This window comes from Taudactylus pleione, unplaced genomic scaffold (genome assembly GCF_031769625.1).
Source record: "Taudactylus pleione unplaced genomic scaffold, aTauple2 ptg000041l, whole genome shotgun sequence".
Lineage (NCBI taxonomy): Eukaryota > Metazoa > Chordata > Amphibia > Anura > Myobatrachidae > Taudactylus > Taudactylus pleione.
This window is the reverse complement of record NW_028284443.1, coordinates 19,536,538-19,608,626: the sequence shown is the minus strand read 5'-3', so window position 1 is coordinate 19,608,626 and position 72,089 is coordinate 19,536,538. Positions and strand designations below refer to the sequence as shown.

At 41.6% G+C, this 72,089-nt stretch overlaps 2 protein-coding genes across 2 annotated transcripts; both read left to right on the top strand.

Moving 5' to 3' along the window:
* Window positions 1-9,282: 9,282 nt before the first annotated feature.
* Window positions 9,283-14,775, top strand: CAV2 (caveolin 2). The gene is made up of 3 exons (XM_088456265.1): window positions 9,283-9,530; window positions 9,900-10,087; window positions 12,545-14,775. Exons 1-3 carry the CDS (start codon window positions 9,387-9,389, stop codon window positions 12,693-12,695), a joined length of 483 nt encoding a protein of 160 aa, XP_088312391.1. The 5' UTR covers window positions 9,283-9,386; the 3' UTR covers window positions 12,696-14,775.
* A 14,475-nt stretch (window positions 14,776-29,250) lies between these two features.
* On the top strand, window positions 29,251-66,455 carry CAV1 (caveolin 1). Its single transcript, XM_088457682.1, has 3 exons — window positions 29,251-29,337; window positions 38,840-39,004; window positions 62,608-66,455. Exons 1-3 carry the CDS (start codon window positions 29,308-29,310, stop codon window positions 62,947-62,949), a joined length of 537 nt encoding a protein of 178 aa, XP_088313808.1. The 5' UTR covers window positions 29,251-29,307; the 3' UTR covers window positions 62,950-66,455.
* Window positions 66,456-72,089: the final 5,634 nt, after the last annotated feature.

Sequence of the window (72,089 nt, the reverse complement as noted above, 5' to 3'; positions counted from 1 at the left end):
TGCCTGTGCATTTCCAATTTGTTAAGTATTTCTAATGTTTTGGATATATATCTTGGCAAAACAATGTGTAGGATGTTTTCCTTTTACACATATCACACATGTCCAAACACTCATACTTGTGTCTATCTATTTTACGGTACCAACAAATGTATTGTTTTTGCCTACTTCGGCTTTTTAATTTTTGGGGTTTTTTTGTCTAATTTTTAAAGTTAGTATTTATATAATCTTTGTGTTTGCCATTACTTTTTTTTTTATGAAAAATTTAGATCTTTGTTTAAACTATAGTCTGATTTGTAAGTTGTTTGGTAACATATAAATTAAGGTGTCAGTTTAGTAATCCCTTTTTTTAAAAAAAACCCACAGAGGAACAGAGGCGTTTGCAAGCAATGCAGGACGGATTGCAAACCTTGAGGGCCCATCTCGTCGGGATGCTTGTGGTCGTTGATCACATGGTGGCGGTCCAGCGGCACTAATTTTTTTTTTTTGGACACCCTTAAAATGTTGTGACCAATAAAATATATTTGGATTTATTAAAGTCTCATTCCTTGTCTGTAAATATTAGATTCTTTAACCTTACATAAGTCAACTATTGGAGCATGTTTTTTAAGTAATGTAAATGTGTTTGTAGAAAGCTCAAGTAAGTATGTAAGCTGGCACATTAAACACCTAACAATACCAATAGGTTTGTCGACTTACCAGAGTTTTTTTTTATTTTGGGGTGGGTAATGTAAATATTCTCTAAAAGCTGCTTAGGCCTAGATTAGAAAACATACTGATTCACTATAATACCTTTGGTGTTTGTTTTTAGCCACAAAGCATGGTAAAATACTTTACAATTTAACACATTACAGGATTAGCCATTAAGCAAGTTTGCCTTTTTTGGACCAGGTTACACTTGCTTGTAATTTACCAAGGAAAAGTCTTTAAAAGGTTATCCAAAAATTTAATCCACACAAAAAAATAAACAAAGTGAATTTTGTCAAGCAATTAACACAGTGAAAACACACTCCAAAAAACAACCAACACCAAAAATAACAAAACAACAACAACAATCAAGAACTGTTTGAAGAAGTAACAGGCCAACATGAATCCCCAAATGAGGCGAAGAAATAATTGTTCCAGAAGTTACAGCCAATGTGGACACATGAAGACATTTTTTGGGATCAGGTAGTAGGCATCGTTTGTTCGGGTAATTTAATGGAATAAAAGACACCCAAAAAAAAAAGAAAAAAAAATTACAATTGGTCATTGAAATCTTACATGTCTACATTGTGTAAATTAACTACATTATTAACAAAAATTACCTAAAATATCATGGCCACCACATCATCGCGTATGGCCCCCCACATACTGACCTCCGACCAACCTCGGGGGGGCCATCCTCAGGCAAGGCATCCTCTGGCTGCATTGGGACACCACTCCTTATGGCGATGTTGTGAAATATCCCATACAGGACCACAATTTTCAAAACCATATCCGACAAATACATGAGCTCGCCACCAGAGCGGTGGAGGCATCTGAATCGGCCTTTTAAAAGGCCGATACAGCGCTCCACCACCTGCTTGGTGGCTGTAAGTGCGGAATTATACTCACTTTGTGGCCCTGGTGTGGGTGCCAAATAAGGAGTGAGCAGCCAGGGCGTGCAAGAGTAACCACTGTCTCCTGTGAAAAAAAAAAAAACATCAGGACCATTGTGTAACAAGCTTTGCATTGGTTGCCACAGAAGGTGTCAACTTACCCAGAAGCCACGCATCACCAGCTTGTAGGTTGTCTAATTTGTGCCAAATCCCTGATTGCCGGATGACGAAGGAATCATGTGCACTCCCGAGGAATTTGGCATTTAGGGACAGGATCTGGAGGGAGGCATCACATACCACCATTACATTCAGTGAATGAAAGTGTTTTCGGTTCCTAAAAATAGCCTCCAGCCTTGCTGGAGGCTGAAGTGGTATGTGAGTGCCATCCACAACCCCTATGATGTGTGGGAAGCCAGCTATTTGGTAAAAATTGGCCTTCGCCATACTAAAGGAACCCATATCCAATGGCATTGTAATAAAATGATGGAGGTGTTTAAAACTGGCCTCCATCACTGCCCTCAGGATCCTTGAAAAGGAGGATTGGGAGATTCCGGCAACTATTCCCACAGTGGTTTGAAAGGATCCTGAGGCACAGAAATGTAACACCAACATTAATTGCGTAAGTGGTGGTATTGCTGTAGGACTGACAATTTGCCGTTCAAGATCACTCTCTATTAATGAGAGAGTGTCTAGGATGATTTGTGGAGGAAGACGGTATCGTCTTAATACCTCATCATCTGGCATTCCAAAAAGGGTGACACGTGTTCTATATATCTGGGGCCTTGCACGCTTACGAGGCCTACGCCTGGGACGAAGTTGAGGTTGGTCGGGTTCTGGAACCAGGGCCAATATAATTCGACCAACATCAGCCTGAAATGGTAAGCCAGGTAGTTATTTTTTTAGACAAATGTGTACAGAAAATTATACTTATCTTTTCTAAGAATTCCAAAGATGCTTACAGGCCTGGGACGGGTCATGTGCTGATCCACCTACATTTAAAAAGTAGAAATTATATTTTAGATTAATTTAATAAACTATGATTGTAAACACATTTCTGGGGTAAAAAATAGAGAAGGGAGGACACATTATTTGTGAAAATATTACGCCACATTTCCAGGGGTAATCTATATGGGAGCGTTCACATTTTTTTTGCATTATTTTTGGAGGTAAGACGTCATTATGCCCGCTTTGACTTTTACACCCTATTCAATATCAAAGACTTATCGCAGTTTGGAAAAGTGTTTGTTAAAAAACGGGGATAACTTTTCACCATTGATTAGGTGTCGTAAAAAAGTGTAGAATTGGTGTTTAGGGGTGCAGGCTTAAAAAAATTAGCCTGCACCCCTGGGACTGACATTTAACCCCAAAATGTGTGCCAAAAAGTTTAACAAACAAAAGAGTGACACCCATCAAAATTTAGGAATATTTTGGCTTGAAAACAATAAAAAAGGGAAGAAATTCTTACTCAATATGGAAGTAGGTTCAGGGCTATTCTGCAAGTATGCGGCAGGTGTTTTGAAACTTCGAATTGTAGCGGCAGGTGCCCAAATGTTGATGTTTACACAAATTAATTGAGGGACATCAAAATATGCTAATCCCCATTTTTAGTTTCTCCATATTTGATGGGCCCACTTAAAAAATGAGCAAAAATAACCTAAGTGCTCTTCTGCATCACTTCTTCAATGTTTGTAACAAAACACCTGCTGCGGCTCTTTTAAACCCCCACTTTCAAATAAAGGCTAAAACGGGGGTACCTATAGTGTTCAACCATGTTTTTCCAACTTTAGGGGTGCTCTTACCTTTTTAAATTGGACAAACGAGAAACTTTACGCCAATCCCAAATCCAAGTTTCTAGTTTGGGTTATTTTTCAATTGAATACGGGGATAAGCGGGAGGGCGCACCAGACTTAACGCTGATAAATACTCCGATATTAAACGTTAACTTCGACAGTGAAGTTAACGTGTCCTATTGGTTTATTTTTCAGCGTTAAGTATGGTGCGCCCTCCCGCTTTTCCCCGTATTCAATTGAAAAATAACAAAAAATGGAAACTTGGATTTGGGATTGGCGTAAAGTTTCTCGTTTTTCCAATTTAAAAAGGTAAGAGCACCCCTAAAGTTTGAAAAACATGGTTGAACACTATGGGTACCCCCGTTTTAGCCTTTATTTGAAAGTGGGGGTTTAAAAGAGCCGCAGCATGTGTTTTGTTACCCACATTGAAGAAGTGATGCAGAAGAGCACTTAGGTTATTTTTGCACATTTTTAAAGTGGGCCCATCAAATTTGGAGAAACTAAAAATGGGGATTACCATATTTTGATGTCCCTCAATTAATTTGTGTTAACATCAACATTTGGGCACCTGCTGCTATAATTATATTCTAAAAAACACCTGCCGCATACTTGCAGAATAGCCCTGAACCTATTTCCCTATTGTTAAGAAATTGTATTTAAAAATTAAATTTTGATCACCATTTTTTTTTTTTTTTTGGCCTGTCCATTTTTGCTTAACCAAAAAATAGAGGGACACAGTTCTTTTCTCACTGACATTCTCAGGGGCGAAGGCTATTTTATAAAAGCCTGCACCCCTAAACCCCAATTCTGCTCTTTTTTTGTGCACCTATTCAATGGAAACAACTTATCACCATATTGGATGAAAGACTTGTTAAAAATGCGATGTCTTTGAGATTGAAGAGGGAGTAAAAGTAAAACCTGCGAAAATGACGTCTGAATGTCTAAATTAACGCCAAAACTAAGTTAAGGCACCCATATTGAATAGCCCTGTTAGTGTTAAGACAAGATTTTAAACTAAAACAAAAAAACACATTAGTTCACAAAATAGTATGCTACTTTTACAGTTCAAACAAGACACATTAGTTCGCAAAATAGTACGCTCCTTTTACAGTTCAAACAAGACACATTAATTCGCAAAATAGTACGCTACTTATACAGTTCAAACAAGACACATTAGTTCGAAAAATAGTACGCTCCTTTTACAGTTCAAACAAGACACATTAGTTCGCAAAATAGTACGCTCCTTTTACAGTTCAAACAAGACACATTAGTTTGCAAAATAGTACGCTCCTTTTACAGTTCAAACAAGACACATTAGTTCGCAAAATAGTACGCTACTTTTACAGTTCAAACAAGACACATTAGTTCGCAAAGTAGTGCGCTCCTTTTACAGTTCAAACAAGACACATTAGTTCGCAAAATAGTCCGCTACTTTTATTGGTTACACATGATTGGGCAAAGAAAATAAACAACATTACTTTGGGAAACAGATGCAAAGACCAACACATCGATTTTGAAAAATAATTAAACAAACACTTACCAAAAAAAGACAAATAAACCAAAGTACGAAAACGTCACTGGGGCAAGGCCAAAAAAACTGTAAAAAAATAAATAAATAATTAAAACACATTTTAAAAAATTTCCTCCGAATTTTTAAGGGGGTATTTTAAAATACTTACTGAAAAATGCAAAAGCAAAAAATTTGAAAACAAAACCGACCAGAAAATAAATAAGTAAGCAAAATTCCAAAAAAGATCACAACCAAAAAATACGCCTTCTACTACCAAAACAGCCAACAAACCACGACAACGCCAAACCTCCAACAATCATAACATGCCATCTCGACTGGAGTCACACCAAGCCATAAATAGTCTTTATTTTCCCGCACAAATGAAGGACGGACAATAGGAGCGCACAATCAATGATGCGTCCGAATAATGAGAATAGGAGCGCACAATCAATGATGCGGCCGAATAATGCTGACGCATGTATAACAACGTCACTGACATCCCAAATCGGTCTGCTGTAGTTGAGTCCAAAATGACTACCGAGCAGCAAGGAACTGGCCAAGAGGCGCCAGGTAAGTATTATTGTTTTTATAATGAAAATGAAGGTTTATCAATAATTAAAAAAAATATATAAATCATACAAAAAAAAATCTGTTTTCCAAAAGGTGTGGAGGATGATATGGAAGAGGCTGCTGGGCCTAGTAGGCCTACAAAACCTGGCAAATAAAAAAGGCAGCCACAGTTCACAAGGAAGAAGATGGAGGTTTTGGTACAAATGTGCACTGACACCCTGCCCCAGGCCCCAAGGAATATGGGTGCAAGCCAGAAGTGGAAAATGTGGGAGGACATAGCCAGTGCTGTCAATGGGGTGAGTGAGTTGGAACGTGCAACCCGGGATGTTAAACGCCGGTAAGTACAAACTACATTTGATTAAAAAGTGTTTACAGGACAAAATACTGCAGTAATAATGCCAACTTTTTATACAACAGATGGACCGACTTCAAATATCGCCTGAAACAAAAACTTGCAGATAGGGCGAGGCATGCAAGGGGGACAGGTGGGGGTCCCACCCCTATGTCACTTGAGCTCACTGATTTGGAGGAGCTGGCACAGGGGTGTGTGCAGGATGAGGAGGTGTTTGGCGTGTCGTACATGGATACCGACATGCCAGACTTTGCGGCTCCTCATGTTGACCCAGGTAAATGTTGGAATGTTAACAACTCTGAAATGTTTTTGGGAACATATCTAGATTCTAATTTGACTCTTTTCTCTTTTTTCTCACAGAGACACAGGCGGATGAGTCTGCTCCAGAGGTGAGCGTTGGCCGCAGAATTTCTTCTGGCTCTGCAGGGGAGGAAGCAGTAGATCCGGCTGGGGACCCTGTGGAAGACAGTCCAAGGCCTTCCCCCTCGCAGGCAGTAGTCCTCCTCACTGATCTCAATTTCAAAACGGATCAACAGACCGAGATTATGCTGAGGCTGGACGCCAATCTGTTACGGGAGACGGACGCCCTGGAGGCAAATTCTGTGGCCAACGTGTGAATTGCTAATGCCCTGAAGCAGCTCGTTCGCCACCACTTGTTGGAGCCAGCCTCCCTTCCTGCCGGAACATCAAGACCCTCCACCTCTGGCACAACAGCCATCCCTCCAAATGTGCCTAGCCCTACGCCTAGTCCAGAGGCCACAACATCTGCCTCTGGACAGGCCAGGCGAAGGACATCCCGGACCCGTACCAGCTCACTCCCCACCCCGCCCAAACGCCCTAAAAGGCGATGACAGCACTGGCTAATTTCCCCACAATCCATTTCTGTGTTTGCCCCATATTCCTTAATGGCCAAAACCTCCCTCTCCTTTCTTGTGAATTGTTTTTAATAATTTTATTGGTTTGTGTATGAAATGCCACTTTGTTTATTTTTGTAGGCAAAAAAACTATTTATGTTTTTTTTCGTTTTTTACATTATTTGTGTGAGTAAAAATAAAAAAATAAAAACTGATCAATTCTCTTGTTTATTTCTTTCAAAACTGGTTAAAAGGTAATCCATACAACAAAATGACAAACAAGACAACGGAAAGAAAACAATTTTTTAAATTCTAAACAATCAAGGGTTTAAAAAAAAAAAGTTTTAAAAAACCCAAAAAAAATACGAAACCAAAAAATGGTTTCTTTGGCCATAAAATATTCGCTTATCAAAAAAAATGTGTACAATATTGTTTAACTACAAACCCCCCCAAAAATAAATAAATAAATAAATAAAGTCTGCTAATTGATTGTATTAGGCCGCAATTAGCAGCTGAGTAGTTCACCTGCGTTCGGATTTTAGCAACTAAAAAAAGGCTATTAACAAACACCTTACAAGCAGATTAACAATTACAAGATGATTGTTTATGTGGCCGCAAATGATACATTGCCACACCATCGATGAGCCCGGAGAAGGCCGAAGAGACCATCGTCATTGCGGTAGACTATACCAGACCACAAGCTGAGCGAGCAGTCTTACTGAAAATTGGATCAGCCAGTGACGTATGACTTGTTCCGTTCACATTGGCCGCTCGCATCAGATAATTTATGTACGCCCAATAAACGCCTCGACACGCCTGCGTTTTCCCATCTCCACCCCCGTCACCGCCCCCAAAACGGACAGTTCTGTCAATCACATTTGACATGTCACTTCCTGTTTGCTGTTCGACGAACGACTAAAAAATGATCGCAATCAGCCGTACGCACATGCGCACTGTTACACCGGTGCATGCCTGGTTGTACAACATCAGATCGCTACGAGCGAACGTCCGCTTACGAGCGGCTCTGAATGAGGGCCAAAGTTGCTTCATTAAGCCCAAGCTTTGGGCTCTTCTCTAGAAACCTAGATCATAGTATGAGTCCTAATTCACATTTTTATGAAATTCCACTTACAGGTCGACATGATGTTGTCGACATGGCTAAAATGGCAGCATCATTCATGTCGACACACGCATAATATTGATTTTGACAGAATGTCGACATCGGAATTGTTCACATTGTCATAATCTCAACATTTCAATGTAGACAGGAGGCTTAAAGTTAGGGTTAGGGTTAACAACAGAATTAGATGAAAACTACAATTTCGTCATGTTGACATGGTCAATGCGAACATCATGAACACATCAATATGGTCTATGGGCCTGATTCACTAAGGATTGCAGAATAGCGTACGCACGCAGTTCAACTGCAATAGTATGCTAATCCATAGAGATCGCAATGCAAACTGAGCACTACATAAGGACGCCGACTTCACCCACAAGCACATCCATAATTATTAGCAAGACTACGATCGGTACAATCGAGTACCATCGGACCCATACGCAAAGTTAAGGCAGGTCAGACCTCACTCAAGAATTGTTAACTTCAGCGCACGCTATGAGGCTTCCTACGGTATCGCAGTGGATAATTTATGCACACCCATTCAACAGCGTTGAAACTCACTGGCACACCTGCGTTCACCCAACTCCCCATGACCGCCCACAAATGGCACTTCCTGTCAATCACTCTGCGATGGGTCTGCATAGTCACTATGATCGCAGCCCCGATCACAGTGGCCGGTACGCGCACGCTCACTGCTACGCGTGCGCAACATACAACAATCGGCCGATTGCGTGCGTATTAGCAACTGCGTTACTTGCTGAATCAGGCCCTATGTCAACATTACCGTCATGTCGACATTCTCATGTCAACATGGTGAATGTCAACATTGTGACCGTCAAAGATCTTTATCACACTAGATAAAGCAGAGCTTATATAAGGTTGCCAAACAATTTTATTTAGTCCATATTTCCAGTTCATTTCCAACTACTTTAGTGTGTGCTGGGCTGGGGAAAGAGGCGGCTGACAGGTAAGGGGGTGCAGGTGGCGGACCCAGCGTTTTCAGCAGCGCTGAGAGACCCGACACGGGACCTCAGAGAGGTAAATTTCAGATAATGTGTGCAGGGTGTGGGGTGCGGGCCCCCACTGGATCCGGGGGCACGTGTGCACCGCACACCCTGCACCCTTTATAGATACACCCCTGGAACCCGGGTGGGGTGGTGGATGGGGGCCCAAAGCATATTTTTGCACCTAGGCGGCTGGGGCCACCACTCATGTTCTGCCACTGACCCATCTTATATATAAACTGGTAGCACTGGGCTTAGCCACATAATTTGTATGCTGAAGCAAAGTACAGTGATAACTGCATGCATGATAAGAATGCAATTATTTAATTGCATCAAAATTGTAATTCTTAAGTTCCCCTGAAGAACTCTGCTTTACAGATGATAGAGCAGTCCAATCCCCTCTTGAACTCTCTCTCCCGAGTCCCGGCTGCTGAGGGTGTGGAGAGCTGGGCGTGTCCCGGGAGCCAGTGCCCGAGTTTGCAGCACCGACACACAGTGGGCTGGGAGGAGGGGGACAGCGCAGCAGCAGCAGCAGCTCAGGCATCCGGGAAGTGGGGGCACACAGACTGCCGCTTAGACCAGGTGCAGGCTTTCCCTATCGCTGACATTATGGGTCTGGAAAAGGAGAAAGCCGACGCTCGCATCTTCATGGATGAGGACGACTTCAATCGCTCTTCTGTGCCAATGCTGACCGAGAAAGCCTATGACAGTCAGCCGGACCGGGACCCCCACAATATAAACAGCCACCTGAAGGTACGGAGCACTGACTGCGTGACGTGTACTGTGTGTCTAACTTGCACTATTAGGCATGAAAATCAACTGGGTTTTTAGGTTTTACTAACTTCTGTGCAGTGTGCCCTTGTATGGTGAATTGTCTGTGTACCACTCATAGTATATATCCAATGCAGACTCCAGCTCTTGTGGAACTACAAGTATCAGCATGTCTTGCCAGCTTTCTTTCTTTCTTTCTTTCTTTCTTTCTTTCTTTCTTTCTTTCTTTTCTTTTCTTTTCTTTTCTTTTCTTTTCTTTTCTTTTCTTTTCTTTTCTTTTCTTTCTTTCCCTGCAGTGGTGCACTACTAATAGCTGCTCTCCCTCCTGTGCCTGTCACCTGTATGTTACAGCTCACCTTTGAGGATGTGATTGCAGAGCCCGATACTACTCACAGCTTCGATAAAGTGTGGATCTGCAGCACTGCCCTGTATGAGATCAGCAAATACCTCATCTACAAGGTGCTGACGGTCATCCTCGCCATCCCTCTGGCCTTTGTTTTAGGACTACTCTTTGCCATCCTCAGTTGCCTGCACATTTGGTAAATGAATCATTTGGTTTTATATGTATTCATACAAATTCAACATACATTATGTATTGAAATGGTTACAGAAAGTCAATGCTTAAGGAAGGCTGAACAATGGTATTGTAATCCCACCTACCATAGGAGAAATCGTAGTGTGGATTTAGTAATTTTATTGTCATAAGGTCACACAAATCCAGGCAGTCAGGATATTATGGGGGAGATGTACAGGCCTTGGAGAGAGAGAAAGTGGAGAGAGACAAAGTACCAGCCAATCAGCTCCTCACTGTCATTTTTTAAACACGTCCTGTAAAGTGACAATTAGGAGCTGATTATTTGGTACTTTATCTCTCTCCACTTTGTCTTGAGCCTTATGTAGTAAAAAGTCACATTCTGTCTTATATGACACTTAACTCAAGGGAATATATACTTTTAAGATTTAGACTGTATATGTTTTCAGTACCACAACTAGGGGGGCTATGAGCTCCGGGCACTGGATTTGAGGGGGCGCCAGGGGCACGTGATCTTTGCGCCACCATTATAGTATGCACAGTTACTGTGCGGCAACGACTTTTAGGAGTCCCAGTTTCCCAGAATGTGGGTGCTGGGCGTGACGATGTCATGCCGCATGACATCATTCCACATGGCATTCTGGGAGCAGCCGCAGGGTAGAGTGGACGGAGGAGCAGCGGCACCCCTCACACCCATGCGCTGCAGCCTGAGCCTGCCTGCCTGACTGACTGAGCCCTGCTCCTAGAGGGACACAGGGGCAGGTGAGTCGCGGTGTGGCGGGGGGCATAATGTGTTACTGTGTGGTACAATGTGCAAGGGCATAATGTGTTATATATTGACATACAGTAGGCTCATATGACAGTGTCATCAAACATGAAATACACCTACTGTATCACCTGTGCATATTTAGTCTTATATTTTTTCTGAGCATATGTGAATACATACATCCTATAAATTTACTAGTAACAAGTTATGTGGTTATGACCAATATTTTAGAATCATCAAAGTTGCATGAAACTACCGTGGATTAACGGGCTGCATTCTCATGTATACTGACTCAGGTTATGCCTATATTAATGTTTGTCACCATATAGAATGGGTGCAAAATAAAGTCAACCACATTATGGTACTGTCTTAATTGTGACCTATAGGTGAACCTGGATTTATACTGTCTGCTTCTGGTATACAGTAAGGTTGTGTACACACCTATAGATATCTGACCAATCTGTCTGGTGGGAAGGAAAATCTGGTAATGTATGTGAGCAAATTTTGCTCCCAAACACTGGAAAACGGACCAGATTTTCCTTCCCACCATACAGATTGGGCAGATATATCTATAGATGTGTATGCAGCCTAAAGCTGGCCACACACTAGACCAACTTTCATCCAACCATCCAACTAGTTGATTGGTTGGAATGAAAATCTGGTAAGGAATGGGAGTAAATGATGATCAGCAATTTGCTCCTAAATGCCAGAAGCAGATGATAATGGTTTTCAGACAAGTTTGTTAAATGTTTGATCTAAACAATTTGTTCACACAACAGTTTTTGTCCATTTTCTGGCATTTGGGAGCAAATTGCTGATTGTCATTTGCTTTCAAACCTTACCAGATTTTCATTCCAACCAATCAGCTAGTTGGCTGGTTGGATTTGAAAAGGCCCCCATACATCAGAGATTGATTGCAGCAATCGTGCAATATGCAATCGATTGTGTTTAAAAATCTTTCCCTTTTTCAATCGATTGTGGCAATTCTGCAATCTGCAATCGATTGTGTATTAAAATCTTTCCCTTTTCAATCGATTGCAAATTGCACGATTGCTGCAATCAATCTCTGATGTATGGGGGCCTTAAGTTGGTCTAGTGTGTGGCCAGCTTTAGAGTGGGAAACAGGTGCCTATTACATATAATCAGGAGTGGATAACTAAACAGACTGTTTGTGAACAGCGATGGTGAGTCATATTTTTATCTAGTGGGAAAAAGCTTGAAGTCAGTACAATGACTATGAGACAATAATTATGCTACCATATTTGGAATATTTGCTTTTTCCATAACCTTGGTGAAAGTTGTCTCTATTTACTCAGATTATTTTAAGGATAATGGTTAATGAAGGCCTGTAAAATCTCTGCTTTTGTCCACAGACCTTGTATTGTGGTTGGCCAATAGCCGACAAAGGAGCATTGGAGTAGTCCAGAATTAGCAAGCATAGGGGTGTTGAAGCTCTTGCATCTTATCAACACAAAAGTTCTTGGGACTAATCTGCCATTCTCTGCCATCATATTGGTCATCATATATTGCCAAAGGTCCGATATCAGGTCATACAAGCTATGATAAAAAATTATAAAATTGTAATTTCCTAATCCAAATTGCATAATATCACTGCTTAGTACTTGACATTTGGCCAGATGTCTGATTACATGTTTTCCATGTATAACTAAAAATATTTTGAAATTGTTTTATTTTCAGGATTGTGATGCCATTCGTGAGGACCTGCCTAATGGTGTTACCATCTGTGCAAGCAGTATGGAAGGGCATTACAGACAGTCTCATAGCCCCTTTATTTGCAAGTATGGGGCGGTGCTTTTCATCTGTCAGTGTGCAAGTAGACCAGAACTAGGCACTTTTACACAATTCTTATGATATTAAGCATCTGTCAGGACCCCTGGTGATAAATACTGTTTCGTCCTGCACTCTCTGCTGAATGTCTGCTGATAATGGAATATGTCCTTCACACTCCCATGTGTACATTCCAGATCTTCTCTAGCTCCTATTACAACTACAATTATTAGTCTAGTTCACTCTCTGCTCAATTTTGGGTATAAGCAGCATACTATTGGGAACAAATACTGGTTACTGTATTACGGACAAAACATTTTTTAGTCAACATATTTATTATACTGCTTTTGCACCTAAATCCTGGGTCTGACCTGAGATTTGGAACACAGTTCCAACACAGGTGAGACCCAGGACAGACCTTTTCTACTGTGGCGCCGATCTGGATTATTCCCTGATCGGCGCCGTTCACACACTACACACGGGGACAGTGGATCACTTCTCCCAGCGCTTGAAGATGATATTTCCAAGTGCCGAGAAAACCGGAAGTCCCCATGCTGTAAACGGGAGCCGGGTCGAATGACCCAGGGTTCACGTTTACAATGCAGGGTTTCAGGGGTTGTTCCCGTGTAAAACCCTGCAAGTTACCTGGGTTAGATTGCTGGGTCACTCGACCCGGGAATCCAACCCTGGCCCCTTTTACACCTAGGAGCAACCCGGGTTAATCCTGCAATAACCCGGGTTTTATCTCTGGTGTAAAAGGGATATTACTGAAGACAGGGCTTAGCCCCATTTACATAATGAACACAGGGTGCAATATGAAATTATTTATTGATTACACCGGACTCTCATTCAGTCACTGGGGGGTTTCAGTCATTGGACCATAGCACCCTGCTGTCACCTATGTGATCTCAGCGGTCACAGTAGTTACATCATTGCTAATTTCTCCATTTCAGAGTGGTCATGTTTTATGGATTTCCTTGATCAGATTAAGCAATGTAATTGGCTCACTTTGTCTCACATGTTGTCATTTAGGGAAATCCACAAAACATGACCTGTTTGAGATGGTTGAGAGCAGTAAAATAAGAAATGAGTGCAAAATATTGCTATTGCTTTCTGCCTTTAGCATTTAGAAAGAAGCAATATATATATATATATATATATATATATATATATTTATATATATATATATATATATATATGTACACACACACACAAGTGGAACAGTCCGGCACTCTGGACAATCAATCAAAAAACGGGTGCCCTCCTTGAATAGAGATACACATGGGATCCAGAAAGAATGAGAATATACTCTGGCAATCTAGAAAACAGGCGGCACTCCAATTGAAAAAAATGCAATATGTATTGATCAAATGAGTATCAACATAATCGACATATATATATTCACACACATATATACATATGTCACACACATTACAAAAAACTTACCTTGCAGCAGAACTGATAGGGACAGGATCTAGCAGGCTGCCACCTTGTTCTTAAGCCCCGCCCCCGCACGGCAAATTGCCACCATTCGCGGGTCAAATTGGAAGGGGAGCAGGGCCAAATGACTCGAATCTAATTAAATCGTGTCATATTGGCTCCGCCTCGTTCATATTGACCCGAGGGGGTGGGGCTTAAGAATTTGTTGCCTGCACTCCAGAGTGTCAGGGGGGGTTTCTGGGTACTCAGAAACCCCCCCTGCGTGCGCTACTGGGTCATGTAAAAGTGATGTCCAGTATTTCATAGACCAATGCGGAGAAGTGATCACAAGTGGAAACTCTAGCAGTACACTAATGTAGTTTTTACTGGATGTGCATAAATCTGGAAATCCTACAAGATATTATATAGTACCTCAGGATATGCACACATTCAAACCCTTTACCATTTATTTTGCGTTGCTGTATAAAGCTTTTCAAGAACACAGAGGCAGCAAAACCTGTATAGGGTATCACTCTGCCATTTTCTATTAGCCCAGCTTTATATGACAGAATTACTTGTTACTATATGCATTGCATATTATTTTACCTAGAAAACTATTTCTTTGTACATTAATTGAAAAGCACTGAAATACTATGCTTGTACATTTTAAATAAATATAAAGAGAGATATTGTTTATAACAAAGTTAAATCAATATGTACCTTAAACTCCAATGTGTGTACTCTAGTCTTTTCTGTGTGTGTTTATCTAACGGTCATAAAAATGCATTATTACAGTCATACTAAACCAGCTACTGAGAGACTGTTAGGTTGGCACACTCCAAATGTAAGTGGTTATTATCATCCAGTGGCATGCAGCTGTGTCCGGCAATGCTTACCATATGGTGAATGCAGCGTAACAGGATCTATTTATCAGGATCATTTTTCTCTATAACATACTGTCAGTACAAAATGTAACTTGATTTATGTGCTGGCCATCAAACATATCAGAAGCGCATTTTAGTCTGGGCAGTGCATTTTAGTCTGGGGGTATATGTCGTTCAGTGTAGGCACCCTCCCTCATCCCTGAACATGGTCAATCTGTCGTTATTGGCAGATTGACCGGCATGTTCGGGCGATGATTGATGCCAGAAACGACCAGTGGGATCGCGCATCGCTGGTCGTTACCGACATTTTAGTGCACGATTAATGAGCAATTGAACGATTACGATGTCGTAATCGTTCAATTGCTCATTAAAATCGCCTAATGGATACGTGGCATTACAGTGTCTATGTGGTAAAGAACACAGGCTGTAAGCTGCACTGAAACTGGAACTGATGTGAATGGTTAAACATAAAGAAATAAAGGTTAATAATAATGATCTGCCTGCAGGATCTCTTGCCGAGGAAAAGTCTAAAACTTATTAGATCCAAATAGTTCTCCCCACAAACTACACCTGCTATTTACAAAAAAAGGCAAAGGGGGATAACACTGTGGATGATGCAGAGTTACACTCAACTGCATTTTGCAGATGGATCTTGTGATTTTTTTTGTGGCCAAATGTATGCGATTATGAGTAAATGCAGGTGATTATGAGCCTTGCACAACACGGCTAGATAGGAGAGAAGCAGCTGGGTAACAACAGGACGTTCACATGTAGATGTGTCGTTGATGTGTAGGCGGAATAGCAGGTTATGCAGTTTTGCGCGTACAGAGATTTCAAGGGGATTTCTTGCACCAGGTATAGGGCTGGTGAAAATGATAGTGAAGATGGAGACTTCCACAAACAGATGAATACACTGCAGTGCGGCCACATAGATACTGTAAGTGCAACTCTACAGATACACATTTATTTTTTGTGTGCAACTTTACATCAGTGTCTTCTGCATTGAGGAGAAGAAAAACATATAAAAGAAAGCCGCACATTTATGCAAAAACCTTTACTTTGTTCAACAAAAGTAAATGGCAATAGGGTGATTTACCAAAGCATGTACATATATCCCTATAAAGTTGTAGAACAGATTTAGGGATTTATTTGGGTGAACTAATTGCACAAACAGCAACTAGAATCAATTTAATTTTCTTGTTGACCATAATGGCCATAAAGTAAAAATACATTAACTTCACTTTTATACACATAGGTCCAAGAACAATAATGTAATATTTGCTTGATAGAATAAAACAAATGTTATTCTCATTATAACAATTTAGACTCATGGGTATATTTACTAAGGTGCAGGTTTATAGAAATGGAGGTGTTACCCATAGCAACCAATCAGATTCTAGCTATTATCTTCTAGAAGGTACTAGATAAATGATAAGTAGAATCTGATTTGTTGCTATGGGCAACATCTCCACTGTTAGAAATCTGCACTTTAGTAAATATAGCCCTCAGTCTGTTTATAAAGGGGCAGAAACAGATTGATTAAAGCAGTAATACAGTATTGCTAATGTAAAATGTGTTGGCTACTGCTATGCTGATGCTGGGTTGAATATAAGCCATTTATGCACATGCCTTAAAAACATCCATACACTTACACCCATATACAGACCTTGTCACATCTTGCACTACAATTGCAAAGATAGTTTTGGAAATGAAAAGGCATTGTAACAATCGTGGGGTGCTTGAGGACTGGTGCAACCACACCCTGGTCACGATCCGAGTTAGTTCCATCTGATTGGCTGATTGTGGATTCAAAATTGAAGCTGATAGGTGCTTTTTTTCATTGTTTCTGCATATCTTATATCAGGGATGGCCAGACTTATGGACCTGGTGATCTACTCTAAAGGCTGAAAATATTTAGCAATCTACCAAGTAGGCACATTTGCATGCACCATGGGTGCGCACCTGAAATGGGGGTGTGGCCTCACAGCAACGAGTTGGGAGGATTGTCCTACCAAAATCGGGACAGTTGGGAGGAATGATTTTTAGGGCTCTGAGCCAATGAAACATAAACTAACAACATATCAAGTTAGTACAGGTTGAGTCTCCCATATCCAAATATTCCGAAATACAGAATAATTTTGGCATGACTGAGATAATGAAACTTTTGATGGTTCAATGTACTTTGTCTAATGCACAAATGATTAAAAATAATGTATAAAATTACCTACAAGCTGTGTATATAAGGTGTATATGAAACATAAATGAATTTCATGTATGTAGACAAACTGCTTGAGCCACAAAATTATTGAAAATATTGTATAAAATGAGCTGCAGGCTGTGTGTATAAGGTGTATATAACACATAAATACATTCTATGTGTATATTTGGGTCCCATTCCCAAGATATTTCATTATGATATACAAATATTCCAAAATACGGAATATTCCGTTATACAAAATACCCCTGGTCACAAGCATTTTGGATATGGGAGATTCAACCTGTACTGCCAGCCATAAACCAATGACCACAGTATGAGAAATAAAGATGCTGCAGATAGAACTGGTTGTTAGTAATTGCTGCATACAGCAAGGTATTAGTCATACAGGGGGTATAGAAATGAACAGTGAGCTGATAGCTCTCCCACTCTTAGACCACACAGTATGCCGCCTTTTAATTATCCAGATTTTGCTCCTGGGAGCCTCGCATTGTGTGGCTCAGGGGCATTATAGATGTAGAGATGCTGTCTAGCAGCGTGCGCGCTGTGGGCAGACTGTGTCCCAAATACAGTGTAGAGCCATTGGTGGTGGTGGAGAAGATCACAGCTGTTAAAACTGCAATGGCGAGGTGCAGGTCATCCTCAGTCAATAAAGTCAGCCTGAATCTTATTGGCTCAAGTGACAGCCATAAGGGGCATCCGTGACTTCAGCCTGCATCCTTACTGGCTGCAGCTAGCTGCTGCTCGATGTCACCACAGTATATCGGTCGAGTGTTCTTGGTCAACTGGTCATTCGTGTTCAATGCTTTGGCCACCCCTGTCTTATATGTTCTTTTTAACAGTGAGAACCCAAATATGTAGGGTGTAAGACTGGAGGTAGAAAATAATCTAATCAGTTATTTGTGTTTTACTCAGAACAACCTATTTTTCCTGCTTTATTATATCTGTACATACTATTTACAAGTGATTATGAATTGGGGGCCTGATTCAGACCCGTTCGCTATCTGCGTACGCTCTCTGGATGCGTATGCAAATTTGTCAAAGTGACGCCACGGGAAGCGATCGCTCGCCAAGGCATAAGCACACCCACCATGTCTTAGCGAGCACCCACTTTGTCTGAGCGTACGTCCAATCGCACAGGCAGAGCCGCACACCAGCAACACGTCATCTTCAGGAAGTGTATTAAAACATTGGTACATCGAGCACCATTGGATGTGAACGCAGTGCTTGAGGAAATCAGTGTAAAAAAAGGCAAGTGATGTGTACTATGACGCTGCCTGTTAATTATGCACGCATCTAAAACGGCGTTGAAACACTCAGGCACGTCTGCGTTCGCATCTCGAAACCGCCCCCCCCCTGTTATTAGTGTCCTGCCCCTGTTACCACCCACAAACGGCCTCTCCTGTCACTCATTACACTGGGCTGTCTTTGCAGGGCGAGCGAGCTGTGTGTCATCGCAGTGAGTAGTTCGTGCACGCGCAGAACGAAGCATGCGCGTACACAGAACACCGGGCCGCTTGCGAGTGCACGCATATAGCGAACGGGTCTGAATCAGGCGCTGAGGATTGTATCCTTTTTCCTCCTCATTTAAGGACAAAAAGAAACAGGCATTACAATTTTGTACTGAAATTATAGCCTTGTTTTAAGCGTAAACTGCAGACACATTAATAAAAAAAATGCAATGGATTTCTAAATCCAATAGTTTCCTAGTAAATGAGTTCACTTAAACCATCAAGGAGCATATTCAATTAGCCGCGATAAGCCGTCTTCGGCGAAAAGTTTTTGCCGGTGACATCATTTCGCCAGACGAAAATTTATCCCCGTATTTAATCCCAAAGACTTTTCGCTGGTGCGGAAAAGTCAATGCATTGGAATATGCAAAAAAGATTTGCCTATGAAACTAGGCAGAAAAAGTGCAGATTTGGGGTTTTGGGGTGCAAACTTGCGGGAACCACCCCAAAAAAGTACTTTTCATTTTGGGGATGAAAAAAAAAACAAAGTTGGGAGACAAACTAAAAAAGTAACGAAATAGACTCCAGGGGGGTCCCCAAGTATGCCCCATGTGTTTTTAGGTTTGCAGGTGGTTGTGGCAGGTGGATTTTTAAAGTTTTTTAAAACTTCACTTTAGCAACTTTCAAATATGCTAGCACCCATTTTCATCTGCCCCAAATTTGCTGGGACTAGTTATTTTCTGCAAAAATACCTGCTAAATGCTATTCTTCACCACTTCTGCAAAGATGGTAATTAGCAGCTATTGAAAGCATTTAAATACCCCAAATACCTTCAGCAGGCCTATTCGGGGGTATCTATAGTGATCCCCAATGTCAGTGCATCTTTTGGGTGTGTCAGGCTGATTTCTCCAAATCTGACAGGACTTTTCACTGGTTTCGAATTCGCCGGGTTCCGTATTCGCTGATTTGGAATTGAGAACGGGGATAAGCAGGGACGAGCGCGGAACTTTTTCACATGGAAAACCAGCGATGTCTGCGAAAAGTGAGAGATGAGAGTAGAAATAGCAACGTGGCTGTGGAGAAGGCACGGATGCAGGGTGGTGCGGCTGGGGAAAAACATTGGTGCGGATGAGGGAACACAGACTATGACAGTTGGGAGACAACAAAGCAGTAGGGATTGGGGAATATATAGCAGCATGAAGGCATATAGGGGACGATAGTGTACATGCATAGACAGAGTATGATATTTTAAAAAATAAGGGAGCTGAACGTGTATTCTAAATGAGATAAATGTATGCAGTGAGAAGGATGTTGTAAGCCAGTGAGATTGTTTTGGTGATCAAATGGGAAAATTGTGGGCAATGAGTGGGATGTGGGAGCCACATAACTGCTCAAATCTCAGTTGCATAGACTGCATGTGTGTATTCCAATGAGCACACAATTCTGTGAATTAGCAGCTCCACCATTTTGTGAGTGACAGCAATCTCATTCTGTCAGAGTGCTGAATCTGCAGTTAACCATAGGGTGTGATGGCTTACCATATCTGTATTGCGGAAAGAACACATCCATTAAGGCGTCAGCCTTAATGATCGTAATTTCATTGCTTTTTGAAGTTTGAGTGGCAGAAAATAAATAGGTTTTTTGAATTTTCAGATCATGTCTAAGCAGCTATAATGGGACACGTGAAACCGTAAGGTTTTTTGTCTATGGAATTTCATAGCTTTTTTAAAATGTATTAACTATCAGGGTTTGGATGAGCAAACCGGGCCACCTGCAGGGAAGAAGGGCAACACAATGGTACACTAACACAGGTGGAAGAGGGGACAGCACATAGGACATAGCGGCAGCAGCGGTGGTACAGAGCAGTGGCAGCACTGCAGTGCAAAGGGGGCATCAGTGGGCAGCAGAGGGCTCACTGGTAGTGCACCTGAGAATTAAATCAATCAGTCACAGATGGACGAATGCAGCAGTGAGATCTACGCACCTATGTTAAAAATTGTGTAAAAAAAAAGCGTAGCCCCCTCCCTTCCCAGAAAACAACCAGCACCGGGCTTTGGAGCCCCAGTACTGCTTGTGCTAAATACAGGGGACAAACAATGTAGGGGTACCCCGTATTAAGCACAACCAGCACCAGGGTTTTCAGAACCTATCCTGGTTGCCAAAATACGGGGGACAAATGATGTAGGGGTCCCCCGTATTTAGTACAACCAGCACAGGGCTCTGAGCCGGTCCTGGTTCTGGAAATACAGGGGGGGGAAAAATCCATAGGGCCCCCCTGTATTTCCCAGAACCAGCACAGGACTCTGTCTAGCTGGGGGTTGATGCCACAGCCAGGGGAGTCCTTTCACCGGGCCCCCCTGCCACAGCATCACCCCTGACTAGTCAGGCTAGGGATCCCTGGGGAGTTGGGGAACCACCCCAATAAAGGGGTCCCCCTCCTCAGGGCAGCCCAGGGCCAGGCTGATAGCCCGGGGCTATCCCCAGCACCCCTGGGTGGTGGGTGCTGGGTTGATTGTGTTGTGTGGTGCATAAGAAAATATAAATATTGTATTTTGCAGTAGTACTAGAGGTCCACAGGCATCCCCACATACTGGTACTTGGAGAACCTCAAGTACCAGTAGGCGGGGCATTAAGGGCCTGCTGGCACCTATATTACTCCTGTAAAAGAAATATTAAAATAAAACAAACAGACACTGTTTTTAAAATTATTAATTAATTATTTTATTATGCCGCACCTTCACCTTTTACATGGCTACCGCTCCCCCAGGACTTCTACAGCGTCTTCAACGGGAGCGCGGTGGCCAATAAGCTCTTTTGCGTGGCCGCCGCCCATCCAGGGCTTCTCGGCGTCTTCATGTTTCAGCTGGTCTCTCCAGCTCTCCGGCCGTCTACTGAATGGACGGGGCTCGCGCTGGCTGTATTTAAGCCAGCCGGGGGGGCGGGGCGATGACGACGCAAGCCAATATTGGCTCGCAGCGGCCATCTTTGAATTTCAAATGTGCTGAGATGCCATTTTTGAAAAGGACATGCTCGGTTCTCACCTTTGAAGTTAGTGGTGAGAACAGCTCATTGGCTGAGAGGCGGAAGGCTCGCCTCTCTCAGCCAATGAATGCTCCGCACCGGGATTTCTGTACTGAAATCCCGGGTGGAGCTGTCATTCGGGTAGTAGTGTCCTTAGAGGACACTACCAAAGTTCTTGGGTCCAGGTATCTCGTGTTTTTATTTTGCCAAGACCCTGGATTGTGTAAAGAGGACCTGATCCACGCATAGGAGGAGGTGAGTATGGAATTTTTATTACAGGTACTCCCCATTGGATTACCTACTGGAGAAGAGGACAGAATGGCTACAGGGATACTAGGTGAGCTTTTGAGATAGTGTGTATGCATGTGTGAGTACATGTGTGTGTGCATGTATGTTTTAATAAAATTGTATTTGTCTACAGTGTGTTGGTTTTTTTTTTTATTATTGCTTTTGCTGTGGAACTAAAAGTACCAGCAAGCCTGTAATGCCCCGCATGCTGATACTTGTGGTTCTCCAAGTGCCAGCATGCGGGGGAGGCTTGCTGGGAACTGTAGTTCCACAGCAAAAGCCAATATTTATATTTTCAAATGCACCACACTTTACATAATCAACCCAGCACCCACTGCCCAGGGGTGCTGGGGATAGCCCCGGGCTATCAGCCTGGGGTGCACTGAGGAGGGGGACCCCTTTATTGGGGGGTCCCCAACTCCCCAGGGATCCCCGGCCTGGGCTGACTAGTGGTCAGGGGTGATGCTGTGGCTGGGGGGCCCGGTGAAAGGACTCCCCTTGCTGTGGCATCACCCCCCCGCTAGGAGTCCGGTGCTGGTTCTGGGAAATACAGGGGGAGCCCTATGCATTTTTTCCCCCTGTATTTCCAGAACCAGGACCGGCTCAGTGCCCTGTGCTGGTTGCGCTAAATACGGGGGACCCCTACATCATTTGCCCCCGTATTTTGGCAACCAGGACAGGTTCTGAAAAGCCTGGTGCTGGTTGAGCTTAATATGGGGGACCCCAATGTCATTTGTCCCCTGTATTTAGCACAACCAGTACTGGGACTCCAAAGCCCGGTGCTAGTTGTTTTCTGGGGGGGGGCGGAACCACGCCATTTTTTTAAATTAAAACAGAAGCAGGTATCATGGATCTTCCAGATCCGAGCCTGCATTCTGTGTGCTGCTACCTCCCCCGGGTCCTAGCGCCTGCCCGACCACCGCCCACACCGCCGCCGCTAAAGCCCGCTACTGTCCATGGGTTCTGGCCGCAGTTAACGTCCGCTACCCCCCCCGCGCGCCTTTCCGCCGGCTCCCGCTGCAGCTAACGCCAGCTTCTTTCCCTCCAAACCCTCTGCCGCTAAAGCCCGCAAATGACGGCCATCTTTGTGCACACAAGTGAACCCACAGTTATTACACCTGCTGGAGGCTCCTACTGCAGCTGCACAACAAGTTGAAAAGTCCTGTATAATGGCGCATTCTTGAGGTAATAGTTTAAAAACTGGAACTTTCTAATTTACCTGAACCCCAAAAGCACGTACCCTGGCACAATAGCTACCTAATAAAACAAACCCCAAGTATAAATTCGCCCCCTAACTTGAGTTTTGCCTTCCCCAAAGTCCCCATTATACTACAGCAGATAAGTTGTCCTGAGAATGTCAGAAAAAAAGTGACAGTTGGAGCTTTAGATTACTCCCAAATCCTCACTTTCTAAGTTTTTGTCTTGAAATTTGGCATGCAGCACCCAGTGACAGTTTTACCCGGCCATGCCAAATTTCAGATCCATACCTCTAATAGCTTTTGAGATGTAGCCCCTTAAACACCCTGCCCCCCCCCCCCCCCCCCCCTTCGGCATTCTATGGAGAAATCCATTTTTTAAATGCAGCCTTAATATTATTTATATATATATTAGTGGAAACCGACCTTAAGAAGATACAAAAGTAATTTTGGCATTTAAAAAAAAGTAATGACATTGGATTGATCATTAGAGAAGGCTAGTAAGTAGTGTAAGTAGACTACTCATCTGAAAATTCACTTACATGAGTGAAACTAATTTAACTGTTTATATTTCCTGTCATTTTCATGTTATGTTTAATGTTAAAACAATGTACACAATGGCACTTCTATAAATAAAAAGCTAGATAGAAGCTATCTTAATTCAAATAGTACTTTGTAACAGTTTTGCAGTTATCATTGTTTATTTTTTTAAGAACATGACATTTATTTTAGAATATCTAGTGTTACTTATGTACAATACTACCGTTTCATAGCTTGGCAAAAAAAAACAAAGGAGAACAAGTTTAGCATTGTGTAACTTTTGCAAAATGTTCTAGTAAATACAGTAATGTTCTAAAATTCTGAAATGTATATTCCCCTTCTCTCAGGATCTTTACATTTTACTATGAATCATAGTGTTTGTGTGGGTGAATACACATGGATGACAGATAGTGTCATTTGTTACAGCCAATAAACAATTCTCATATTCTAGTGATTAGTACTGCAGAGTGCAGAATAGTTCTAACAAGCTCAGACTGATTCCTCCATGCAAATAGAAAAGAAAACAGATTTGTACCAAACATGTTACATCTTGGTAGCTGGTATACAAAAGGAAACCTAACTGACGAACCCATAAGGAAAAGCAACTAAATTGAAACATAAAGATAAGACATCCACGTTCCAAAACAACCACTTTGATGAAAGAAAAATTACAGCCTCTCAAAGGCTGGTATAAGCAGGTAATTTAACTTGCAGTTATTTTGACAGTTTGGTCTCATTCTGAGTTACATGTACCACAGTTGCAATTCCAGACACCTCTAGTGATCAGAAGTCCTATGTAAGTCCTATGTAAATATCTGGCCATATTCTGAGATGTACGCATCTATGCAACACCACATCTCCCAACCCTCCATCTAAGAGAGAGCAGACCTCACTACTAGTAATGACACACCTTCCCCATGCTTGGTACAGAAGATACGACTGCAAATGGTGTGCACTCTGCATATGCACAACCAGAGCTGTAACTGGGCTTAACAGTGCATAGGGAGATGCCAGCACCCGCAGCAGTGCCTGGACAGTCTTCAAAATGCTCTGTGTCTGCCTGTGGCATCCTAAGGATGCTTTGGGCGGCACTGCCACAGTGAAACTGCCATTCCAGACATCCTGCTAGCCAGAAGCAAGGACCATGGGGCAGCGATGGTGCCTCCCACACAGCCCTGCACTCTGTACTGCAGCACCAGTCGCACACCCCTAGTAAAGGCCCTGTGCACAACTCTAACTACACACCCATGGGACACTCCTTTTATGTGCAAGCGCCCAGTTGTTACCCAGTTGCCACCAAGTAATGCCCATTCAGCTGTCAATGAGAAGTGACTGAGAATTATATAAGTCAGAAACATTCATAGCTGCTTTAAGTTGCATATGATGATTACAACGCATGCGCAATTTGCTAAAAATAGCAGGATGCAGCCGCATCTGGACTTGTGTACAACTCAGAATCGGTTGCTTTGGGGTATATTTACTAAAGTGCGTGTTTTTTAAAATTGGATATGTTGCCTATAGGAACCAATCAGATTCTACTTAACATTTATCTAGCTCCTTCTAGAAGATAATAGCTAGAATCTGATTGGTTGCTATGGGCAACATCTCCACTTCTAAAAACCCGCACTTTAGTAAATATACCCCTATATCTCATTTAAATTGCTGCACATATATTCTGAATCTGTAACAGTCACTGAATAATTATGTAGTACAGACATACCCTAAGGTGCGTCAATATACTGAATGGAGAATGACTCACATTTACAGATATGCCCACCTGCATCCTTGTCCGTAGCGCAGTGTCTCGCACCATGCGTAGCGCAAGATGGACACAAGCGATCGAAGACGTGCATTTGCGTCTCCATAGCAATGAATGGTGACCACTCAAACTTTCAGGGAAGCGCCATAGCGTACAGTGGCGCGTAGCACGATGCATGCACACGTTTGTGGCGCAATCAGCCACAATGAACTTGGGTGCATCTGTAGTACAACGAAGAAAAGGTTGTTTGGTATAATACATGGGTAGTTTTATTATAGTATTGTCAGGTATTACAAAGAACATTAGGATGATAAATCTTTTGCCTCTTTTACAGTTTTTGTCCTTCTGCCTTATTTGGTAAAAAACAATCCAAATCTCTTTATTTAGTGAAATGCTATTTTTAGGATCCATTATCAACTGTTGTAGAAAAGAAAAAAAAGACGAATTGCTGCACAGCTGCCAAGATTTGTCTGGATCAGTTCTCTGCTTTGTAATATAGACAATCTGTTATTATTTCACATGCTCTGTTAAACCACAGTAATATACTCGATATCCACTTCATTCACTTCTTCATGTAAATGGTATTGAAGCTCTTGAAGTGTAATACATTCATATCCTAAGATACATAAATAACTTTGCTGGAATATCGCAGCGTGAGACCACTTTGAACAGATCTTCTAAGTTTATCAACTTCTAAAGTGTACATCCTTTTCAATGTAAAGGCTTCCACGCCATAAGCTATATATTATATAACTTCAACTCTGGCACAATCATAGAAAAAGAATGGAATACTGGAAAACGTTCTGATGGAAATATTTCCCTTTCTGTTTACGGGAATGCTTACCAGGAGTTGCCATGATTTCGAGAATTTTCCATGCCTTTCATTTGTGTGGATTCAAAATGATATAAGTATTTCTGTGAATGCCTGCTCAAAAATATATTAACTCCTTCTTAGCCAGTTATCTCTGAAACATATGAAGTATTGGTAGTTTAACACAATCCACTGCATGTGATGTAGAACAAATAACATTTCTTTAAGGAATGTGCAGTATTGCTTAGAATGATATCACCTAATTCTGCATATGTCTTTTATCAAGCTCTGAAAATAGTTTAGTCTAGTAAAGGACCACATTTGCTACAAATTAATTTAAATATTCCTCCTCTACAGACATAACTAGTGGTGTGTGAGTGTTACTGCCCAGGGCCATAAGGGCGGCACCATCACTGCCCCGCGGCATCTGCTTTTGGCTTGCAGGGTGCCACAGCCTGTAGAACCGCCCAGATTGCCCTCAGGGTGATCCAGGCAATAATCATCTTCCTGGTGCAGATGGCTCCACCCCCCAGTGTGATGTCACATGTTTGACCCTGTGGAACATCTCCCTGTTACGGTGCTGTCTACAGACATAGGGACATGTAAGCCAAATATACATGCAACATTATACAGATGCATTTACTGAGCATAAATGTATGTGCAAAAACCAGATGTGTGTCCATTTCTAAATGCATGAAGAAATTGCAGTGTGAAAAGCACTGCTCTCACCTGTGGTTCTTTAATTAACTTTAGTTAAAAACTTCCTAATATTTGATTTTAGTTATGAACACTATAGGCATGTTGCACAGTTGGAAGTAAATTAGACATATGTTGCTCCCAAACTGTGCTCACGGGAATAATGCACATATTCGCCTGTATGCAGCGTTACACATATCTTGTGATGTGACCACCCTTATATGGACACCTGCTTTGCTACTAATCATCATTAGTGCACACTTACACCTACTCTACACTACTTGTTAAAGATACATCTAGAAACAGGTATATTCCACTTATGTCCAGCTCTGCATATCCTGCCATTCTGGTGACACGCCCTCACCGTACTTTGCCGTTACAGCCCAGTTACTCCTCTTCAGTCATAAGTGTAGATGCAACTGAAATATGTACACTCTACACCACCAATTCTTGTGTGTGCTCAGTACCAGAGCATGCGCTTAAAGTGGTCCTGGAAAGGTGATGGAACTCATCTCTTCCACCACTACCCCACTCCCCAAACGCTAGGCAGAGCTACTCTGAGAGGTCAGAACAACTGGGAAAACTGTTCTTTACACAAACACTGTTGTATATAAGAAACTATAATGTGAAATACATTTTAGATGCTTTTTTAGCACTCATGCCATCAGCTGAGACTACAATGTTAGGTCACTTAAAAAAAATGTTCTATATCATCTACTTAACTCTTAATTATTTTTCTGCTACTCATCAGCGCCAAACCCCCCTGCATCTCCCCTACGCCACCCCCGCAGTCTCTTCAGCACCAACTTCCGGTTTAACAAGCATCAGCCCCCCCTTTGTAGCTCTGCACCAGACCCGTGTCTTCACTCCACCACCAACTCCCTGTGACTCTCCAGCTTACCCCATTGTGTCCTTCCAGCAGCTCCCTGCCCTGCGTCCCCCACCATCAGCTCCCTGCCCATGTCACTCTAGCAGCAGCTCCCTGCCTTGCGTCCCCACCATCAATTCCCTGCCCGTGTCCCGCTAGCAGCAGCTCCCTGCCCCTATGTCTCCTCTCCTGCCAGCAGCTTACCCCCCCTCCCCATGTCCTTCTAGCAGCAGCTCACTTTTGAGTCTGCCCTGGCCCCTGCTCCTCTTTGTGGCTCCTCAGTGCACTATGCAGCACCGGTGATGGCATGACGTCACATACGCCATGCCACAAAAGTTGCTGGGGCCATTCACCTGGACGCAGGCTATGCAGAGAAGGAGAAGGAACATGGAGCCAGAAACCAAGGAGGGGGAGGCGGCCGCCGCTATACAGAGTGATACCCTGTTTGTGGGACCTTTGTGCAGGGATATGGCAAAGGCAGAACTAGTTCCGTCTACCACTAGAGGTGACGGAACCCAGTTCCACCCCGTTCCAGTCCACTTTAACCCCTGGGCATACAGACCTTTCAACTCAGCTCAAACTCTATAATCATTCTGTTATGGGTTATATTTTGCAATATGTAAAATGCATTTAATTACTTGTTCCAACTGTCAGTAAATTAAACACATCTTCAAAGTCTCAGGAACCCTTATAAATAGCAGAACTGGGTGTGGATTAAAAGATAGACAATGAAAAGGATGAAAATGTCTAGATAGACACCAGATGTTAGACAATCAATAGGGCAACAGGGACAACTGGTTGACCGGGACAAAAGGTCGACACACTAAAGGTCAAACGGGTCAAAAGGTCAACTCAAAATTGGTCGACATGTTTTTTTTTCTAACCCTAAGCTTCACCCTAACCCTCCACATGGTGTTTAACCGTCCCTCCTGGTGCCTAACTGTCTGGGTAAGTGCCTAACCCTAACCCTCCGGTAAGTGCCTAGCCCTAACGGAAAAAAAAATAATGTGTCGAGTTGACCATTTTTGTGACCTTTTGACTTTGTCGACCATTTGTACATGTCAACATTTTGTCCCTGTCCAACTGTCTAACATCTGGTGTCTATCTAGACATTGTCGACCTTTTACTGTCTATCTATAGACCGGATCCCACCAGAACTACTAACAATATACAATAGCGTCTGCTCTATTTAGAAGACAGAACATGTACTGTCCCACTTAGAGGAGGAGTAATGTTTATGTATCAAAGCTTTATGAGGATAAAGTTTTGTTGCTCGGAGCACCTTATTTTCCTCTGGTGTTTCATGAACCCTAGGGATGTGTCTGAGTTCAACATGCTGTCATCTATGCCAAAACTGAGCAGAACAAACATTGGAACCCTGCCAGCAATAATCATGCTCACAGCCACCTCCTTCCCCTCCTTCCCCAGCTGTGCCTTTACACAATGCAGTATCTTCCTCCCTCAGATCCCTTAAATCATACCTCACTGAGATCTCAATCAGAGCTCCTGGTAACTGAAGGACAGCATGTCTGGTGGCAAATACATAGATGCAGAGGTAGGACTGCTCAGTGGGTGTGGAAGTAAAATATTTTCTCTTTTTTGGGGAGTTACTGGAAGTTTCTCAACCTGTCATCTCATACAGCAGGTTCTTTGGAAAACTGTTTGTTTTTGTGAATCTGTTCATTAGAAATTAAAATGATCTACTACATGGTGACATGAAAACACGTTCAGCTTATCAAGGCTGTTGCAGAGACAACTGGAGGTTTGCAAGGTGGTGCTGCCCTGTGCAGGCTCATTCTCTGCTGATATGCCTGACACGGTTTGTTACCTCCTTAAAAATAAGTTTGTGTATTACTGTGTTCGCTTGAGGGAGTAGAGAATGGAATGTAACTTGGCTCACTTATTTATTCTACATGAGCCCTGCCTGGCATTCTTTTACCTATTGATATATTGTCTACAAGGAGTCTGGGAAATGTTTTGCACAGGTGTGCTGATACCCACATGGCGAGCCTAATGCACATCCAGACTATCCTTAGGGTTGTGTGAATGAAAGAATTGTTAGTGGAGTTTCTGGAAAAGACAAATCCCAGGGCTGCGATGGGAATACACTTTTTCATTGCCACCCCTCAAAAAGAATCAAAATTAAAATATTAAAAATAAATAAGTTCTGTCTTGTCCCCTCCTTTTCTACAGAGAACACGGGCTTATGAGTTAATGTTTTGGGGGTTTTTTTTCAAACAAGTTTGGAATGAATGATGCCGAATTTAATTAAAGTTGCATTAATAATTATTTGATCTAGATGGAGTACAGTTTATTGCAGCGAACCGTGGCAAGAATTAAGCAGAGAACCAGTACCTGTATGCTGAAACCCATGTAATACTAGATAATAAATCCACAGGTGACCTAGGAAGCCTCGCATAGGGACACTTTCATCCCCCCACTGGTATGAGTCTCCACACCCATGAATCATGAAGTCTGTGCTAGAGCTTACTACAGAAGCAAATGTACCAAATGCAGAATAAATACCTGTAAATGGTTAAAATACATTGACAGAATAAATGAGGTTTGACTGTTTTGGTAACCACTTTTTGTGATTGTCTTTTTCCAAGGGGTTTCTCACTTTACCAATGGGAATGTATGCCAGTGAAAAAGGAAATGTGTTGGACTTTTTTCACCTTGTTGATGAATTTCTGTGTTTTGCGTGATGCTATGTAAAATATTTCCAATTTTCCAGTGTAAAAAGGGTCTCATTATCTATGCCATTGTAGGTTATAGCTGGAATGTGAGGAAGTTTGTTATAGCACTAGTGTAAGACCGCCACACTTAGCTTATAAAATAGCTGTACTGTTTCACACAAACTGTGGAGACCTTTGCACTATAATGTAAATCTTTCCATTGGACAAATGGAGTTATTAAACAGAGGTTAGCTTTGTGTCTTCAGTGAAAACTAACAGCTGTCAGCGGAATCTACAGAATACAAACCTTAGTATATTGGAAATATAGATTAAGGAGACAGTGATGCAAAGTAATTTTAGTTGTTGTCTATGTCGCCTAAGTACTAAGCTTTTATAAAATGATGCCTCAAAATGTGTTGTTATCAAGCAATATGACTGAATCTGTACTTGTCATTACCACATAAATATGATAGTAAAAGGCCAAGTAACAATATTGTATGGTGTACTTCAAAAAAGGATGCTGAAAAACTAATTTGAAGTCTAGTGACATCATCATAGGTTTCCAGGAAATAAGTAGGGACTTCCTGCATTTCTTTCTCTATAATCCCACTCGCAGGTGATGTCAGAGTGCAGCAGAGGGTGTCATCTCTACTATACTGTGGGTTTTACAATTAAATGATGGTAGTAATAATAATAATAATCTGACAGGCATGTCATACTTGTGAAGACATGTAAGATGATTTTCATACCTGCAAACTAACAGAACACATATAAAAATAGAGAAATATTCTGCTGTAAAGTAACACGATAAGGGCTCTATTCATTATCAATTAATTTCTACAAAAGCAGTTGAAAATCAAAATTTTCACTGTTCTTGCAGAAATTAAGTATCTGAGCCATTCATCAAAAAGGTAGAGCAGGAGCTAGCACAGATATCTCCTGCTTACAATTTTCTCACGATGTGTCCCGCTGTCCCCATACACTAGTATGTGGACCTAACAGGGCCGGATTAAAGGCAGGGCGACAGGAGCGGTCGTCCCGGGGGCCCCTACACATAGGGGGCCCCACACACAATCTCCGGACCCCGATCCCCGGGCGCTTCTACTAACTACAACTGCTGCGGTCCTCGGCAGCGGCTGCCGAGGAGAGTGAATCACTACAGTGACAGTCACAGTCTAGTGAGATTATGATGTCAAATCTCGCAAGACTTTGACTGGTCTCAGAGAAGAGCCCAGGCTGCCTGCACTGCGTGCGGGGCATATCAGCTGCCTCAGCGTTTCCCTGGGTGGCTGGCCATGGAGCAGAGAGCTGGCAGAAAGGTAGCCCACTGTCCCACCACCACACAATATTATAAATATATGAGCATTTGTAAGTTTGTATGTATGCACTGTATATATTTCAGAACCTGTCCTGGTTGCCAAAATACGGGGGACAAATGACATAGGGGTCCCCCGTATTTTGCAAAACCAGCACTGTGCTTTGATCGAGTGATGGTTCTAGAAATACAGGTGGGAAAAATGAGTAGGGTCCACCTGTATTATCCAGAACCAGCACCGGAATTTTTCAAGCAGGGGGCTAATGCCACAGCCAGGGGAGCCCTTGTACTGGGTCCCCCAGATGAAGCATTAACCCTGACCGCTAGTCAGCCCAGACCAGGGATCCCTGGAGAGCTGGGGACCCCCCCACTAAAGGGGTCCCGCTCTCCAGGTCACCCCAGGCCTAGGCTAATAGCCCGGGGCGGTGGGTGCTGGGTTTATAGTGCAGTGTAGTGCATTGATAAAAGTAAAAATAATGTCTTTTGCTGTGGAACTACAGCGTCCAGCAAGCCCCCCACCCCCTGCATGCTGGTACTTGGAGAACCAAAAGTTGCAGCATACGGGGAATCACGGGCCTGCTGGTACCTGTAGTTCCACAGCAAAAGCAATGTTAAAAAACCACAAAACACACACACCGTAGACAGTAACATTTTACACGCACACATACACATGTACACACACTATCTCACATATTCACCTATGTATCCCTGAAGCCCATCGATCCTCTTCTCCATGCAGAATATCCATAGGGTACCTGTTAAAAAAAATACTATACTCACCTGCTCCTACGTAGGCAATCCAGGGTCTTGGCAAAAGAAAAACCTGAATATTGCGAACCATACGAATACAGAACCGTCCTCTATGGACGGTACTTCCCAAATGAGAGCTCAGTGATGGGATTTCACTATGGAAACCCCGCTGCTGAGCACTCATTGGCTGAGAGAGGAGAGCCTTCCGCCTCTCAGCCAATGAGCAGTTCCCACCATTGTCTTCAATATTGCTTTACTCTCATAGGAGATGCAGCCAAACACCACTCAAAGGACCTCATTCAGACTCTGTCGAAGCAGCCGCACGGTCGTATGGAAAAAGGGGCCGGATATGCAAATGATTCCCTCGCAAGTTGCGTCCCTAAGTTCGGATCGGTAGTTGGCCGACCAAGGGGAGGAAGCGGTTTGAAGACAAAAAAATACGCCCCCTTCTTGTACGCATTGCACGTCATCTCCGGGCATGTAAGGATTAATCGAGACCATCGGGAACCATCGGAACTGGTCGTAGAGTTTAAGGTTGACCATACCCTCTCTTAAGCTCTACGGTCATGTCAGTGTAAAAACCTCCCATGTCACATGTGCCATGACGCTACTTTGTTAATTATGCACTCCCATAATCCGTATGCACTCCCATAAAACGCCGTTCGCATAATCAGGCGCGCCTGCGTTCGGATCTCCACTCCCCCGTTTTCAAGCACCTTCCCCTGTTACCACCCACAAACGCCTCCATCTGTCACTCAAACTACCGACCAGGCTGTGTTCAAGGAGAGAGAAATTTATGATCATAGCGGCTAGTTTGCGCACGCGCATTGCGAACTTTACGCATGCACAGTATAGCGAACATCGGTGGCATACGACCGTGTGGCCGCAACGACCGACTCTGAATGAGGTCCAAAGTGTACTAGAGGTGCTGGGCTGCGGCTTTAACCACACAGGAAATAGTTTTACAAAGTGGCAAATGAAGCACAGCAGAACTTGGCGATACAAAAAAACGCCCGTGCTGCATCGTAGCACATCTTCCACAGATTAAGTCGCACACAGATATACAAATGTCACACATCAAATTGGTCAGTGTAATCTAGCAGAGTAGTTTTGTCACTTCCAGTTGTTATATTCATGCGAGTAAGACACACATTTTGAACAACAAAGTCACCCGGGGCCTGGCGCCCAGAAAGGGGCTATTTGCCATGACTTCAGCAACAAAGCATGAGGACAAACCTGTGTGCATGTCCAATCTGTACAAAGCATTTTCTTTATCAAAGGAACTGCACACATATATTTATAAAGGGTCACTGGTGATCATTTGGAGAATGAGTGTCTGTGACAAGACCGTATACTGTACCTCCTAGGCAAATGCCAATGCAGTGCCCCAGTCTACTCATAGATATGGAAAGGACAATATAAAAGTCAGATTATAAAGAATAAGTATTATGCCCATCTCAAAACATTTTGGAGCAATTCTGTCTGTTAACCGCAAATATTAAGTTCCCCCAGATGTATAGCAGAAACCTGCAGCAATCCCTCCATTCCCGCTGGCAGCTGCATCATCCATAGGCTTCTATGGGGGCTGCGATGCTGCCAAATTTACTAACTTCCAGAATGCGAAGCACTCCGCAGATTGCTCCACACAGCTATTTTCCTCTTGAAAATGGCGTTAGCCGCTGTAGCCTTCGGGCTACACTTCGTATAATTAGCCAAGAGAGGGTTCCCACGGTACTCTCCATTGCAACGGTTGATACATTCCACCAGTGATTGTATCTTGCAAAGCGATCATGGGCGGTAATGTCATGTCCAGATCGCATTGCAACTGCAATCATTAATAAATGGGCCCCTATATGTAAAAGCAAAAGCATAATAACACTCACTCCAAGCGAGATCTGGTAAATCCCAACTGGTAAACGGCTGAAGTGGAAGGATTGTCAGTAAATCTAAAATACATTTGAGATTACATAGGTTAATTGCTATAGTAGAATGCCTACACTACAATTCATGGCATGGTTAGATTCAGCTGTTCATTAGTACATGGGAAAGTATTGTAATAATTTATGATATATAGATATGAAATATATATTTAATTTGCTTTTTTATAGCATAAGGATACAGTATGGCAACAGGAGTATTCTGCCCACTATTGCCACAGTAGTCCTACTGAAGTATTACTGTAAAAAACGGATACACCTCACCAGGGACGATGCTAGGGTGTTGGGCACCCACTGCACACTATAAATTTGCGCCCTCCTTCCAATTTTTTTATAAAGGGACAGCACGCACCAAATGCTATGTTGCAGTGTCAGCGGCTGTGATACTGTAACGTAGCATTTCTCGTACAGATGCAGCCACTGTCGCACACAGAATATAGGCATGCCGCAATTTAATCAGCATAAGCTGCTTGTGCATCCTATTTGCATCACTTTGTGAATAAGGCGCACTGTCAGGGAAAAAAAATCACACATACACAATGCCCACAGTAGTAGTGCCCGTTATACAATGCCCACAGTTGTAGTGCCCCTTACACATAATGCCCTCAGTAGCAGTATTCCTTATGCAATGCCCACAGTAGTAGTGCCCCTTATACAATGCCCACAGTAGTAGTGCCCCTTATTTAATGCCCAGAGTAATAGTGCCCCTTGTGCAATGCCCACAGTAGTAGTGCCCCTTATGCAATGCCCACAGTAATAGTGTCCCTTATACAATGCCCACAGTAGTAGTGCCCCTTACACATAACGACACATAGACACATAACATTGTACTTACCTAAAGCCCCGCTTCTGCGCCCGCTGCTGACCGACAGCTCCTCAAGCTAGGCACTATGGGAGAGATGTCATGACACACTGCGGCACCCGGAAGGTGGAGGTTAGGAGTGGGTTGTGTATAGATCTCGTTCAGTTAATGTAACTGGACATGATGTCGAGTGAGGGTAAAAGTGCTGTTCCATGCCCTTAAAGCGCTGTTATTTTGTCACAAATGTAGTACCCTTCCCCCAACAGTAGAAACTTGTGCCCTTGCGGGCTCGCTCCAAAGGATTCTTTTGACAATAGATGTCCAAGTGGATAGTAAATGACCATATCAAGGTAGATTTACTGAAGGGAATCTATCCCCAACCCTCAGGAGTGAGCTCCAGCCTCCGGCTGCAGGGAAGGAGCCACTGGGTGCCCGCTGGTAATAAATTCTCAGCTGGTGCCAAGCAAATGGAGAAGACAGTGATGGCGTCTCACCAGCCCGACGCCTCCCTGCTGCACATCCGGCTGATCATATTCCATCGGCCCTGCACCTCACTGACATTTCTGTAGGAAGGCAGATAACTTTATGTGTGCAAAATGATTCACTACCTACCATCCCCTGTGCTTTAACTGATGCTCTCTGGGCTGGGCAAGGGGCAATCAGAATGGGACTGCGATTCTTCAGAGATCCACATACTGTATACAGTGTATGGCCTGCTGTGGTAAAATGACACCATAAAAGTATGAAATTGTTATTATGGTACTGGAAGCAATCTAATGGGTTTGCAGCATTACATTTCTACTTCCGTTTAAACTTGCATTGGCTGGGCATAACACATTCACAGCTTGGCCAATGCAGCTCTAATACGTGAGATGGGTTAAATAAAATAATCTTTAAACAACTTTAAGTTAAATTTGATTTTTGTATAGGTAATGCCTAATTCACAGGAGCAGAGACTGTTGCTTGAAACAATGGATGACGATTAAACATTAAAAAAAAATTCTAGAAGGAAAATATTTTTGATATTTATATAGATTATAATGGGGCAAATAGTGACAAATTTGAAAAATGACAGTTATTAGAGAGAAAGATAGTAGACACTCATGGGATATTAGATGCAGCACAGCAGTACTATTCAATTCAATGTAAAAATACTGTTATAGTACACTGATGGAGCAGATGGTAGTTTACTACTGGTATGCAGACTGACATAATATATCAGCTACAATTTATTTATTTCATAATGAAATGTGTGAACAGTACATTTTGAGATAGCGTAAGTTGTAAGTGAGTGTGTTGGCAAGGTCCGCTTACCTCTTTGTCTGACTGGTAATACTTTGTTTTATTTCTGTGTCTCTTCCCAACTGTAAAATGCTACTTAATATAAATGATAAATAAATATTAATACATAATTGATGAGATCCTATTTTACACTCTCCACATTTTGCCATCATCACCCCCATAGCGTCTGCCTCAGCCAGGACCTGTTCTGATTTTCCTGTAAACTGGAACTGACTGGATGCTTTCCTGTGAATCTCTTTCTGGGCATAGCTATAGTGGGCAAAGAGGAAGCCATTGCTATTGGGCCTGCCACTGGGGCCTGACTCAACTGCGCCCAGGTCATAAAGTTGTCTCCCAGGTTCCTGGAAAAGTCCGCTAAGCACTTTGTGGCATTATGTGAACTGAGGGCCCTGTGTTGCATGTTTACTGGTGGCAGAATAATGTAGCATATTTTTAACTTGGGGAATTACAATGTGACAAGGGGCAGGATGCATCAACGCTAAAAATGTGGTCAAACCTCAGAAAATGCAATTTTCTGAGGTCTCACCGAATCACCACATTTTCCTTATGCACCAAGTTCCAGAGAGGACAGCTTTCCGGAGCTTGGACCCCAATAGGCAATGATATCTATAGATGGTGTTGCCTAATAGAAGCCTATGGACTTCTTTTCAGAGATTTCCCCGGGAGGTATCCATCAGGTTCCCTCCCAGGGTCCCTCACAGCTCGCGCATGTGCTGGCCGACTGGGGGCACTATGTGGTATAATGGCAACTAGGACACAACTATGGGGCATACAATTAAATAGGGTACCACTATAGAACAGAAAATGAAGTAGGACACTACTATGGGGCATAAAATTAGCTAGGGCACTACTGTGACATATAAATTGAACAACTGCTGAGGAGAAAGGTGTTTCTCTAGAAGGGGGAAGGGGTCACTTCAAAAGATTGCTATGGGGGCACAGAGTTCTGGCTACACACCTGGATCTCTTTATGTATAATTTAGAATATCTACTACTGAATAGCAATAATGCTAGTACCACTACTAACTCAGGGCCTGATTCAGAGCCACTCATAAGCGGCCGCTCGTTCGCTCTGAGCGATGTTCACACAATTGCGCATGCATATGGATCGTAATGCGCATGCGCAAACCAGTCATTGCGGTTGGAAATCGTGCGCTCGCAAAACAGTGAGGGGCTGCTAATTTGACTGACAGAATGAACCGTTTGTGGGTGGTAACAGGGGAAGGTGCTTGAAAACGGGGGAGTGAAGATCTGAACGCAGGCGTGCAAAACGGTCAAAAGGGTGTTTAATGGGTGTGCATAATTATTAGAGGAGCGTCATCGACCACGTCACTTGGTTGTCTTTTAGCCTGAACTGCTCGCAGTGATTGCGATAGGAAAAATCTACCGCAACCACTGCGAGCAGTTCTGATGCCTTTCGATGTTCCCGATTAATCCAATAAATACCGGAGATGACGTGTGATGCGAACGGCAAAGGGTCGTCTTTACAAAATAGCGAGCACATTTTTCGTTCGCTCGCTCAGACATAGAGGCGTCAACAAACCGCAAAGAGCGAGCGCTCAATTTAAATAGCCGGCCCCTTTTTTGGAATGACCGTCCGCAAATAGCGTCCGGCTCTGAATCAGGCCCTCAGTTTAATATATCAGGAACACTCTCAGTTGAGCGGCTTATAGAAGTAGACATACAGATAGTATTTACCTACTGATGTCTTGCAGAATGATAGATACATTCTTGATACAGTTGCAGGTTTAGCAAAAGAACAAACACAGCTGTGATATCATAGACCTTAGAACTCTCATGCAATAAATAATATAATAAACCTAGGGGATTCTCTGTAATGACATATACACGGAGCAGATGAGCTGTGCTGCTGTGTGTGTGGAAAGGCAATCAGGTCAGGGGAGAGGAAGGGTCCCGGGCGGGGTGTGGTACAGGTCCTCGCATGGAAACTTTGCGCTGTCCGCCGCCCGGGGGTGTTGCAGCAGGGATTGCCTTTTTGGGAGGGGGTGAGGGGGATCGGAATCCCCGAGGAATGAGGAATTTTCCCGATGTGATGACCCCTGCTGGAGAGAGCGCTAGTGCTATGGTACAGAGGGGTGTGGTATTTTGCATGGATCCTCTTATAAACCAAGCCTTAGTTGTACAGAACTAGAGAAGTTTGCTCAGCTGAGACTGACAGCTCTGCTTCCTCCCATCTATGGTATCACGGTGCTAAAAAGTCTTTCTTTTCCCTTCCCTCTTCTCTCCTCTGCCTCTCCCTCCCGATCACACCCCAGGGTGTCCTATACACTACACCCATCATTAGAGACCAGGGGAACATCTACAAACCAAACAACAAAGTGATGGCAGACGACAATGAGAAGGCTGCCCGCGATGTGCACACCAAGGAGATCGACCTGGTTAACAGAGACCCCAAGCACCTGAATGACGATGTGGTCAAGGTGAGCAGTGGCTGCGTGGGGGGGTGGGTGGCTGAGGGCAGTGACTGGCAGCGGTTCCTTTAGTGCTGCAGCTGCTGCTTCTGCTGGAGGGTACATTAACCCTGTAATTCCTGAACTGTTGCTGAGAACGTTTTCATATCATAAAGTTATTCGAAGTATATTTACACAATGTAATGTAATGTACTTGTTCTGCACTCTCCCTGGTAATCTACTACACGGTTATGGTAGCAATGCATTGTAGTGTATGACAGACGCCTGCATGCTTGTTATATAGGAGATATAAGTACGTAAGCCCGTGTCTAATGTTCCAGTTTTGCATTCAGCACCCAGATCAGTTAGTGACATGCCCTAGTTTGTGTTGAATAAAGTGCTGCATCTGTGGATTTTGCAGGGATGATAGCACAGGCTGCCAGTGGAGCTACAACAGGCTTAGGAAGCTTGTGACTCTCCACCTGCTGTGGAACTACAAGTCCCAGCATGAGCCTTGGTTGGCAGGCCATCATGGAACTTGTGTTTGCTCAATACGCGGAGAATCACAGGCTGCTTATTGAGCTATAGTGTATTGAAGGAAACACATTTAAGGCTGCTTCTACTCACGGAGAATAACATTGTTATTCAATGAAGAATTTGCAGAGTTTGGAGAGTTTAGTACAGCCCTGAATACTGGAACCACAAGTCAGCTTCACTTCTGGCTGAAAGAGGGCATGCCTTTTATATTCAGCCCCCATACAGACTTTATTTAGTAAATTGGATCGCCCTGTATAAAAGCTGAGGTCACATTGGCTTTAAGTCAGGCCAAAAACATGTTTTTCTACTTGGTCAATTGTTATAACACATTCTTAAACCAGTACACATATAAACCTGTCAAGGATGTGTCTGTGGTTCCTGCCTGTGCATGAACTTGGAAAATCAACCAGGGGATATTCCAGGTGAAAACTAGAGTTTAATCTTGTTTGTATTTTTGAACATTTCCTTTAACATCAGATCTTTGCCAAGAACCAAGAGTTCAGTTACTTTCCAATGACCACACTATAAAGGAAGGCATTGTTCCGACTACACAATCTGTACTCTTTAGAGTACTGAGATAGGGGAGGAGCATAATAACATGGCAGCTCCATTTTCTTTTTCTTTAGAATTATCAGAATATCTGCCATTGTATATACTGGACACCATTGCCAAATATAAATGCCATACATACTCAGAAATAACAACATCACATAAAAAAGAACATGTAAAAAAATGTATCCAATTTCCTTATAATAATTACTACTCTTTGATGAAGGCATACTTACTAAAAAAACAGCAATAATAGCAACAAGGCCACTAAATAAAAAAGTAGTGGGGGCCTAAGATTGCTTGGGCCCTGGGTGATAATTAATACATAAACCCCACTCTGTCCCTCCACACCCCAGTCTATTCACTGATTAGTAGAACAGTGAGCATAGTCATCTACTCTCACATGGCAAATCAAAGCCTTGTTTAGTAATACTACTTTATATAGTGATTGGGCACAGATTAGACTCAGCAGCACAATGTAACAAGAAATTCATTCACTGCAGTTTGCTATTAAATATCTCTATAAGGTGTTAGGTCATTTATAAGGTGTTTGTATCTATTGCTGCCGTTCAAAGGTGTGTGCCAAATTAGCCATTATGGCTCAGGTTAAGGCCCTACCAGGACCCTACTCTGTGTGTGCTAAGTTTGCGGCCATCTAATTGGGATCAGTGGGATTTATTATGAAACCATGATGCTTCAGGGATCCCTTTATGAACCCTCCAGTGGTATAATAATAGTGGCAAATGTGAGATTACAATCATCCTGCTACAGGACTGCATGAGATAGGTCAGCTATCTTTTGGCCTATAATCACCCAAGACTCTATCTCTCCATAACACTGTTTGACATTGTACTCTATATTGTATGCTCTACTCTACTGAAATTAATCTTCCAAAAATTTGCATTGATTTTCTAATCATTTTTTTCTGCTTACTTTATCATGGTTGATCATCACTTTCTCAACCAAACTGTTTTTCGTCTAAGAAGGACTGCTCTTTTTCACTTCTGACCTATCTCTATGCTTATTCTTTATCATCTCTTATGAATCCTTTTAGTTCCCCTCACAGTTGCCATGCCTCATGGATCAATGGTGTTACAATCAGGACCGGTGCAAGGTTTCCAGGTGCCCTAGGCAACATTTCACCAACCGCCCATGCTCCCTCCAATTCACAATATGCCATACATCAGTCTCCCCATTTAAATAAAATGCCACACAGCAGTGTCCCAAATTCATAAAATACTATATAGAATATTACACACTGGAGAGCGACAAAATCATAATGTACCTTATAACACTGCCGCAAATTCATAATATGCCACACAGCTGTGCCACAAATTCATTATATTTCACTCGGATATGAATTATGCCATTCTTTTTTTTTTTGTGGACTCAGCGGCGCCCTGTAGTGCCGGAGCCCTTAAGCGGTTGCCTAACTAGATTAATGGTAGCACCGGCCCTGGTTACAATACCTCCTGAGAGATTAATTGACGGCTTTTTATTCCATTATTAGGTTTTTGCTGATAATGTCCAACTTTATACTTCCTGCCATCATCTTTTATTCTCTCTTCTATATAACACCACTTACTCTATATACTGTCTTCTCCCTTATGTCCTCCCTTCCCTTATCTCTTTTATACTAGCCACACAAATTGGTATTAATTGGTGAATGGCTGGATCTAAGCCAATTTGTGAAGGCCCGAAAAAGCATTCCATATTACTGGGATATGCAGCGATAAGGAGTATCCATTTTTGGGGCAGAACCGCATATTTTATTTAATAGGAGCCATAGTTAGACCTTACTGCATTGCAAATTTCTTGTATCGATTCAGTTTACCTGAAAAATAGAGAGGAACCAGTAACTTTGCAGTTTATTTTTCTAACATTTACTGCAGAACATTATTATATGTTTAAAATATAAAACAATATTTTATGTACTTTTAAAAAGTATAAAAGTGCTTCATTAGTTGTGCAACTTACAGTCACTGTATGTTGTCTGTGTACAAAGAATACATTTGTATATCCATGGGAATTCTGCATGCTGCATTTCATGGTAAGATTCCAGCATCAACTGTTTCATGAGACAGACTAGTACATGATGCAATTAGCAGGGTTGGGCGGATAGATGACAGACGCATACCATTTGAAGAAGACTACTTCTAATACAGATGTGTTGCATATGTTTTTAAAATGTCTGCCCCATTTGCCAGATGATCTGGTAAGTTAATTTTTCTCCTGTCTCCATGTGGGTCTGTATAAATGAGTCAGAATGATTGCATTTCCCATCTCACCATCTATATTACCTGTATTCCCTGGCAGTCATGGGGAATACTACTTTGGAGAAATGTGGGGAACTGTATGTTGAGAATAGGCCCTAACATGCCTTTAAATTGCTCATCATCTGAGGACCTCCGCAGTCGTTATTTCTAATAATATAGCCATAATTAACAACCAAGAAATAAGCACCCAACACAAGTATTGGGATTCAATTAAGTCACATCTTTTATTATTTTTTGATATTATGAAATTGACAAAGGTGGCCTAAGACAGCATTGAAATCTCAGCTCTAGACATGATGTCATTACTAATAATGCCCCTGAAAAAAACCCATAGTGAAGGTCTATACACACTCTCTGTTAGCTTATGTAGCTCTAATGGTGTCTAACCATAATGAATAAGCCCAGGACTCACTTTTGGGCAGAGAAGGGGAGGTGCCCTGCAGCTACCACTTGTGCCCCTGTTGGCTGCTGAGAAGCAATGCGCCTCTTCTAAAACTGAATGTGTGAATAAGACAAACATAACCAACAACCATAAGGTGAAAGCAAGCAAAACATAGGGAATGGTGGGCAGGAAATCCTGAAGAAAGTTGAAACTCTAAGGCCTCCCTCATTTAAAATGCTTAAATCCCACCCCTATTAAACTCCCATGGGTTAATGAACCCATACCCAGGCCTGTCAATCTAATGAACTGAAATGCTAATCATACAAAACTCATAACCCTCTATCAGTTACCAGGATTATCTACTTACGTAGCTTTAAGCTTATACAGCCTTCAGCTACCTTTCAAATGATTTACTCAGACTTGGTTAAAACATTAATTAATACGCTTTGAAAATATATTTGATACAGGCTGTATGAGAAAGTGTGTTTAACAGAGGTTAATAGAAGCTTAAATCAATTATTTTGTTATGCACAGTTGTTAGAAGTGAGCAGCCATTTTGTTGCTCTTACTGTCACGGAAACCTAACCCATTTAATCTGGATTCTAGTGATGGTAGCATGTGTACTGTAAAGTCATATAAGTATATGTTGGTAAATAATCAATAGTACGTGCTTTCTTTTTAGAACTATTTTTTTGTGAAAAATTCTAATTTACAAATTAATTTATAAATTAAATATTTGTCTTTGTTAAGAGAAAATGTGTCATAAAATAAAATCATATTTGGAGAAATACTACACACTTTATAAATAATTCAATTTAAATTCTAGACTCTTATGTATTTCCTTTCTCATGATGCCCTTGCACCTATGCACACATTATAGTGCTTCCTGGTAATGTTATAAACTTGTTACATATGTATTGTTTTATTTTCTCTTATTTCATAACAGGTATTTGTATAGCACATACATATTACACAATCCACTACAGAATATATTTAGTCATTCACATCAGTCCCTGTCAAATAGAGGTTAAAAACTTTATTCCGTACCACCACTGTACAGTCGTACTGTAAGCAGCATGAGAGATAGGCGGGGAGGAGCAGCTGCTGACAGTGTACCCAAAGGAATGAGTAGCTTCTCCAGCCTGTAAGCTGGGGAGGCAATATGTGTGTGTATATGTGTGTGACTGTATGTGTATTTTTGTGTGACTGTGTGTAAGTATGTATGTCTATATGTGTGTTCTGTATGTGTATATTTGTGTGACTGCATGTATGTAAGCATACCAGACTAACTGGCCAACTTTGGCAGGACAGTCCCGCTTTACTGGAATTGCTCCATTGTGCCACTTGCTAAGTGTCTCAAATGTTGCTCTGTATGGCCCCCTAGACTTTTGTTCCCCGGGCCTCCCAAAGCCTTATTCTAGCGCTGCCTACCACACACATACACACTAGGGTTTAATTTTTGAGAAGACAATTAACCTTTCGGTATGTTGTTGGAATTTGGGGGGAAACTAGATATTCTGGAGGAAACACCCACAAACACATGGAGAACACACAAATTCCACACATATAGGGCCTTGGCTGGGATAGAAACCATGAGCCCAGAACTGTGTGCTATGACATTCACTATGCTTCCATACTGCACCATGGTACACTTACATTAAACGTATTGAAAACATTTGCATGCATGCAATAAAATCAGAAAGTTCGTTGTAGTTTCCCAAGGGTCAGAGACGTGAAGCTTGAAGCTTGTGATCAGAGCCATAACTAGAGTTTTTGGTACCCTGTGCCAGAGAGAGCGTTGGCGCCTCCCCCCCACACACACACGCACACACATTTTTTAAATAGGGACGTAAGATAGTGCACCGGAAAAAGGGCCAGGGAAGAGATAGGGGAGACCAGGGAAGAGATAGGGGAGGCCAGGAGATGCTGGGGATAAAAGGAGAGGAAGCTCCAAGTGAGAATGATAATAAACAGGAAAATTGACAGGCCCAAAGAGGCGCCCCCTGCCCTGCGGTGCCCTGTGCCGTAGCACATGTTGCCCACCCTAATTACGGCTCTCTATCTATCTATCTATCTATCTATCTATCTATCTATCTACCTATCTATCTATCATAGTAACTTGACACGGAATCTGCTGGGACATCTTAACTGCTCAGCCCCTTCCCATCCTATCACCGCCTCTTGGCACTGGTCGCACTACCCTAGTTACAGCCCAGCTTGTGATACCTAAAATAAAGGCTGGCGACCTCCTGAGAAAGCAGGTACAATGGGTTTGATTCAGAGGTGGATGCAGTTGTAGCCACAACTGCATGTTTTGCCACAGCCACTACTTAGTCTTTATGCTAAGAGCACAGCCAATGGTCTTCCTACTGAGATGCTCTGCATAATAATACACACCATTAGTCGCACCACCAGAGATTGCACCAACCCTATGGAGGCGCAGAATCTCTGTCTGAACATGGCCACTTGTGTCAGTGCAGCTGCATCTTCAGACGCATTCGCTGACTGCGACACACCCACGTCAGGCTAGCCATCCCATCTTGTCTCCCAGGAACACCTACTTATATCCCCAGCTCTTGCGTCCAAATTCGTTCTGCCGCTTAAAACGATAACCATCAGGGCGCATGAGCAGGCTGAAACCATTGATGCTTTTGTGCAACATTGATATTATGTGCACCTCTGTATCAGGACCACTGTGTTTTGGCAACAAGAAAACTACAAATGGGGCAAATGCAACCCACTTTATACTGGAACACTTTATACACGGAAAACATCACACTGACACACAGCACTAGCAAATTATCTATGTAATATGGTTTAATTCAACTCAAAAGCAGCTGCATGGAAACTATGAAGACACATATTTGTTCGAGAGTAATAAGAAAACCACAAGTATATGGAAAGAGAATGCTTGTAAATGTACAGTCATGGACAACACTATCCAGGGGTGTCTATAGAATCTGCCATATAAAAAGCGTTCCCTAGAACTAACTGAACTATAAACATAGCTCCTTATAGATCACAAGAGACTACTGGTAACATTGATCAGACTCATGTTATGTGATTGATGCTATTACGCTGACATGCAGTCAGTACTAGAGCTATAACTAGAATTAACACTTGCAATTTAACAGAGACTCGATACATCTACAATTGCTCTTCTAGTTTCACAGGCAAATATTAACTGCAATACAGATTGTCTTTCTTAGTCAATACATTCTTTCCAAATGAACTGTTACACAAGTGTGACATTGATTGAAAATATTTGCTAAATAAGTGAATAAGTGTCCAGGACAATGGGCTGTGGATTCTGTATTGTCAGCTTCCCACTCTGCAGTTGTGATGTTAAATTCCACATCTCCCAACGGCAGAGCAAAAAGTCACTGGCAGCAGAAGTTTATTGAATATTATTTTGCAAGAAGAAAAGATCAAACATGTATTCACATTCATTTTCTTGGTAATTTAATTTAGATGTAAAGCTGGTGTGCTTTCCTATAGATGTGTTATTATTCAGTGGCAAAATAAAAATGTTAATGATAGGTTTAGTTAAATAGATGGTGCATGTTTAAGTTATCCTTACATGTTAAATAGTGTCACACTGGGCCTTATTCAGAGGTGGCTGCTGCTGCGTCCACTGGTGCATCTGATTGCGAGTTGCAATAATAGCAAATGCTAGTTTCAGCCCTCCCCTTATGTACCATTGTGCACCTGAATGTGCAAGCCCTGAGACACCTACTGTGTGCACACCATCATCGGCGCACCATCATTACTTTCACCAGTGTCTCCGTCTGAACGTGGCCTCTGTAGAAGTGGCTATGCGCCTGGGATTGTAGCTGCTTTCGCTGACCCGCTCACAACACTCCCATCACACGCCCACGAGATGTATCTATTTGCATTCGCCTCATGTCACCTTGTGGAAAATCACACAAGGTGCGCTGTAAGACACTCCCAATATCAGCTGTATCTGTCACCTCCCAGTCACCACCCACAAATGGTCATCATTTGGCCACTCGGTTTCTGATATCTATATAGCAGCCTCTTTGTGTGTACACCCTGTGTAATGCATGCCCCATAGGGGTTCTCTGGATATTTTGCGCATGCGCAGTAGCATACAACTTGGCATTGTGTGTGGTTTGCGTGCACCTCTGAATCAGGCTCATTATGTGTCAGCTGCATGATTCTGTCAGAACTTGGTGCACTATGCGGCTAAGAATGTATTGGTACACGAGCAATAATAAGTGAGATTTTCTGCCTGATAAAACACGTAATGTTAGCATGCTAATTACATCTACCGCTATGATTAGAATACAAAAAGTTGCACCATCGAGTGCACATCGGTCACACCATCGGATGGCTACTGAGACGCCCATGTCTGGGTAGACTAGTCATCCCTGTTACCTCCCAGCATTCCCACCGAAATTGTCTCTCTCTCCATCCAAATTGATGAGCAACCATCGACGGTAATCATCGGGACACATGCGCAATATGACTCGGGTGCATGTGCTGTACACAAACTATCGGACAACAGTGTAAACGTCAGCTCTGTATCCACCTGAATCAGGCCCAATGTGACATGTTTCAGTCCATCTATCTCACTTAGGACCTGAGACAGAGTTGCATGCTACTGCAGCCGCATCTATTGTCACAGCGTGACTGCGTCTTTATGCTAATGCCACAGCCAATGGACTTTGAACAAAAAAGTCCATCGACTGTGGCACTAATCCGCCTCTGTGCGTATTGAGGCTCACCATTGGTCGCACCATCGGAGATTGCACCAGCCCTATGAAAGTGCAGAATCTCCATCTAAACATGGCTGCCAGTGCAACTGCGGCAAAAGATGCAGTCGCTGACGCAACACGACTGCATCTGACTAGCCACACCCAAGTTACCACCCAGAAACGGCTACTGAAATTTCCTCTCTGTATCCAGATTTGTTCTGCGTTGTTCTGCAGTAACCATAGGACCCATGCGCATACTGTAAGTATCAGCTACTTGCGCGCACCAACGACACTGCGTCTGCCTCTGAATCAGGCCTTTAGCGTTCAACAGATTGTGCTGAATGGCTGAGATACATGTATGTAATTAAGATTATGGTGAGTTTATAGGTTTATTTAAATTATTAATATGACAGATCTCCTACATGGTATATTTGGCCATTGTGTGTAGAGTGATGAGATTTCATGATTTATTTATTTGTTTATTTATTTTGTTTACAAACAGAAAATACAAAACCTTGTTTGGTGTTAAATTATACATAATGTAACTTTAGAATGTGTTTCCTTACAGGATAATAACAGGATGTACAGTATTAATTACAGGAAAATAATAGGATGCAGATATAACTAGTTATAGAGCTGTTTATGTATTGATAGTGGGTCATTGGGAGCAAAGCAAAACAAGGAGTAAATTTGCACCTTGGCAATACTTGGCATGCTGCACTGCAGGTGGGGCAGATTTAGGGGCCCATTTATCGACAGGTTTTATCATACACAACGAGTTTTAAAACTCATTGCATATGATAAATGGTGCTCAAGCCAATCAGCTCCCAACTGTCATTTTTCAAACAGATGATAGTTAGGAGGTGATTGGCTGGAGCACCATTATCGTACGCAACGAGTTTTAAAACTTGTGGGGTATGATAAAGTTTGCGGATAAATAGGGCCCTTAAAATGAGCAGACAGATTTAAAGATGGGGGGCGAGTCTTAGGTCTTAGCTGAAATGTATATTGCAATGTAATAATAAAGCTGTCCAGTATTTGTGGGCAACATGCAAAATCAGCCAGTATTTACCTTTCATGCAAAAAAAAAAAAAGTAATTGCACCCCATGGTTTGTCCAGGTGCAAGGTTACTCCTTTTTTGGGTTTGCTCCTACCTCTGCATCTGCCCCAGGATGTCAAAGTGGTGGATTCACACAGGCTAAAGTATAATTAAATCTAAAAAATATATATTTAAATATTGTAATATATAGTACACTGTAAAATCCTTCCTTTCCTTAGATTTTAGAACATCTTTGGTTAATCAGAAAGTTAATCAGATATTGCTCATTGTTTACAGGCATATTTCTAGCTGTCCCACATGCTTAGTCACTGCCTGACTGCAGCAGATTATTTTTCCTGATGTCTAGTTACAAATCATACAAACGCGTTTAATATGCAATGCCAAGCAACACCTACTTTGAGGGAGCTCATCACAATCTCAGACTGTGCGTGATTAAATGGAGACAAGTCGCATGGTCAGTAACCAATGAATCCCTATAGCTACACAGTCTGAATGTTGCATCATTAGTCCATATCCCAGGGAAACAGTGTTTACAAATCATGCAGTTTGTATTATCAAATTAATCACACACAGTCATGAGATTAAATATGGCAACTGTAGACCTAGTGTAAGGGCCTGTACACACTAGCGTTATTTATATTTCTATTTGTGCTTTTCGTGATATAAAAAAAAAACACTCAAAGAAGCAGAATTTCAACAACATGTTTATGATACATACCAAAGCCAAGAAGAGTGTGTGCTCAGCACTGATTGGATGAGCTCAGCACATAGGGCTTGATTCAGACCTGTGACGCAGTCCTGAATCGGTCACAATTGACATGTTTTTTCTCTGCGTATGCACTGGAGCCATAGTGTGCATGTGCCCCAATGGGGCTGCGGCTCTGGTCACACTGTGTGGGGGACTTTTTACAAGAGACATTAGCATACCTGGACAGCATCCACTTCTTAATCAGGCCCCTATAGCAACAGAACAGTGCATGTACTGTACAAACAGCACTGTAAGTAATGCTGATGGCCTGCCCAGTATGTATCTGAATGGTCCAATGGTAGATTCAGTAGGCACAATTTGTGCTCTGCCTCATAGCTAGGAATCCTGTACTTAACAAAAATAAGTAGTCTGACTCTGAACACACACATACAGAGAGCGAGATGTTACAGGAGGCATTGTAGTTAATTCACTTATAATCGGATAAAGACAGCATGAGAATTCATGACATCACTTCGGAAAGAGGATCAAAGGGGAAAATAGAGCTGAACTCAGGTGTAACTAATAACTGCTCAGTCTTATGGTAAGGTTCTGCTGGGTTCTGCTGGGTCCCTAGTTCACATGACATCCAGATCCTCAAAAAATACCTATCTAATATCTCCAAAAGTCATCTGTTCCAGGGTCACCTGAAAAGGATTGAAAAGATGACCACAGGGAGCTTACAGCAGGTGAGCTGTGAGCAGATGCGTTCACCAATTGGTATGCTAACGCTGTGGGCACTGTGTACAACAGTCATTATTGGCCTATATGAGCTGTGGTTCTGCACATAGCAAGCAATGTAATCTGTAATGTCCAAGAACACTGATTTCTTCCTTCTTTTTTTGCTGCATTCACAGAGCAAAGCAGTGCTGGTGTGTCAGGATTTTAGTACTCATGCTGCACTTTTAGCACTTATGATCCCTAGTATAATGTATGTGGGCACGCAAAATGCCGTTAGCCTTGGGACCCTGAATTTTACTCTGAAAGGTGCTTCTTCAGTCCCTGTAATAGCGACATGACTGCTTTGACTATTATAACTCCCCTGGGTGAACTACATCTTCTATGGTACTCAGCCAGCAGCTTTAAATTGTAGTGGGATGTATACAACTGCAATGGTAATAGCCGCCTGTGAAGTTTGACATATGTTAAACATACGTTATTATAAGTATACAGCACCTTTCTGTAGTTTACGCAAAGCATAATTCTGTTATAAATATATGTAATTTAAATGCTTTGATCCAAACAATTTATGTAGTGCATCAGATTTTCCACAATGCTGAGTAATCCTGTTCCAATATTTAGGATGTGTGGCTCAAACGTGGCAATGACTATTTCAGCAGGAAAAATCATTTTGTTTCAATCTTGATCCAGTACTGGCACACATTGTTATACATTTGGTGAGGTTTTGTGTTTAGTACAGTGGTTCAGAACCTGGGTGCCATGGCACCCTAGGGTGCCTCAGGTTGGTGGTCCAGTATCGAATAAAATTATTGTTAGTCAGTGTGATAGGCAAAACCCGTGCTAATGACTGCCAATAAAAAAATAGGTGGACAAAAAGAAGTGCAGCCCTGTCAACCACCACATAACTGTACCTAAGGGTGACATATAAGCACAATTTAATTCATTTCATTTTTTCTGATTTTCTCAGTAAGAAAGTCTTGACCCAGGGGTGCCATGGAAGAAATGCTGATATTCTAGGGTGCTGTGATTCGAAAAAGTTTGGGAACCACTGGTTTAGTAGATTAATGATGATTTTTTTATATATATCATTATAACATACCATTATTGCCAACTTCTATAGCATACAAGCAGTTTAATAATAACAATAATTAATAATAATGATTTTATTTACCTCTATTAAAACAACCTTTTATTGAGGTTTTGCAAAATAAAACTCAGTGGAGAATGAAGAGTACAAAAAGAGAAGCAGGTAGAGTAGGGGAGGATACATAAGAGTTATTATCATACATAAACTATATAATTCATATATTTAAAAAATTAAAGCAGCACACAGCATCCCGTCCTACAAGGGTTTTAACAGCATAGACTACCCCAGACATAGAATCCAAGCCTTAAGATGGATAGAGAGCATAGCCATAATAACAGGATGCAGTCATGGTCACAATCCTGACGGCAGATGCCGGCTAGTGATTATTGATAGGCGTCGAAATACCGACGCCTATCATAATCTCGACGCCGGATTCTAGAACGACGTGGGCCTGAACGAGGTAAGTACGGTCTGCGCGTCCTCATAGCTGTGGGGGAGGAGGGTTAGGTTTAGGGCACTCCGAGGGGATTTAGGGTTAGGCACCCCCAGGGAGGGTTAGGCTTAGGCTAGGGGAAGGGGAGGTTAGGGTTAGGCACCCCTGGGGGAAGGTTAGGGCTAAGCACTAAGGTGGGAGGTTAGGCACCACTAAAGGAGGGTTAGGGGGGGAGGGGAGGGTTAGGTAGTTAACTCACCTCCGTCAGGATCTCCACTGTTCGGCCTGTCGGCGTCAGGATTTCGACCACCGGGCTCTCGTCCGGCGGTCATTCATACCGATCCCATAATAACATATGCCCATACTGGCAAGGTCAGTGTGTCCGGACCACCTCCACAAATCTGCGCTGAGCCAGACTATGGGCCAATACAAAAGAGGTTGAGTCCACTATGCAATTTGAGCCAGGGGAGTTGGTGATATAATACATGTAATATGTTCAACTTTGTGGACAAATCAAGAACTCTCAATTATAGCAGAGACTAAATGCATTTTTTTCCAGCGAGGAGCCATCTGGTATTTCAGATCATTTATAATATTCTTGGGTACATCTAAAATATGTCTTATTGCTCTATTTAAGAACTAGCCATAACCCCTTTAGCACTCGCTAAAGGGTTATGATCTCAGGGCCTAATTCAGAGATGGACGCAGATCACACAGCTGTTGCGTCTTTGTACACAGCAGCTGGGCGATAAATAGACGCCTCTTGCCGGCTTCTCTGATCTGCTCCTGCGTCGTACAATGTCAATCATGCTGCAGCATTTGGGGCACTGCAAGCAACATCACAGCCCTGTATCTCGACATGCGGAGTACGGCTTCTGCTCATCTGCAGATCTAAAAGCATCAGAGATGTACATAAACATCAGGTTTCTGTACATCTGTGAAATAGGTCCTCTGTTTTGTATTTAGCAACCAGTGGTAAGCTTAGCTAGCAGAGATAGATAACATAAGCGGTTCTGTCCCCATTGTAAGCAAAAGGCTTCCAGGCTTTGCCGAGCCACGACTGGGTGAAAGTGTATTGCACATGCACAATGGAAGTAGGCAGCCAGCCAGAGCCGTAACAAGACTTTTTAGTGCCCTGTGCCAGAAAGAGCATTGGTGCCCCCCTCATTTTTCAAAGGGACTTAATGCACCCAAAAAAGGGCCATGGCTTCATGGGGAAGGGCCAGGGAAGAGATAGGAGAGGACAGGAGATGCTGGGGATGAAATAAGAGGAAGCTTCAAGCAATGATAATAAATAAATACAAGAATGATAATAAACATAAATTTGACAGGTCCAAACAGCGCTCCCTGACCTGTGGTGCCCTGTGCGATGGCACCGGCCGCACTACCCTAGCTACGGCCCTGCAGCCAGCTATACAAGGATGTCAGCGAGAAGGGGGACCTCGCTGGATACGTAAGTTCTGTTAAATACTGGGGGGCATATTCATTAGCATCACTGTGGTACTAAATTAAATATTCCCCAGTAATAAAGATCATTATTAAGTAACACCCTTTGCAGTGATGTGATAAGGATTCTGGCCTACTTACAAACCTATGTGATTTTAAAAATAAGTTGATGAACCTCGCCCCACATTTGAGTAAGCCTCAGACAGTGCCACAACATGTAGGACAGGGAACCCTCCCTCCATACTTGTCTTCAACAAAGATCAGGAATGTTGGATAATATCATATGCAATTTGCTTGGTCCATGGCATGTACCATCTTCAGTAGACCTGTGCAACATTCTCCTTTACCCACATAGGGTTCTATTTAATAAAGATCCTTATTACTGGAGGCATATTTAGTTTAGTATCACAGTTATACTAATATATATGCAGCAGGAATTTTACATAACTTACCTTTCTGATGAGGTTCCATGGTAGCTCCCCCTCGAGTGTTAAAGGGGTTCGGGCTCATTCTTAAATAGAGCCCATAGATCTTGTTGATGCATATGATAATAAAGATGATCACTCCTCACATCTCATCCATTGTCCGTTCCCCAATCCTTGGGGTCAAAATGGTGAGCACTTAAAAATGTTTAAATAATACTTGAAAATCTTGCAGAGGCTATCTTCCAGTAGAAAAGCATGTGTCCTCAATGGAATTTACTATAAATGAACATCATTTGGAGATATTGATATGTTTGTCAAGTAGTTTAGCTGTAGTTTGCCTTTAAGTTGCCATGTTTTACTCACTTACAGTACACCTACGTATTTAAATTCTCTGAAGGGCTTCATTTATATGAGCAGAGTTTTCCTAACAGTTGTTATGCAGCTGCAGGCACATGTACTGGATCGTTTTTTTATTTGGAAGCAAAAGCATGGAACGAGCCAGATACAAAAATTGCTACATAAATAGTACAATATGTAAATTTGGTAATTCAAAGCAGTTTAGTGAAAATTTCATTTTTGCATTAACAGATATTAATTCCATTACATTTAAAATAAGAAAATATTAACCCCACCAAAGGGTGAGGAAACATTGTTTGTAGACAGGGCATATCTTAAATGGAAAGTATATAAATAGAAATTGACATGAATGTGCAGCAAGTAAAGCAGTCTAGTACAGACTACCAACAAGGTCACATCAGCAGTTATTTATTTCATTTTGAACTTGTAAAGTTGCTCAGAAAAACAGCTACAAAGATTTTGGTTTCAAAATATACATATACAGAAATAGCCATGGTAATCACACATTATGCATCAAAGACCCTGCAATTATTGTTCCTCTGCTCCTAATATCCATTCTTCCTCTCCTACTTATCCCTCTCTTGATGTGAAGTAGCAGCGCAGAATCACTGGTAGGCTGCCGCACGGTGTTATGGTCCTATAGCATATGCATGTAATATGCTTGTATGTACATGTTTTTTTTATCTCACCACCTCTTTCCTCTCCTCCCAATTTTTTCTCTCTCCTTTCTCATATCTGTCTTTGTAAATACTGTAGAACTGTATATTTATTTCATCATTTATTTTGTCAAATCTGGACTGTCCTGCTAACAGCTGGAAGGTATGGAATGTATATCTACCTATAAAGACATTAAAGCATACTTGCCAACTCTTGCAAAAAACATTTCAGGGAGTGTAAAAAAAAATTGCACTGGTCATAGAACAAGCTTGTACAGATGGCCAGTAAGTCTGCTCTTTAGCTCCTGAACTCATTAAGATGAGATGTTTAACCATAGGCATGACTGTGCATTAAGGATCTAACATCTTATATAACTCCCTCTAACTCTCTCTTCCACCATGGAATCAGTCACACTTCCCCTGTAATACAGTATACTTCCATGGGCACAGATCCTCTATAATACAGAAAACATGCCCTGTAATAGAACATACATGTCCTGTAATGGAGCACACATCAGCACAATTTCTTGGTCACAAATCGCATGGAATTTATCCTTGGGCATGTAGCCTTCAGTTTTCTTGTAACACACATCCTCCTTATTCTTCTCTTCAGTGTTTCCTCAATGGTGGGCCAAGAGTGATGACAGCTTCACCATGTAGTACCCTCCCAGCCAGGTCCGGATTAACGCCCACATGGGCCTGGAGCTTAAAATGTTCAAGGGCCCATACTGAAAAGGGGAAGAGCTGTGATAGGTATTGGGTGGGTGTGGTCAAAGTCACCTTGGTGTGTACACCCCCTACACCAGGGGTTCCCAACCACGGTCCTCAAGTCACAATAACAGTCCAGATTTTAAAGATAGCCATACTTGAGCGCAGGTGTGTTAATTAGTACCTTAGTTATTTTGATTTAACCATCTGTGCTCAATTGTGGATATCACTAAAACCTGGACTGTTAGTGTGCCTTGAGGACCGAGATTGGGAAACACTGCCTTACACTATGAGACACATTGTCTCCCTAGCTACATAGAAATAGAAAAATTGCATATATTTTTTAGGGGGAAAACTAGAAAAACTGTTTTTGGCAAGTTAGGCAGCTGTTAATCATTCTGTCTTGTTGATGTGCCTATTTTTATATGGAAGCCTGGAGTTGTAGCTCCATCTGCCCCATTGTTAATCTGGCCTTGCTTCCAGCCCAACCTCAGGGAGTTTGCTAGATTCTCCAGGGAGGCAGGGCGATCATCCACTATTCAGGGTGTCTCCCTGATATTCGGAGAGAGTACCCATGAGGGATTACAAACTGTTTTTATGACTTAAGAAATCATAAAATATTTTTTTGGTAAAATTATGAAGCAAGGTATAGGGCCAAATGTAATAGGGTGAGAGTTTAGAAAATGTGAGAGTTTAGCAGTAAACTCTCACATTGGTCAAGTTTTATCTTCAAAATGGGAAAATATCTGGATGAGTGTTTAAATCGTTAAGTCTAAAAACATGTGAGTTTGCATGTTCTCGGACTCTATTACATTGGCCGAGTTTAAAAAGTGTGAGAGGTTACTGCTAAACGCTCCCATTTTCTAAACTCTCACCCTATAACATTTGGCCCATAGTCTACAGCCCTAAATTGAGCCTATATGGTTTTTCCAGAGGTCTGTACTGTGCTTCAGAACTCATAGCTCCTCTTGTGTTATACTAGTAATTTATACTTGGTTTTATTTAGTAGCTGCTCTGTTGTTTCCTGACCCTTAAAAATCATTGTAAAAGCTACTTTCTGTAAACAGCTTGCAATACACTTTGGTGTTTATTATTTCAAAGTGTTCCTATGAAAAATGTTATTTATGAAAATGTTGGAAGATTCTTTCTTCTGTTCTGTTTGCTGATAACTTCTAATCTGGAATTGAAACTATGAACATTCCGTAACAGCTTAAGGTGAAAGTGGTTCATTCTCTGTGGAATATGATAAGAAATGAATTTGGCACTCAAAGATCACAGACAATATTTCAACAGCATGGGAGGGAATGGCAGTAAACTGTCTAATCTGTTATAGCAATAAATAACCCAGTGTGTCAATGGAATATTATGAACTGCCTAAAATATGCACCCTTATTTAGTCTTTTAGAATATGTTATAGCAAGCAATACGGAGAGATCCTAAACTGATCAGATCCTTGATAACTGTATGAAAATGTTTCTTACATTCCCCTATGACTTCTGCTGAATGTCACTTTACTTTTTGTTACCCTTGGATGTGACAAAACACAGAGCAGAGCTGTGATATGTTGTATCCATGGGCAAAAAAATTAAACATATCTGTCTTCTTTAGTGCAGCTTTTACTTTGCATTCTGTGCCACCCTACTACTTCCAAGATATCTGAAAAGTATCCACCTCACTTCGGGGGACACTTACCACTGGAGCAATTCATCATTGCTCCAGTGTGGGGACAGTTGCTCCAAAAAGCAACTGTCCCCGCAATTAGTAGCATTGCTACAGAAGTTACTTAACTCAGGTCATGCATGCGCAAAGCTGCCGAGGAGTCAGTGAGGAGACAGCGGAGGTATGCGCTTGGATCCCTCGTCACATCCCCAGAACTCCTTCCCATAGGAAGGAGCGGGACTAAGAGAGCAAGAACCATCTGAACTTTAAGTTTTCAGAGTTTGCTGAATATCAGGTGATCCTATCGGATCCCTCGTCATGAATTGCCCGTAAACTTAAAAACGCAGAAGCTAGCATTTCCACATGGTTAATGGGCCATTTTAGTTATGATTAATAGGCCCCTAAAGGCTTGATTCAGAGTCACACATTGACTCCTTGGGATCAGAAATTCATGCGAACATCCGCCTATATTGCAACTATGCATCAACACTGCACCAGCCATCTGATTGTGAGAGCAGCCGTCATGACTATTATCTGCATTGACACCAGCCCTATCCTTAATGCAAGAGAACTTGTCAAGTTCGATGGATCTTTGTTCACACTTAAAAATACTTCTACACCCTACACTGGACACCTTTCCTACATGGGAGCTCCCCATTACTGTTTCATTGCCACACGTATTGCAAGTGAGATTCGACCCAGATCCACATGACTTAATGGCATGTAATTACTGTAAATTGTTTATGTAGTCCGCCATGGCTGGATTAAGGCTTATGGTGGCCCTGGTGCAACTAAGTTATGAAGGCCCCCTCCATTAAAATTGACACCCTGCCGCCACTCTGCCTCTTAGCTTGCCACACAGTGCCCCCCCCCAATATGCACCACAGTGCCTCACTGTATGGTATATAGTGCTTCCCCCCCTGTGGTCCTGTGTTCTAATCTCCCATGGCTGGCTCCTCTTACGGCTCACAGACTGGCAGCCAGTAGAAGGTGGCCGTGGCAAGCCAATTGCGGCTCGCCGCATCATGGCCATCTGTGGCGGGGCGCCCATGGCATCTGTTGTCAGATGCCAATAGGTGGAAGAGTCAGTTCGGCGGTGGTGGGCAGAAGATGAAGATGTTGCACGAAGAGTTCTGGCAGCCGCAGAAGATGCCAGAACATGCGGCGCTCAAGTCAGAAGAGCTCCGGCGGCGCTGGCTAGGATGGGCCATCAGCAGAAGAATACAGCCTCTTCCACTGGCAGGTAGACCCTCTATGAGTGAGGCTTTCCCACCATTAATCCCTCCCTAGACAACCAAGTTGCTGGGCACTAGGCCCGTGGGGGTAATCAGGCCTTAGGCCTGTGGTACTGATATGCAGGTGGGTGCCGTTTATTCCAGCTTGCCCCCGACACCAAACTTTCTAGTTATGCCCCTGCCCATTACGCTCCTTCAGTAGCAAGTGGAGGTGCACATTGACTTGGATGCAAATAACACTGCATTTCTGGCAAATGATCAGTGCACAAGGCACATGTTCAACACTGCATCAGCAACTAATTGAGGTGTAGTCCATTGAAAGGTATATTAAGAAAAACGATCACAACAGGATGCCTAGAGCATTGTTATCCATTTCCATGAAAATACATTCAGTTCTTCATATAAACTCAAAATATATTTTACTAAGATTGAATAAATGCTAATGCATTACAGATAGTTCTTCTCATATCTGTGTGGGCAGAACAGTGGTGTAACAGCATTATTGCCTCACAGCATTAGGGTCATGAGTTCAATTCCTGCTTAAGACCCACTTGTGTGTAATCACATTCAATGTATACATTGGACCATTGCATTATATTTGGGTCTATATTATAGCTGCAATGGTGGAAGCCCTTTTAACAAAAAAAAGTCATAAGAATCTAATTTAACTGACAGTATTGTGTCCACGGCTTAGTAGATCCAGCCCTACAGTGTTCATTGTGTAAGCTACAGTAGAAAAAATACACATAAATAGAGGGAATGTTGCCCTATCACTGTGAATCACACTAGTGACCAGCTACACTCTAACGTTTGGCTGTTATAAGCAAGAGCTCTACTTTGCATACACTATCTGACAATGCTGTGAATGGTTGGCATAAACTTTATCCTAATTTGGAGTTAAAGAATTTCTTTCCATATTAATTCAGATCCAGTTCTTATTTGAATGTTTGGTTAATATGACATTTACAATCAGACCTTTAAATCTATTACTGTACAAGACCTTTGTTGTATTTTAGTTTACAAAGGAGTGAGCTGAAAGACTAAAACATAATGGGAACTGATGAATACAAGTACATATAACTTCACTACCACTTAATAAATGATATTTAAGATACATTTAATATATTTAATATTTAAGCGATGTTTAAGTAACCTGACAGTTCTCCCATGCTCCATCTTCATGCCAGATCTGCAAGTGGTAAGTATCATGGAATGGGAGAGTTACTGTATTGCACAATACTGAGCTGTGACTGTGGGAAGGGTTATACTAATGTCCGGTAGAAGAGTAAATGAACTACCATCAGATGGGCTCACAGTATAATGAGAGGGAAATATTTGATACCTAATTAGTCTTTCCTTTTGATGGAACCTTTAAGGTTGTTATGGATTTGTGGGCTACTGGTTGTTGCAAGTGATACCACTTACTTCATATGGTTTACTTTCACTAAACAATACTGTCTATAAAAAACTGAATTATGAATTCTTCCATTTACATACACACGGGCCGGGATGTACTATCCTCAAAAATGCTGTCTAACTTCCGAAAAGGCAGATTTCTGATATTTGACTGCATTCCCCATATGCACCATGCTGGCCGACAGCCGCGCACGTGCAGAAGGACTCCTGGGCTATAAACTCGAAGTCCTTACACTGCACAGGACAGCTCTTGCCGTAGTAGCTGTCCTTTGTTCAAATCTTCATGAATATATGCTATGCATGGAATCAGTGGAGGGATGCATTGCATTCAAAATGTGATGTGTGATGCATCCCACCTAAGGAGTCTTAGGTACACAACTAGAATAAAGAGGTTGCAAACAAGACACAAATTCAACCAGTTCAACATTTTTCTAAAATATTTGTAATTCCAGAAGATATGACACCAAAGGTGTGAGCTGGGGATTGCCCCTTTAGCTTGGTGGCAGAAGAGGCGGGGTTGTGGTTAGATCATGAATATTTGGCTGTTAACTACAGCAGATTGGGGATGCCCAGGCTAAAGATGGCCATGCACACTGCCATTTCAAACTTTCAGACACACATGGCTAGATACTGTATACTAGATGTGTGTATGGCCTCTTTAACTTCTTTCATTGTGGCTGAATTTTTAGCACATTAGTTGTAAAAGTCAAATTCTGTCTTTTGCTAATAATCTGTCATTTTGTTCCTGCTGAGTGATTTATGTTATTTCTGAAGACAGAACAATTTGAAAGGATAGACATAGCCCTGTCATCTTTTATTTGTGATTAAAATGAGATAATGAGACTACAAAGCCCTTCCTTGCACATACATAAACAGAATAGGGTGGAAATCTCTGGTTACTACAGTCATTGCATGTGATTTTGTTTCATGATCAGCCAGCAATTGTCCTGAATAAAAGAAAAAAAAAAACAATGAGTTACTGTTATAATGAATTAGTTATAATCTAGTTATTGTTATACAAATTCAGACAATACTATCATGGCTAATTGCCATCATTTAGTCTGTATAGTGGCATTGCATATTGTGGAGTTGGATGGCAGAAGCCGGTAAGATTATAACATAACTAAAGTATGGCCATGACTATGACAAAGTGCTACTACATCAGGAAGCTTTAGTCATTTCGGAGCTACTGTTTGAGGTTGTGATTGCACATGGGTAAGAATATCTGCTGCCTAGATTGTGCTAATATGGAATTCCTGTTCACTCTCCGTAATGTAGTCTTTCTACTGATAATCCTTCTCAACTAGATTTCAGAGAGTACATGCATGCACACTGAATAATGGTCAGCAATAGGGGAAGTATACAGATGAAAAAAGTTTTATTCAAATAAACTACTTAACAAGGCACATGGCATCATGGGAAAAATGCGCTGTGTCATACCATATTATGTCCACCCATTCACATGTGAAGCAAGCATCAGTAAATGTTGTGCTCTATGCATAATGTCAAGAGCAACAACTTATATTGTTTCTTTGAATCAAACTCTTTATCTTTGGGATTGATAACAAAAATTTTGTGGGCCAATTCATCAATAAAATTTTGCAGTGGGAAGTCCTCCTGTAGAAAACAAACATGGATTAAGTATGTAATATTGTTTGAGAACGTATATAAACAGAATATGAATATTTTGGGAAATAGAAAAGTTGGAATTCTCTTGTCAATGTATCCTGTCCTTCAGGGGTGAATTGTTCATATGCAAATTTGTTGCCTCTATATTTATAATCACTTATTACACATGATTTGAATGGTTTTAAGAGTATTTTTGCAAATGGTTTTTGGGTTGTTGTGAATTTGTGATTCCTGCATGCTCTCCATTCAAATCAACCATTCTCAACATCTAAACTAATATCAAAAAATCTGAATAATTTTACTAAATATTCTGCACATACATTTGTGGCGAATGGATAATTTGGCAATTCCCACATCAGTAAATAAGTATTATTATTTTTTAATTGACTTCCTATATTCCATTACCTGGATATTAAAATGTACATGACATTTGGAGGGCTCAGAATATCTGAATGATATTAAGATTTTTTAATAAATTGAAAAATACTAAACTTTCATACTATTAAAACATCAGTTGCAATTCCGAGAAATAATTTATGTAAGAATTCCTTTGATGTTATTCCCAGGAAATGACAGTTCCTTCACCCAATATAGCAGCTTGTTTTATACTGTTCAGTTTCTCTATCAAACTTAAATAATTTGTCTAAGGTCCCTTGCATTGCTGATGGGCAAAATGTGGCATCTCATTCTGATTACATTTGAGTTACTACCTATGCTGATTGAGGTGAGGCCCTTAGACCATCTTCGTTAACTAACTGAAAGATACTCATTTCTGTAATTCATCATGAAAAATATTATCAAACTAAGGATTTGATGGAATGAAAATATATGTAAATTCTGGAGCAGTCTATCTGAGATGTAGCTTTAAAATTGGATAGAAAGTCATTTACAGGAGAAAGTAGTTCCCACGTGTAAAACTGGCTTATTTGCAATTCTATTTTCTATATAGATTTACTTATTTAATATCAGATGAGGCTAACTTTTGTCGATTATTATGGTAATACAATTTTAATGATTTCCTGCTGTATAATATTGGTATGCAGTTCCATAACCTTTGAAATAGTTATCACTTGAGAAACAAATGTGCATTTGTATGAACACAATATGAATAATATCTGGACATCACTGTTGCATATTATATTTACTTGTCTATCAAGATAAAATTAATTATAATTTCCCAATAACAAAACAAGATTTGGTTTAAATTTATCGTAACTTAGCCTTAAGAATAGGATGTCTCCTAAAGCAGTATTTTACATCCACAAGTCTTCATGAAAAATGCTTGATGTGGGGACTTATAATATCCTACTGTTTTTTGTAAAATGTTAACATTTTATTCCCAACAAATTTCTTAAACAAAAAATACATTTACAGTTAACTAAGAATATATGCATGTTATCAAGTGTCTGATGTGTTGCTTTAGTTTTAGTGCAGATGTTTATGTGCGAGACTTCATTACTGTAGCAATGTTCATTTGTCTATTGAGTTTATTCTTAGGCTGACGTTTTCTCCCATATGTCTGTTGACATAAACCAAGTTAGAAGGTGTAAAATGGGATTTTGTGCTTCTGTTTATGCTATAGTGGATGTATCAGTGAAATCTGTATCTAATTCTATTTATTTCCTTTATTCAGATTGATTTTGAAGATGTGATCGCTGAACCTGAGGGGACGCATAGCTTTGATGGGATTTGGAAGGCGAGCTTCACTACATTCACTGTGACTAAGTACTGGTTCTACCGCTTGCTGTCTGCAATATTCGGCATACCGTTGTCACTTATCTGGGGCATTTACTTTGCCATCCTGTCCTTCCTGCATATCTGGGCTGTAGTTCCATGCATAAAAAGCTACTTGATTGAAATTCAATGCATCAGCAGAGTCTACTCCATCTGCATCCACACATTCTGTGACCCCCTCTTTGAAGCTATTGGCAAAGTGTTCAGCTTTGTTCGAATTACCGTACGCAAAGAAGTATAACTGAAACTCTATAGGAGCAGAGAGTATCAATTTATGTTAAAGTTTTAAGCAGCAGCAACATTTTATGAGCACTGAAATAAGATCAAAGTCACTAGAGTATGTATTCTGGGGCAAAATATTTATCCCTTTAGAATATTTTTATTTTAAGAAGTGTTTCTTTTGTAAGGAAAACAATATGTTACTGTTACCAGCCATACATGTCGTTTTGTTGGCTCAGAGTTGGAATACTGTATTTTTATTTCATTATACACATATTGCAATTATAATAGTGCCCAAAAAATGGAGAATTATTAATTTAATAATCTACTGATGATGAATTTATTGCTGGGTGAAAAGGTTTAAACTGTTGCAGTCTAGATGGGCAACATACCTTGGCAGGTTATGTGCTAACTGCTGTAGTTTTTGCAGACTGCAAAAAAAGTAATTGTATAAAATGTAAATACATTTATTTTGTTATCCAAAACAGTTTAATAGGAAGAGCCCATCCTTTCTAATGTTGTTGCAGTAACACATAATAATCCTGTTGGCAAATTATTTCAAAATAAACCTTGAGGGGACGCTTTGGTAACTCTAGAGGAGGTAAATCATTGTCCAATAGGGTTTTAGGACTCACAATACAAGAAAATTAATTGGACTGAACCTATATTATTAAAGAAAATCAAAAATACAAAAAAGAAAAGAAAAGAAAAACAAGTGAATTACCCAGCTCCGTTTTACTTTTGTGGAGAAAATAAACACCAGTATTGCCTGCTGATTTTATATACAACTTCCATGCTTTCCAAATCTGAAACAGATTCTAATCATGAAACGGCTCCTCATCTGCTTTTTGTGGCTTTCTGTATAACATGAACAAGGGTCAAATCATTTACAATATTAATAAATCCTGTTGTAAGTCATCTGTAGACTTTATATGCTGTGTGAACAGAATGATTTTGGGTTGTTTATTTCTGCATTTGTTTTAAATAGTGTTTTTGTTAGTTTGAGGTTCTATATGTTTTTAAAATGTATAAACTGACGACACTAAATTCTACAATCTGTCTGTTTTTATGGTGACCGTTTATGACCTGTTGATCATTTCCCCATTGCACTGTGTCTTCACTGAATACATTTGGCCACAGTTAGATTAGAAATATAAACTTCAGTCGCGTCCATCCCTCTCTCCTTTTCTCTCTCTCTCTCTATCTCTGTCTCTCTCTCCATCGTTCTCTCTCTTTCTCTCTCTCCCTCTCCCTCTCTCTTTCATGATAATAGAAGCTGACCCTTTTTTGGACCAGAATAATGGCATGCTGTCAGTTTTGGTCCCAGCTAAAAAAAAATCAAAGTAGGTTAAGCACCACTACTATGCTCTATTCAGATACATTGTACTGGAGTATTCAGTGTGCTGCATGCATTCATTGTCTGTACAGATAATTGTCTGTATTATGCTCTTTTAGCATAATAATTTACTTAGCAGGTAGTGGTACTTCTAAAATAGAATGGATATAATAGAGCTAAATATAAAATAATGTTATTTGCAAAGCCTACATCCTTTGCTCTTGTTACTTTTATATTGTATAATGTTTAGAGATTTCAGTTTTTAAAACCAATTATTAGGCTGCAAATGGTTGCTCCTCAAGACCAGGAGTTTCAACTTCAGTGACATTTATCCATTACATTGCAGACTACTTTAATGAAGTATCTTGTGATACAATTAAGTGGGGCCTATGTACTAACGGACAGGGCTGAGTGAGCACACAGGGTACTCACGCCATTGAGAAAGCATGCCTAATAAGATACAAAAGGACTCAACTTTGCTGTCTATAAGAGTGCCACTGCCAGGAACAAGGACAAAGGGTCTATTACGCAGCGTTCCATATTTTACAATGATCCTACACTAAATGTATATAGATTAGTAATAAAGTAAACACAAGTGTCTTTCTTGTACTATGTGCTTCATGCTGCTTCAGAATTGAGCTCATTTCAAAACTCTGCTGGTGAAAGTGGACTTGTTACCGTGAATTAAAATGTATCATTCATTAGTATATCAATAACTAACAATGAGCCACATGGAAGAGGAATGCTTGGTTTTACCGTTACTTAGCCTATTCACTTATCTCCTAGCTTTCCTTTACTATAGCCTCAACCAGAAGCCAGGGCAGTGCATTCAGGCATTACAGCTGCATAAATAATGGCTGATGGAACATTACCTATAGAGGAAATAGCATGAAGTAGATGTCTACGTAACCCACATTACAGTGCTAGTTTTAATAGAAATTAAAATATTGTCAATAATGGCTTCTGATTTTCCATTGCTTTCAAAGCACACAATTATGTCTGACACATGCATATGGTTTTATTACCGCCTTACATTTTCTCATCTGTAGCCTAGTTAAAGATGTTTTCTGTCTTATTCAGCTTATATACGTCTTCCTGCAACTTTTAGTAAATGCATTGTATTGGGTTCAGTATGATTTACTGCCAGCCGCATGGCTGGTGGTTCAAATCCCGACAGCGGCAGCCCGACATGGGTGAAAATCCCGACTGCACTAAGGTAAGTATAAACTAAACTAACCTCCCACCCTAACCCTCCCTTAAGGATGCCTAAACCTAACCTCCCCCCAGTGCCTAACCCTAATCCCCCCTCTAAGTGCCTAAACCTAACCCCCCCTTCCCCACTGCTTAAACCTAAGTTTCCCGGGGGGGTGCCTAACCCTAACCTCCCCCTGTGGGTGCCTAACCCTAACCTCCCCTTCCCCTTTACCTAACCCTAACCTCCCAGGGGGGTGCCTAACCCTACGTCCCCCCCCAGGAGCCTCCTAACATAACCCTCCCACTCGCGGTTGTCCGCGCACGGCACCCGGCTTACCTTTGATTGGTTAGCTGGGTGTCGGGCTCTCGACGAGAGCTAAAATGACAGGCGTCGGGATTTCAATGCCTGTCATTTAGCCCTTGCCGGGATTAGACAGTCGGGAAGCCGGCGGTCAGGATTTCGTTTGTCGGCTTCCCGACTGCTTCCCATTGTATTACCTTCCTGGCTGCCTTTGTTGACCAAGTTTGCTGCCCCTGCTATAATACAGCAACCATGATCTCTATGTATTCATTGTGTCATATCCACAGACAACATACATTGAGAACAGTGGATATTGATTTAAAGCATACGGCTACTGTCATAGAATGTCAGGGAGACTCCCGATTTTTAGGGAGCAGCTCCCGGATCCCCAGTGAAGAGGGTGGTCCGAAGGCTTAATGATGTGATTCATGAAGAATCGCATTATTATGACCTTGCCTTAATGTGCCATGGCATAAATCCTGGCATTGCACAGCTGGGGGATTCACAGTGCTACTCTCTACGAAGCTTCTACTTGGACTTCCACTTCAGGAATTATAAACTTGGCAAGTATGATTTAAAGATAGTGCAGAAGGAAGCTAGAAAGAGAAGGCATGTATTTAGTGTACATACCCATACACATATAGTAAAACGAAAATGAAAGAGTAAGGGGTCTATTTACTAAGCAGTGTTAGGAGACAGAGTGAAAAGTGATAAGGTGCCAGCCAATCAGCTCTCAACTTCCATCTCTCAGGCTGTGTTTGAAAAATGACAGTTGGGAGCTGATTGGCTGGCACCTTATCACTTTTCACTCTGTCTCCTAACACTGCTTAGTACATAGACCCCTAAATGTTACACAAAGTAGATGTTACTTATATCCCTAGTATGTGTCATGTCATTTTTGTTTCCATGCTCTAAATAATAAGCAGATCTTTGGATACAGTGATCATTTAAGCTGCTCTGTGACAACATAGACCAAGTGGTTTTTTCTAACCCTGGATTTATGTAAAGTGGAAAAATGAGGTCATCTTCTCTGTGCTGTGAGAAGGATGTTACTGCCATACCAATCAAGATGCACGTTATTTTACAGAAAATATGAGTATGGGCATAGATCTCCATAATTATAGTGTACATAAAGATGTTTTCTTTTTGATAAACATTTGTTTAACAGATAATCACCAAAAGTAAGTGTCAGATTAATGATTCTATTGTACTTTAAATGTCTTCTAAGCTTTTTACTTTCAGTATAAAGAATTGCTGATTCAATCAATGTAAAACATACTGATATTGTATAACACCTACCGCATGTAATGTACAAGCTACAGATGTGCACAATAAAAGATTTAACATGTTTCAGAGTGCATTATTTGATAAATATATGGAAACATAGTGTCATTTAGAAATTTTGTTCCACGGGATGTGAGCTGCTCTTCAATAAAGCACAGTGTACACAGATGACTACCTGATGGTCATGTTGTGATTGGTTGATGAATTATGTTAACAAAAGGTTTAGTTTTAATAACCTTCCAAGTGTTAAGTGCGGGACACAAGACAGAGCAAAATCTACATATATGGCAATGCTGCAGAGTTCTTCATCTAATTCACTTTGTTGGAAGGTAAAAGGAGAATTTCTAAAGCTCTGTTAAAATATGCTGTAAAAACTATAACTAACTATAAACACAAAGCATTTTTTTATATTTATACTATCTGAGTTCAAATGTCTCACTTTCACTATGAAAACGATGTCAGAACATGATAACTCACATTGCAGAAAGTAATCTGTGATGTATTTTGGAAGATTATTTTGAAATAATACAAGGATTGCTAGAGAATATCAATGTTATGATAAAAGTAATATCTACATATATATTCTAACACTTATGTTGGATGGTGATAAAGCAGAACTGTCCTTTTGTATATGACCTTTCAATGTATTTGTGTGACTCTCTGCACAGTACTGTACAGTTTAACATCAATGTACTGTAAAAATGAAGTACAGTATTGTACAGGTGTCCAATATCAATAAACGATTGAGGAATCTATTTTTCAAGCAGTGAAAAGTGAACCAGTGAAGAAGTTGCCCATAGCAACTAATCAGCTCCTACCTATTATTTTATAGACTGTACTTGATAAATGCTACTTGAAAGCTGACTGGTTGCAATGGGCAACTTCTCCACCGGTTCTCTTCTCCACACTTGTCACTGCTTGATAAATAGACCCCTGAGGCTCATAGTTTCATCATCATCATCAAAGTATATTTAATAGGCACCACAAGTACTACACTGCCGGACAGTCAAGGAAACAATTAAACAGAATGAAACAGGTAAAACAAAAGAGACAGGAGTACAAGTCTTGTAAGAACAGTTGTGCATCATGATAGAATGTGTGTAAATTCTCAGAGCAGGTATAATCATACAATTGTGAGTATATATAAATCATACAAATCATGTAACGATAATTACATCATTACAGTTAGAGATCACACAATGAATGGGTAATGTGTTACTGGGTAAATGTGGATGGACAGACAAGAGGCTTAAACTTCAGAGGGCTCTGCTCATGAGAGCTTACCATCTTAGGGAGGGGACAGAGTGAAAATGGATGAGTTGGGGCAGATGGGATGAGTAGTAAGAGATGTATCACTTGGAGTGGAGGGAGGCACTGGTGAAGAAGTGGATTCCGAGGGACCACTTGAAGGAATGAGGGTTGGTGGAGACCATATTTGGGTGGTGTAGGGAGTTCAACAGGTGAGGAGAAGTCACGCATATGGAAATGTTAGGTGATTACCAAGGTGGAGGAGTGGTGAAGGTCTAAGGAATATTATTGAGGGTGAGAGGGGATCTATCTTGAGACAAAGTCAGATATGTATGGGCAAGTGAGGAAGCCAGTGAGGGCTTTGAAGCTGAATATGAGGTGCTTGAACTGTATCCAGGCAGAGACGGGTAGCAAATGGAGGGATTTCCAAGGGGTGCAACAGAGGTGAACGCCAAAAGAGAAAGGTCAATCTTGCCACAGTATTTACGATGGATTGTAGAGGGGAGAACCATAGGTAGGGAGGGCCAGATAGCAGGAGGTTGCAGTAATCTATGTGGTTAATAATGTGGATCCTGATTGTAACTAGAAATGTTTATCTTTGTAATATTCTACCTAAAATGAGAACTTTTCTTTACAAGTTTGCTCATTAGGTATCTTGAGTTTAGACAGGCTTAGTAGAATTACAGCATCAGAATGTGAGGTACCTATGGGTCCCAGCAGTGGAGACCAGTGTTGCCGATGAGCTTTCTCCAATCTGCTCCTCTGAGCCTGCACAGGCTGATTGGCACAGGGGCACTGAAAACCTGTTTAGGCCTGTTCTTCGAAAAGCAGATTCTTGAGCATGGATTCACTTCTAATTTTTACAGTGGGGCCTTGCAGTGCAATACTATGCCCAATTCTATGTGGCACAAGTAAAGGTGTCCATCCACTAGCCGATTACATGGTATGATTGCACGATTACGACATTGTAATCGTGTAATCACTCAGTAATCAGCTGCAAATCGTGCACCAAATGTCGGAAGCGACCAGCGATGTGCTCTCCCGCTGGTCGTTTCCAACATCGATCATCAGCCGAACATGCAGTCCAATCTACCGATAACAACAGATTGGCCATGTTCGGGGACGATTGATGTGCCTACAATGAATGATCAATCGTGCAGTGTAGGCACTGCACCCCCTAGGGGAACGACAGTACAATTACGATGTCATAATCATACCATCTTTCCCTGATCTGCTAGTGGATGGGCACTATAAGAAAGGTAAGGATGAGCAGTGTAGACAGGTCAGGCAATCTATAAAATTGCAAAAATGTAATTGGAAGAAAACTTTTTTTTTTCAATTCATATTCAATACTTTAGTACTACTCTTAGTTAAACATATACAGATGAACATACTACATGTACAGTATTTATGTATATATTTCATATCACAAATACATTTAAATATATGTGCACCATTCATCTACTCTTTGTGGTCTTTATCCTAATGTTTTCAGTTTGCCAGCACAGCACTACACAGAGTTATTGTTCAGGAAAATTCTTTAGTTGCAAAGATTTAAATACAAATTTGCCAAAAAGAGCCTATTAAAATGTTCCCTGGTTTTGTAAGAAATAAGTAGAGCAGATTGAGACCAGATTCCACAAGTTTATAAGTAAAGGTCCAAATTCAAACAAAACACACAATAGTTTTGTAGCTGAGACTTGGCTTTGTTACTGAAGAGCTTAAGAAGTCTCTAATCATATAGGGTAATGTTACCCTAAGGAGTAAAGGAGTCTCTTAAGCAGTGTCCATGACAGGAAAATTCAAGACGTTTAACTTGGAACAGGGTGTAGCTACAATAAAAGTGAAGCTATAAATATACTCATAAAATGTAGACAACACACTGACAATATGAACCAGGTTATACACAATTAGAAGAAATTACATTGAACATTATAATTGTATTTATTTAAAAAGGAAAATATAACATGTTTTATATGGTTTATTTCCAAGTTACTGTTGCAAATTGTTTTAGCAACACCAGTAGATATGGGTGTTGTATACAAGGTTGACATTCATAATGTCAACATAGTCGAAATATTGACATGTGGCCATGTAGACTTTCTTCTTGTGGACACTGCTGAAATGTTGACATGATAGAAAGTTGATATACCAGCATTCACTTACCTGCCCCCAACAGTAGCGGAATCTTCAAAGATGTCTTCCAGGACCTGTAGCTCACGTGTGGAGTAGTTGTGGCACAGACATCTAACTGAGAGGTGACACGTGTAAATAAAGGGACACCTTCATATACTTCCCAATATAATGATGTGAGTTCACTATACGTATCAGTCGGTCTCAGCCAGTGGTCCAGTATATGAAAAACATAACAATGATCCCAATCATAGTGTAGTATTTAACACTGCGTCAGGCACACCTCTGGGACTCCCAGGTTCGGGCGCAGTGCGCCTGACAGGCGCCTGTTATAAAATCGTCATTAGCACCTAATTAACTTAACTCTTAAAGTGATCAGTGACCTTCATTAGGATGTCCAAAGAGAGAATATATGGAAATCTGATTCACAAAACCACATTTATTAACCTTAAAGGAAGTAAAACAAAAAATGCTAAGTTTTAAGACGTGCAGTGTGCCTAAGAGGCCACCCTGAACAAACCCACATATTTCCGAAAAAATACCCACAACCTTTGTAATTTTCATTCATAAAATGAGCAAAATACACAAAATTGTGAGAAAATAAAAAGCAATACGTACCTTCAAAAGTCGGACGAGTCTCAGAGGCCAGGAGGGTCACTACTGCACTTCACGCAGGTGGCAGGAAAGCAGACTAGGGGGTTTCAAACAGCACCTAGAGATAGGAAGGTACTAGGTGGGTCAGGCCCCTGTGCCCCCTTGCGGCGGAGAGGTGAGCAAGAACAGCTTTGTGGCGCCTGTCAGGCCAGCTGCGCCTGACGCAGGGTTAAAACGGCAGATTTTATTATTACATCAATAAAAATAAAAAAAATCGAATAGAAATTAAAGGTGTAATGTATATCGATCTAAATACATATATAGTCAATATATTCAAGAATAATGCACTGGTACAGATTTCTCATGTAACTACATAAGTAACGTTATGTAGGCATCAAGGAGCCTCCAGGCTCTAATCTTAAGTGTGAATTGGGGAATTACCGGCAGTCCCTTTTGTAAGGGTACGTAGATGTAAAGGTGGAGGTTTCCGGACACCTCTCCTTCTGATCTTCCAGTATCCTCCCTCTTTTTCAGTGATCCTGTCACAGTGCGCCAACGCGTTTTGGGAGTATGTCTCCCTTCCTCAAGGCAATGCCTGTCTACATACCTTCAAGCCTGTGTTCAGTGCAGCTCTCCTCCTCCTGTCCCAGTCCAGTACAAGTTGCTTCTTCACTGCTGCTGTGAGGTTGCCTCATCCACTCTGCAGCATCTATTTTACCAGCACTAACTCTGCACCTCTTCAGCCTGTGTTCAAGCTCCGGCCCTAGTGCAGACAAAGTTACTGTTCTCTTCCAGTCTCATTCCGGTTCAATCTCTGGTTCCAGTCTGGATCAAGTTACTTTTCTCCTCTGGTTCCATTCTGGTCCAAGCCATTGTTCAACTCTGGTCCCATTCCGGTTCAAGTTCCGGTTCCAGTCTGGATCAGTCTGTATATCTGTTGCCTGTTTCTTATATTCTGGACCCAGTCTGGTTCAGCATGTTTGCTACATTCTTGCCTGTGCCCTGTATCCTGTTACCATAGAGAAGGTGATGTTTGCCAGCGTTTGCCATAGTTGGTGTGGTTCCCCTATAT

Bases quoted from the DNA above. Each gene is read 5' to 3' on its own strand.
- CAV2 (XM_088456265.1), top strand. From the start codon at position 9,387: ATGGGTCTGGAAAAGGAGAAAGCCGACGCTCGCATCTTCATGGATGAG. The intron at 9,531-9,899 runs GTACGGAGCACT...TGTATGTTACAG, and splicing joins ATATAAACAGCCACCTGAAG to CTCACCTTTGAGGATGTGAT. The intron at 10,088-12,544 runs GTAAATGAATCA...TTTTATTTTCAG, and splicing joins CTCAGTTGCCTGCACATTTG to GATTGTGATGCCATTCGTGA.
- CAV1 (XM_088457682.1), top strand. From the start codon at position 29,308: ATGTCTGGTGGCAAATACATAGATGCAGAG. The intron at 29,338-38,839 runs GTAGGACTGCTC...ATCACACCCCAG, and splicing joins GCAAATACATAGATGCAGAG to GGTGTCCTATACACTACACC. The intron at 39,005-62,607 runs GTGAGCAGTGGC...TCCTTTATTCAG, and splicing joins TGAATGACGATGTGGTCAAG to ATTGATTTTGAAGATGTGAT.